Source organism: Diabrotica undecimpunctata, chromosome 8 (assembly GCF_040954645.1).
Source record: "Diabrotica undecimpunctata isolate CICGRU chromosome 8, icDiaUnde3, whole genome shotgun sequence".
NCBI classification, from domain to species: Eukaryota; Metazoa; Arthropoda; class Insecta; order Coleoptera; family Chrysomelidae; genus Diabrotica; species Diabrotica undecimpunctata.
In genome coordinates this window covers 113,417,924-113,490,012 of record NC_092810.1, presented here as the reverse complement: position 1 = coordinate 113,490,012, position 72,089 = coordinate 113,417,924, and the positions used below count along the sequence as shown (strand labels likewise).

General features: G+C 32.9%; 1 protein-coding gene across 1 annotated transcript; it reads right to left on the bottom strand.

Moving 5' to 3' along the window:
• Nucleotides 1-20,875: 20,875 nt before the first annotated feature.
• On the bottom strand, nt 20,876-62,159 carry LOC140449058 (uncharacterized). Its single transcript, XM_072542198.1, has 6 exons — nt 62,101-62,159; nt 57,074-57,265; nt 56,469-56,720; nt 31,586-31,630; nt 24,668-24,895; nt 20,876-21,267 (listed from the first exon to the last, which is right to left on the bottom strand). Exons 1-6 carry the CDS (start codon nt 62,110-62,112, stop codon nt 20,983-20,985), a joined length of 1,014 nt encoding a protein of 337 aa, XP_072398299.1. The 5' UTR covers nt 62,113-62,159; the 3' UTR covers nt 20,876-20,982.
• Nucleotides 62,160-72,089: the final 9,930 nt, after the last annotated feature.

Genomic DNA, 72,089 nt, shown 5'->3' with positions numbered 1-72,089 from the left:
TTCCTTACCTTTTGTATGTACAAAACATGGAGTAACACAACTATTCCTTTTAGCCTACTCAAGAATCCAGTTACAAGTCAGGGGAAGAATTTTTTTTTTAGTTTTGGGGTTATCCTTACTTAGGACAAGGGGAAGAAGTTCAAGTTGGTTTTTTATGGGAAATTAAGAAGAATTTTAAATTGAATTATTTGTCCAATAGTACCTGATCCAGGGAATACAGGTTTGGTACCTTGTTACCACCTGAGTCCAGTTCTCCACCGGATCATCTTCGAGGGAAACCTACGGAAACCGGCAGGAAGAACTGACTTATTTTTGTTTATCATTCAATTACTTTAAATAATTTTTTTTATGTCCTCTTCAAGGTTTTAACTTTTGGTTCTATCTTTAATAACAAAAAAAACTATCCTTAATAATAAATATCTTCAATTTTAAAAAAAAAACATTAATCATTGTAACTTAATTTAATTATTTATTGTCTACCAAGGGATGAGGTTATAACTCTCCCTTGAATTTCTCTTTGTTAGGTTATTGTGTGCACACATATCCCGGAGAATTTTTACTTAAAAACCTAAACAATTTTTGAACGAAAACTAACTATTAGTGAGTAGTATATATTTATATTTATTATTTATACATTATTATTGGATATAATCTTTGTCACAATTTGAAATTTTAAGGGAAATATCAGGGGTAAATTGTTTTATAATTATATTCAGGGATTTTACTGTAAATATAGCTATAGTTAACTGTATATAAGAGGTGGTGGTTTAGTATATAAGCATTTAAAATAGTTTGTACCTAAGTTTGGTAATTATTAAAGGTGTGGTTAAAATTTAATATTTCAATTAGTACCTATCTTTTATATTTCAGCAATACAAGATATCTCGGAAGAAAACATTTAACTTCCTGGCGCCCAAGCATCCACTAGAGCAATTTTTACTTTTCATCTGTTTATTTCTTGGTGGTTTTCTTGTCATTAGTTCTTATATCTTACGGTCTCTGTAGGGCATGCAAATTGGCCGAATCCTTCTTTGAGTGTCAAGTGGTCATTCTCCTGCATAGTCGCTAGCCAACACTTAATTCTGCTATAATTTAAAATTCATAGTTACTCTTTATTTATTTCTTCTACATAATTTATTTCTATCTAATCCCTTCCATCTTCTGTTATTCCACATATTAGTTCGTTGGTGTATCAAGGTACATTTTAGAGTTTACCCTTTTGCTACACTGGATAGCGTCACCCAGACTCCTCTAGCACAATTTCTGTTACATTAACATATTTTTGTTACAAGCCTCCAAACTCCGGATCTATGTACTATAATTTTAATAATTTTTTTTTCATTGGTGCTAATGGCTTTATGTGACGCTAATTACTTCTTAATATGGGTCGAGGTTGGAGCGTATGGTAAAGGGAGTGACTCAGGAATTTTCAAAGAAAGCACCTTATACAAAAAACTCACTTAAAAGGCATTAAATATTCCTGAACCCAAATCGATAACAAATAACTGCGCTAATAAGTTACCACATGTTATAGTGGCAGATGAAGCTTTTGCCATGATGGAAAATTTAATGAGGCCGAATGGTGGCAAAATGCTGTCGCACATAAAAATATATACCTAATTACCGTTTATCGTTAGCTCGAAGATATGTTGAATGTACGTTTGGAATTATGTGCAACAAATGGCGAATTTCGCACCGAACCATAGACGTTAAATTTGACTTTGCTGAAAACATTGTTAAATGCAACTTTGTCAGAATTAAAGATGGTATCACATATGAGGATACAGTTCATGCCGCACCATTGTTAAATATGAATAGATCACACACTGGGCGCGCACTTCGAGATGCAGATAAAGTTCGAACTCCATTTACAGATTACTTTGTAAATGACGGAAGGCTAGACTGGCAGGATGGTATGGTCTAAAGGTAAACAATATTACTTTTATAATAATATTTAAAGTAAAAATAAATAAATGTTTTTTTTTCTCCTCAGTGTCACCATCATTGCAAAAGATCAAAACTAGTTGTATCAATCCCGTTTTTTCAGTATTTTATTAGAATATTTCTTCGAATTCAAGTTCCACATGGCTAAATTTAAATTTCAAAAAATAAAATTTGTTTTTAAAAAATATTTTTATTTCTAAGCTACAATTTTAATGCATCTAAACTGAACAAGACCAAGAATAATAATAATTTTTACAATGCAAATAACAAAGAAACAATACGATAACTTCTGGGGAAACTGCAGAGTAAGCCGCAGGTGTTGGTTGTGATTCTGCCAGGTCCGGACTTTCGTACCATGTAACTGGCTGGTATTTTTTCTACTTCATCGATAAACAAGTCGGTGTTAAAAACATCGTCCACCTTGACACACTTGGTACGTCTAACCGGCTCTAATCGCGGTAATCAACTGAACACGTCTATGCCTGATTGTTGTACTTCAATACGCGCGCCATCGCACAAATTAAGCGCGAATCAAGACACTGGCGACGAGCTAAAAGTCCAGTGTAAAGTTTGAATTTTAAACAAACTTAAGTGGGCCAATAATAACAAAAAGTGTAAAAATACGTTTTCAAATGACGTTCGATGTCATAGCTAGAAGTTAAAAGGATATGATAAAAGCATTTAATTCGATAGAAAGAGCGGCCCAAAAATAAATATTAGCATAAAAATTAATAAAATAAAAATTAAATACATGCATATCAGTCAATCAGCAAATTACAACATTAAAAGCGTTAAAAATGTTACATTTAGAATAACTAGAATTACTAGTGTTGCCCAAATGCAAGAACAAGACGAGATTTAAATAGTCTTGGTCTTGGTTTTGCAGCAAGAGTCTAGCAAATATTGCAATACCTTATTAGCCTATTGCTTTTTATTAAACGTTCGGTTCTGCCCGGTTTGGTTATTAAACCACGCCCGTTCGGTTTTGATGCTAGATTGCCAGTTTTGGCACTTTACATGCACTATTGTTATACCTCCACGTGGCAATTTGGCATCTATCGTTTGTTTCTGGTGGTCCAAGCGTCAGAACGCGTGCCTTCGGCACCGTTTGGACCTTTGTTTGCGGTTTTTATGGAACTTCACTGGTGTGTGCGTTCACGTTGACTTTTTTATATATATAAAACGATAATAGATAATATTTGTTGCATCGCAAACTGATACAGTAAAAGTAAAAGAGGTTGCACTTTTTATCAATTTTCGAGTCAAAGTCATAAAAAGCATCAATGTATACTGTGGATTGTTTATGAAGCTATAAAGTCTAATTTACATAGAAATAAACTTTTATGTAATGAGTACTGTAAATTAAATTCCACATATTATTACAATCGATTAATTAGTTTCCGTAAAATAATAATACTATTACATTAATATTTAAATATAATTTATGTATTTACAACAGTAAATATACATTTACAATTGCAAAAGTGAGGTTAGAATTAGGATCTCAACAAATCTATATTGAAATAATTAGTCAAACACGTTTTTAGTATAAATAAACACTGTTATAATTATATTAATTGGTATAATAAATATAAAATATATAAATTGGTATTATATTATTGTTAAAAAATATACATAATAAGGTAGTAAAATGTATATATTATATAAATCCAACTTATGTACCTATATCTAAAAATTTTGCTACTTTAGAACTATTAAAAATCTATTGGTAACATATAAATACTACGATAACGTTACTTATATATAAATAATTAATATACATACAATATTTACGATTATTTACAAATTTTTGATCTTATTTCTGCAGATTTATAAATATTTTCAATGATGTAAACCTTATGGTGATGATTTCATAACATATAGAGGGTGATACTTGTTCAGTTACACCGAGCGAATAGGATCTAGTTGTTGTTGTGCAAGATTTTAAATTTCAATTTATAAAAAAAAGATTACAAAATTATTATGTCAAATCTATTTAATCGATTTTAATGAAATTTCTAAAATTAAAGGTCCTAAGTTTAATCTAAGTGGTTGAAAGGCATTAGATAATAAAAGGCTCCTTTCCTCCTTTTTTGTTTTTATATTTATTGCTATTTTGCACGAAAGGTAATAAATAAAAACATCTTTCTTCATCGTATCTTATAAAAAATTTAAAAATTGCTATTTTACTTTGTTACGACATTGCTCCAAAATGAATCGTTTTAAAGTTATTTGCAAGAAAATTAAAACTAAAACGATATTTAGTAATGTTTATATAATTTTTTTTTTATTAATTTTCCTGACTTATTTAAGAAAAAGGATTAGTCAATTATTATTACTAAAGTTATCATAGAACTTTTTCTACAAAAATCAGAATACTACCTCTCATATCACTCTCAAACTTTAAAAGGATCCGCCTTTGGTCTGTATGGTTATTAAAAATACAATAAAAAAATATTTTATTTAAAGCTTTTTTATTACGGTTTATTTTTACTAAAAATAAATTTAGTGTCCGGTTAATTTTGCACGGCAGTGTATACTTTTAATTTGATTACATTTTATATTTATTGCAGTAGTCCTATGGTTAAAACTATGGTATTGTCTTGGTGGTGTAGAGGTAAAATTAAAAAAACAAATCAAAAAAACTCTTTATCTTAAAAAATACATGCATTTTTACTTTTCACAATGACAAACGTCTAATTTGTTGACATTTGATTTAACATATTTTATTAACAAATACTTTTTATTTTATCACGCTTTAACTAAAAAATAAAATCATCTTAATGATATGACCCTGTTTTTGAATATGATGTTGCATCTGTTTTATGATATGCTTGAGGATGGATAGCCAAACCAGCTTTGTCTACTTTAGCAACAAATCCTGTGTGGTCATCAGCTGTATATGTAACTGTTCGGAGGGTACCATCAGGATCTTGTACCTGGTAGCTACCTAAATAGGATCAGATTTAAATTAAATGGATGTTTACCAATATCGTAATGCAGTATCATGCATGGAAAATAATACTGTTTAGTGATATTAAAGCAAAAAATAAAAACCTAGTTAATATTAATCTGTAATAAATAATAAAAAAAATTACTTGTGAAACAGTTGGAACCAACAAGATGACCTCTAACAACAACATAATTAACAGAATAATTAAGAATATATGTAGCCCAAATTTTAAGCACAGCCAAAACGAATCAAAGATTAAGTCTATATTTAGGCCAATACAACTAGTTTTTTATTATTTAAGAGCACTCGAAAAATACTTAAAAAGTCCTTAATTTTGTTAACCACGTCTTGAAATCAAAAAATAAATTAGTTCTTAAGTACATACAAATGGCTCTTAAAATCACCTAAAAAATACATTTGCTTCTAAAAATGCAACTGGAGAAGAAAATATTATTATTATTTTAAAAAGATGATAAGAAAAAATGTAAAGTGTTCAGAAGATACCTATGATCCTCCCCACTACTGGTGACATTTCAAAGAGCCCCCTATAGAACATGAAACAGCTGCTTTTTAGCGAATGTCTTTAAAGAAATAAAAGGGTTTGCAACATCCAAATGCATCAGAAAAATTGTGGAAGGTACTTTAGCATAACAAGTTAACAAGGACACAAGGATAATACGGACAGAGTCCTCCAGAGCTGAAAACATTTGATATTTTAGGTATGAGGTAATTTTCGTCCTATATATAGTGAGAATAACATGACTTTGTTCTGAATAACTTTCTTTTTCTTCTTCTTCCTCTTTATAAGCAATTCTGTTCGTTCGTTGGCGGATTTATACCTTTATGGAAGGTTGTTACTCCAAGAAATCTTGAGGTTCAAATAAGGAGATAATGGAGAAAGAAATGTGTCCAAACAATACCTATAATTATATTTTAACTACAGGTCCCATTCTTAAGAACCTTCCAGATATCAAATAGCTTGATCTTAGAGAACATCTTTATAAATCCATGAAAAAAAGCGCTACTTGTCGCAACGTAAAAATGTACGAGAAAATTTTTATTAGATAATCCAGTACACAACGTCATCTGAATATTAATATTACCGAAAAAGTATCCTCTGAGCTCATTTCTATTGAAAACTATTTATTTTTAAAAACTAAGCATTCCCACATAAAAGGTATAAGTTCCTAAATCTTTGATTTTGGAGTGAATATTAACACCTAATCCTAAGGAAATAGAGGATTGATGGTACCTTAACATTTGTGAATAAAGAACCATCAGGATTGTGTTCTACTAATAAAACATTAACAAAATGATATTAACAAAAAGACTATAGCAAATTTAATAAAAAAAACCTACAATGTAAGCTCAGCGCCAGGCACAGTGTTATCGGCTGTGAGGATGACCTGATCATCTTAGCCCACAACAAATTTAATGGTACAGTCAGAGACAGAATGCAGCGGATTCTGACTGTAATTACAGTTTAACATAAGCTCTAAGAAATCTACAATGTTGGGCTATCCTGCTGAGTAAAGTATCTTTAATATTAAACTCAAGGCTTACTTCGAATTAGCAGATAAAAAAATCGGTAACCAAGAAAGCGGTAACTACATTAATGGTAGCCAGACGCTACGTTATATTATTAAATTTATAACATGATGATAAAACCAACAATTACAATTGCATCACTGGTATATTGGCCTAAGGTGTAGTAAATAAGTGCCATCCTCAAACTAAGCAAGGTATAAAGACTTGTTTGTCTAGGAATTACAGGGGGTATTAGGTGCACACCACTAGCAGACAAAAAGGCCCTACTTGGCCTTAATCTACTACATATATTATAGGGATAGAATCAAGAACGGGATACTCTTAACTGCAAGAATAGGTTAGCAACGTACCGGTTAGATCAGGACATAGCAATATTTTAAATAAAATTATAGATAGAGAATAAATGATGATTTCGGACTATTTAGCACCCAGATATGGGCCTGAGGCGCCTTTCCAAGTAGACTACGAGAGGAATCAGGTACATAAAACAGTCGAGTCAGACTACAGGGTTATACCTGGTATACAGACGGGCCTAAAACTGCAAAAGGGGTATGTGCCGAAATATTCTACAGGTAGTGGTAAAAATAAAGATATTTCAAATTAAGATATTTATATTCCACTAATTTCAAGCAGAGACTTTTGCAATCTGCAAAAAAATAAAGCGAAGGGGGCTCTTATAATTCATAATCTGGTCCCTAGCATATTGTGAGAATGCCGAGAGGAACTCGACAAACTGGCGAAACATAACAGTATTACACTAGTATAGGTTCCAAGTCGCACAAGTAAATACACGACAATTAATAGGTCCAGAGCCGGAAAATATACCCGGTTGAACACCTGGCGCAATGTATATTAGACAGACATGTGCTAATAAGGCTAAAGTACTGCGGAAAATAAATAACAATCAGCTTAGGGTCATAACAGGCTACCTTACTGGACATGCACTAGTTAAGGTAGACCTGCATACAATGAAACTGCTTAATGGAGACTTAAGCTGCAGAGTCTGTAGCAGAGAACCTGAAACAGTCAGTCATATCTTAGGTGACTGCGAAGCATTAGATTATAGATGGCCAATACCTGATGGAGACTACCAAGTGACTTCAAAAACATATGGTATCCATTCGCTGGACCTCTACAAGCTGGTACAGGGTTCCATATTCCGGAAAGAGATTATGCCAGGCGGCTTCCTTAGAAAAAAAATGCTCGGCATGTTAGGTCACCACCAAAGGAGATATCTAATAAGTATATCTTACGCAGTGAAAACAACCTTATCTCGTTTTGGAACCTATTAATTACCTTTCAATGATTTGAAAATCTAACTTCCTGTACAAGCAAGGATGCGTCATGTACTAAAATTTATAGTACTTTTACAGCAGTGAAATAGAAGGCTCCTTTTTTAGCATGGGTATGATACACACCAATAAATAAATATATTAACAATTAGAACCAACTAAGCTGTTCATATCTCGACCACCAGAATATCTTTATATCCACATTGTAAGTAACTAGAGTATCCATTGCAATAAATGATAAAATAAAAAATTAAATTTATGGCAGAATCTACCATATTAATCGGAGAACTTCATATTTTATATAAAGCCTAGAAGTTTGTTATTATATTAATATATCTTATGGGCACTTTCTCATATAGATTTTAAGGGAAATGGACTTGTCAACAAAGAGACACGAGAAGAAGCAACGGATTCAATAATTTTATCGACTATAAAATCCACATCTAAAGATCTAAGATTGTATTTTAATATAAAGTTCATGTACAAGTGGAATAGAATCTGCCACGAAAACTTTCACGAAAGATCATTAATTACCAGAGAAACCCAATCTTAAGTGAAATTTTTTAAGTGTAGTTGTCAGTAAGGCATATTTAGTTTTTCACATATTACGTAGAAAGGGTCAAATACCAGTAACAATAATCTAAAGAACTTTTTTTATGACTGACGATTACTGTGCTGTATATAAATTATACCGTATCTTTTTAATAGAGTTGTAATATATTTATGTAATTGTAATTATAATTGTAACATAATACTTAAAAAATAAATACTTTACCTATTACTTTGTCACCATCTCTTTTCTCATACTGCGATTTTTTATCACCAGTATATGGATCATTTACACCATATTTAAATTGATATTTTGGGTAAGCATAGTAGTCTACATCATATTTATTTTGGGGATAATGATTTATGCCCGCAGAGCAGGTGGCGAAGATAAAACAAAAAATGCAAATCTGCAAAAAAAAAAGAATTTTAGATGTATTACATAAAATTTCTATAGAACTCCATCATTACAAATCTGGGACTAATAAAATAATTTATTATTTTTCTAAAGTTTCGGAACTTTGCCATTTTCAATGAATTCTCAGGTTTTTATTTTATATCGTGTATGTTACTACTAAAACTACAATAATATGAAAGCCAACAAAATACATTTTTTAAAACATCAAAATATTTTTTAGATTTTTAAATGAAAGAGTGAATCTTCCTTTTTAAAGACAGTAAAAAAAATTAAAAAAACAATTATTGTCAAAAAATTATTTAACAAAAATATGCTAATGTTTTACTTAAAAAGAAATACTATAACTTGTTTGTTATTGTTTGTAAAATAATTATTTTTACATATTCAGATAACGTATATTTTTTACAGTTATATACAGAAACAAATTTGACCAAGTCAATTGGGGTAAAAGTTGACAATTTTTTTTTATCAATTCATAGCTAATTTGTTTATAACAATTAAGGAATGAAATTTACGCGATTTTAATTATGAATTAATAAATTATTAAACGTCAAAAAATATTGGTACTATTTGCACTTCAGGACAGTCGTCGGTAAAGCTTTAAAATAAAGTACAACGACCTCTAATAAAATTTAATTAAAAAAAATTGAATTTCAAAGTTTAAAATCGGTATACGTAAAAACATGTTTTTTCTCGGCTTCCAACGAAGGGATTTTCTTCATTAATTAAAATGGTGTAAATTTTATCCTTGAATTATTATAAACAACTAAGCTGTGAATTTATAAAAAAAATTGGCCCTGACATAAGTCAAATTTGTTTCAAAATTGTGAAAAAATATATGCTTTCTGAATTATCTGTAAAAATAATTATTTTACAAATAATAACAAAAAAATATACTATTTGTTTGTAAGTAGACAATTACCATATTTTTGTTAAATTATTTTTCGACAATAAGTATATTTTTTTAAATTTTTTTTACTATTTTTAAAGAAGAAGTATCACTCTTTCATTTGAAAATAGAAAAAAAATTTAACTGCATTTTTTCTGACTTATGTTATGGAAAAAAAAGTTTCTGGGATAAACAAGATATTGTACAAAAATCATATGGAAAGTAAAAGCTTTGTTTTTCAATTTTACATAATATTTGACGAACTAGAAATTGAAAATTTAATATTTTTAGAAAATACCAATATTTGGAAAAAAAGTACAAAAATTAAGTATTTCTGTTCAATTTTTTCGACATCTTTAACATAATTTACAGCCTCTAAATTACACCTAAAAAATTTTATAATACGACTATGTTATATAATTTTATAGTACGACAAATATGTGCTAAATTTAGTTAAAATTGGTTTAATGTTTTTTAAATAATAATTTTTCAATCCATGGTGTGCAAAAAATAGTTGAATTTTAGCCGTTTCAAATTAATTTAGAAAATTTGCAATTTTTTTGCGGATCCTGCTTTGCGAAATTATTATGCAAAACCTATCAAACGAATCCTAATGAAATTTAGCTAAAGTTATGTTTACAGAATCGAAAATTTTTTTAAGAATAACTCCTTTTTTGCACTTTTTTTTCCAATTATTGCTATTTTTTTAATAGTAAATTTGTAATGTCTTATCCTTCAAATAATAAACTATAAAATATTAAATTATAATTGAAAAATAATAATAAACTTTTACCTTGTATATTTTTTACTAGCAATATCTTTCGATTTATAGGCGAAAATACGGGCGCAAAAACAAAATTTTTTTATTTTTTCAGATTTTGGTAAATCAAAAACTAACCAAAAAGTTTGCGACTGGCGCATATTGTGGTTATTGATGCAAGGTACATCCTGAAGTAATTCCAGCAAAAAAATAGACTTCCATAAAAAAATGTCTAATTTAAAACATATCCCACATGGATTAACTACCAAGTACAAAATATTACAAACAACATTAAAATATAATTATTACCCGCATTGTAAAGTCGCTTATATTTTAAGAATTGGGCATTTCATCAATGTCTGAAATATTTTTTTGCGATGCATAATAACTGAAATAAGTCATTCTTACCTGTACAAACATTTTGAACGAGCACAACGAATTTACTGAGTAAATGTATTGAAAATCAACCTTTCTTATATAGTATTATTATTGACTGGTTTACAATAATTTCAATATCGCAATAGATTCCCTCGAAAGTACGAAGTTTTAAAATTCTTACAATATTTTCATATAATATTATTAGTAAATCTTAAGTTTCTCTATGTCATACTGATGAAACTGTAGTGGATCTGATAACACGGTAAAGGAGTTTAATTGTAGGTTACGGAACATTAAACTAAATGCCCAACTGATCAGTGTTGGCAAAAAACAAAAATTTTATTTGTAAAGCGCAATATACAGTGCATATGCTGTCTATACAGAATAATCAATTTAATGTAGGAGTAGTACAAAATCAGCGTTTAAAGGAGCAAATTTATATAGGTGCGAACATCATTTTCCTCCGCGAATTTTATTTTGCAAGTTAAGTTGTGACGTTTTGTCTCTAATTTTACAATGTTTAGTACTGAAGCTATAGCAATGTATAAAGCATTAAAATGCTTTGAAAAAACTTAGAATACATCTGTTACAATAGTATCTGCTCTATATCTGCCAGATCTTCTACAGCTCCCTTAAATATGTGATAAGGATATAGGATGAATAGGAGGTTATAATATACCTGTCAAACTTCTTGTTGTATATCAATATCGACATCTGTGTTGTCGCACTCGTAAGCAAGCCTGTTTTTCTAATATAAATTCTTTATAATTTGGATATCCTTTTCATCAACTTTGATTTTGATTTCTATCAGCTTATGATAATTGACCCGATTAAAAGCCGTTTTATAATTGAAGAAACAAGCAAATACAGCCTTTCTTGGATGTGTGCATTTTTGCAGAAATAAAATTTATATTGAGTATAGCTTTGCGTGTTCCAAAAACGTGTCGGAATCCAAACTATGAGTCGTTTAAATCTTAATCGCATTTACTTAACATTTTGGAAGTAAAAATCGAAACGTCAACAAAAATACTTAAAAGTAAAATTGTGTATTATTCTCAATAAAAATGGCACAAGAAAATAGCTTCAGAACTGTATTCACATATACTTAGTGACATAGAAATCCGAACACCCAGTTTAAATGATTTTATTTTAATAAAATTTTTGTACTTAATGAAGCATATTAAGTAAATTAATAAAATTTCAAAATGATTGCATTGCTTTAAAGCCCTTTTACCTTTAATAATGTGTGGATGTACCCCGATGTGTTACGCATTCTCCAACGCGCCTAGGAATGCTTCTCATCAGGTGGTCAATGTCCTCTTTTGGTATCTCATTCCAGGCAACCACCAACTCCTCTCGAAGTGCTTGTAGAGTCTGAGGAGGACGTTGCAAATTGAGCAATCTCCTACCCATCATATTCGACACGTGCTCAATCGGGAGATCTTGGTGGCCATGCTAACAATGTGACATCATTATGTTGAAAAAAGTCTATTGTGACTCTTGCAACATGTGGTCGGGCATTATCTTGTTGGAAAGTTGGATTTGCCAGGGTGTCAAGATAGGGTAAAAGGTGGGGTTCTAGAACTTCTTGGATATAACGCTGCGCGTTTATGTTACCTCTGATGAAGATTAAAGGTGTCCTGGAACTATAAGCTATAGCACCCCAAACCATAACTCCAACAGTGTGATGAACATGTCTTTCAAGAAAAAACTGTGGATTTCTCCTTTCACCACGTCGCCTTCTAACCCTCGCTCGACCGTCGTGCATGCCTAAACAAAATTGAGACTCGTCACTAAAGACAATACTGTTACATTCCTGATTCCAGAGTGACCGTTCTCTGCACCACTGAAGGCGATTACGGCGGTCTTCTGGAGTTAAAAGGAGGATCCAGTGTGGTCGGTATAAAAACAGGCCAAAACTTCTCATTCGTCGGTTAACAGTTCGCATGCCAATAGGTCTTCCGTGTTCTGTAAACCATTCATTTGCAATGGAACTGGTAATGGAGAAACGGTCTCTTAAGGCCAATAATCTTAGGTGGCGATCTTCACGGTCTGTTGTTCTACGGCGGCGTCCAGTGCCCCTTGCTCTTTGCGTACGGCCTTCTTGAAGCCATGCCTGACCACACCTAACCACAATGTCTACACTTCTTTGCACTCTAACTGCAACTTCTCGAAAAGAAAGTCCAGCTTCCCGAAGTCCCATTATACGGCACCTACCAAACTCACTAAGTTGACGAAATCGTACAGGTCTCCGTACTCTAGGCATCGTAACCAATCGTAAAGAATGTCAAAAACCACAATCCGCCAAATTTGGATTTTACTGCGGCTGAAATATTCATTTTTAAATTGTTAGTGAATTTAGAAACAAAAAGTATAAAAACCGAAATCTTCAACTGATAAGGCTAAAAACTTTATCACTTGTTTTTTTTTAGTTAGATGAATAAATTAAACCAAATTTTATTGAAATAAAATCATTTAAACTGGGTGTTCCGATTTCTATGTCACTTAGTATATTTAGTTGTATTTCGTAAGAAATACGCTATTGGCTTTACTTGAAAATAATCTATTTACCAAATATATATTACGACCATGCTATCGGCAGCTACATTAAATTATCATAAATAAATCAGTCTATCGTATTATATTGGGTTGTAAATTTTTAAAAATATTCATTTAACCATGACATTGGTGCCGGCGCAACATCGATGTTCAGGTATTTATAACAAAAAGGTGTGGCAACCGGAGTAAACAATAATGTAATATCTTAATCATTGCTTTTAAATATTCACAGCAAGGATTTTTTACTTTTCTACTGGAAAAAAGTACCAAAAGAAAAGACAAAAAAAATAAATAAGTTTAATTATCTAATTTACTCAAAACAATGAAGTTGATTTTTATTTTTAGCATTTATGTTAAATATTAATATTAAATAAAAATTACATTTTCATAGAATAATCGGATAAACAGCTCCACGAAAGGTATGAAAATTATGAATCTCGGAGGAATTTTTACTTAAAACTATGAAATGAAATGGAAGAACAATAAATTGAACTGAATGAATATTAATGGGTCGGGTCGTGGCTTATTTAGATCCGTAATCAACAGGTAATGCTTTTCCGTTCATTTGTCTTCATTTGTGTATGGATTAGGACAGTCTATGACCAGAGCAGCCGTCTCAAAAGTTCGAATAGCTATGATGATTGCCGATCTCCGCCGCGGAGATGGCACTTGAAGAAGAAGATGACCATAGACGAACTGCTTGCAGGTTTCAGAGGTCGCTGCAGTTTCAAAATGTGTATGCCGATGAACCTTCTAAACACGACATACAGTGTGTCCGTAAAGTATGGAATAAATTCGATATTTCCTAAAAGAAAAACCTTTTTAAAAAAATCTAAAACACATCGATTTTTAAATTTAATGTTCTACATTTTACAATAAAATTTCATTATACAAGGTGATAGACATTACAGTAATGACGTCATCGGCTCTTTTTTTTTAATGTAATACCCTGTATTTTAGGACATTTTTAAATCAATAAAAATGAGCTGTTTTCAAAAAAGTAGGATACTCAGGTCTAATGGATATAATTTGAAAGATATACGCTTAGAAAATAAATTATTTATTAGCAATTGCAAAAAAGTAGCCTACTTCTAGATTTTAGTAAACTGTAATTATTTTTAGTAATGTTCAATAACAATTAAGTAGTACAATAATTGTATTAATTCGTGAATGTTCTGTATTATTGCTTAGAATTAATTTTCAGTAGAAATGAATTTGAGTGTAAAGCAAAGAATTGAAATACTCATAATGATTAGGTATGGAGACAAATCGCGAACTCAGATGGAAGTGTGTAATTTATTTAATGATAAATATTGACAAATACCCATCATGCAGTCAACAGTAAGTAAGATTGAAAAGAAATTTAGATAAAATGATACGGTTGAAAATGCACGCAAATCAGGTCATCCCTCTGTAAATTATGTTACAACATTAGATGTTCTACTTGCTTTCGAAGAAGATGCGCACACTTCTGTTCGTAAGTTTAGTAGTGATCTCGATGTTTGAAAAACAAAGGTACACAAAGTACGTAAAAGTAAGTAAAATAAGTAAAATACACAGTTGTACAGGAATTAAACAAGGATGATCCAGATAAAAGAATGCAATTTTGCGACATAATGATGGATAACACCCACCGAAACCCTCTCTTGGTTCAAAATATTATTTGTTCTGATGAGGCTACATTCAAATTAAATGACGAGGTCAATCATCAGAACTGTAGGCACTGGGCAAAACAAAACTCCAACTGCTTGCGGGAACATCATACACAATACCCGCAAAAGGTAAACGTATGGGCTGGCAAACGTAGGCTTTAGATGTTCGAAGGTAGCTAAACGAAATTTTTCCGAACAGGCGGATTGGAAGACGTGGACATATTGAATGGCCGCGAGATCGCCAGACCTCAATTCTTTGGATTATTTTATGTGGGGTGATTTAAAGAATGTTGTTTATAAAACAAAACCTGCAAATATTGGAGACTTAAAAACAAGAATTCGTAAAGAAATAAACAATATTTCTCAAGAAAGCATAAACAAGGTTCTACAAGAATTTGTACAACGTTTGGGTTACTGTCAAATACAACAAGGGCTACAATTCGAACACTTAAAATTAAGTCATGTAATAATTACTAGATTACTTTCAAGTTATTTATTATAATTTATTTATAATTTATTAATATTATAAATCAAAAAAAATTAATTTTCTAAGCGCATATCTTTTAAATTATATCCGTTAGACCCCCAGTATTATACTCTTTTGGAATCAGCTCATTTTTATCGATCCAAAGATATCCTAAAATACAGGGTGTTATATTTAAAAAAAGAGCCGATGACGTCATTACTGTAATGTGTTGTAGCAGTCACAACTGCTAACATATAATTAATTAATATAATTTATTATTGAAATCCTAAAACCCCTCAGAATCCCGTTTATGAAACGTTTATGGGCAATAGACGAGACGATGCGCAAACTAAAATGAGCAAGAGGTGCTCGGCGAAGGGCAGTTTTGGCCAACAACTCACGCAGAGAGGTGTATTTCTCCAAGCCTTAACCGGCATTTTTTTTGTCTTTAAATCGGGTAGAAAATCTGGGATTGGATTTAATATTTTCCCCGAACATCAAGGGAGAAATTAGAACAGATGATAAAGAATCTTGATTGAAAAACCGACTTCCAAATCTATAGAAATGAATATTTAAGACCCGGCTTCCAAATCTACTGAAATAATTATTTAAAACCCAGGTGAGCAATTAAATCATTTAGTTTTATAGGCCTATCATTTTATTGATATTTTCATTGTCTTTTGAAATATTAAAAGTGTAAAATCCGAGTTTTCTCATATGTATCATGTGGCCTTGAGCCTAGATCGTTAATTTATCGGACACCTAATTAGTTTTTCTGTTTTTTTGTATACCTACTCAGTATAAAAAGTTTCATGCCTGATTTACTAGATATTCTTTAAATGCGCAGACGCAATAAATAGACAGGATGACAGTCAGCTGATAAAATAAAATGTTTGTTTGTTGTGGTAATTCGATGTAAGAGTATGTGTTGACAGTCATCTTTGGGTGCCTTGATGTTTCTCTAAATGTTATTTTTTTGTAGATTTCACCCGATTAGGATAACGTTTAATACTAGAATTAGTTTAACCAAACACCTAATTCAACCCATTGGAAACCAGGAACCGATTGTCTCCAGAACCACAGCGTTCCTCTTCATTCGTTTTTTTTCGGAGCCTCAAGGATCGTCAGAGTCTTAAGGGGACTTATCCAGGACCGCTGTAGTGTTGTGACAGACAGTAACAACTAGTTTCTCAGGGTTAAGGTTTTTCTTGTAATTTACAACTTTGTATATGCATGTACCAAGGTTAGTACTTATTACAGTTTTTGTAACATCTATAAAAGTTAGGTAAATAGCTATTAATTAATTAAATTAGATTCATTGTTAGGGAAGGGGTTCATGATTTTTGTATAGCGGTTTTTAAAAAGGAAGGGAAGAAATTTATGTATCAGGGTTTTTTTAAAAATTATATATATATATATATATATATATCTTTCCGAGTCTGTTGGCCATACTCATCACACTTGATCACTTTAGATATCTCCCAGCATCTGTGTGTAAGCATAACACTTACACATAGATCTGGTGTTTAGCTGCTTCGACAAATATTAGTCGTATATTTGTTAGGTAAGGTAGTTTCTTTTGTATAACCGTCACGGTTTTTTTTAGTATTTATATTCCCTACCTTACCTATCTAGGATTTAACTTTCGTAACTAACCTTAGTGTTAAGATCTCGCTTCTCCCATGGACTTAGATTATAGATTTACTAATACACCTTTTCGTTTGGCCCAGTAGTGGGGATATTTAATTTTGTCGTGGCTTTTTGGTCCTCGCATACCGTAGCCCCACTACTGTAATTATATTTTCTCTATATATATATATAGGTGAGTTTTGTTAGTTGTTAATATTATAAATATATTTGTTCCAAGTAGTTTTGCTTTTATTTCAGTTCCTGCTTACAATTATAATATAGCATAACAAGGTCAATATTGTCTTTTCGGTTTTTAAACATTATTACAGGGTATTAAATCAATACTACTTTATTCCTTGTTGTTCATAACTTCATTTATTTTTTTTTTTGTTAATTTCCTTCAGAAATTAGCTGGCGCCCATCTTAGTATTTTCCTAGGCATCTCCGTATATTCTCTTATCTTACCCCTTTTATAGTTCCAGATTTTCCGGTGCATTATTATATTGTATTCTTTTGGTTAAAAGATCTCTTTTCCCCTTATCTCAAAGCCAAATTCTAGTGTAGTGAGGCTAGCCCGAATTCGTGCTTGAGGTTTTGTGTCTCTGTGTTCTTTTGAGCTAAGCCATTCTTTTTATTATAACTTCTTTGCTAGTTCTTCTCTAATTGATCATCTCCTTCTCCATATACCACCCCTAAATTTTGTTTGGGTTTCGATTGGCGCTTTTGCGTTTGCACTTTAGTTGTTTCAATTGACGCCCAACTGCAATTTGAGTGGTTTCAGTGTATCACCTTGTAGAATGAAATTTTATTATAAAATGTAGAACGTTAAATTTAAAAATCGATGTGTTTTAGATTTTTTTAAAAAGGCTTTTCATTTAGGAAATATCGAATTTATTCCATACTTTACGGACACACTATATAATTGACTGTGTGTCCTACTGATTCGAGGACTATTTATTCATATAAATCTTATATATACTGTGGAAAAATATCTGATGAATTTGAATTTAATTTAGAAAAAGAATGCGTTTCAAAAATAAGACAAGCTGAAATACGTCTTATCCTATTTTTACCTACAACCGCAATATAATGACAGATAATTGTTTTAGTTATAGAGAACTTAGACGTAAACATAAAAATTTTATTACAGAAAAATGTCACCTACATTGGGACTTCAAACAAGAGTAAACGTGACTTCCCTTTATCCTTTTTATTATAAACAAACAGAATGGTAGGTCAGTTTTGGGGCTTTGTTAACAAAAGTAATAATCTTCATAAGGATCTTTATATACAAACTGTTGACAGTTTCATACCAACATGAATAATAGCTGTTCTAGTACGGACAAGTCACATTAAGTATTACTATACAAATCTTCAGATCATATTTGTTTTTATTTAAAAGAATATACCCGCATCAACCACTAAGGGTTATTAGCGGGGGGACATACACAAACAGAAAGATACATATTGTTACATAAAAAAAATATTTCTTTCTTCATAATCTGGTATATAGTTTAGTCATTTTAAGATAACTTAATAAAGACTGTAAGTTTGAAGTAAGTACACTTTTTAAATTGTCACTAAGGGCACACGCGATTCTTTCGTTCTGGTACACTGGACACTCGACAATTATATGTTTCAATGACAACTGAGTGTTGCACTTCGGAGCAGCCTCCTGGTTGAAGATATGCTTGTGGGTAACGAAAGTATGTCCTATTCGGAGTCTGTATGATGACTTACACTTTTCTATTACTTGGTAAGATGAGTTTGGTTTCTACTTGACTTAGACATTCTTTGAGTTTGTTGGCAGTGTGATTCCAAGTAGTTGGCCACGGTCTGTACATGTGGGCTTTGATATTTACTTTGTGATCAGTCCAAAACATTTGATTTATGATAGGAATACTTTGGTCGCTTGTTGCATTGCTTGCCAGAGAGTCCACTTCCCTATTACCACTTTTAAGGAAATATCTTTTTGTTGAGTCTGTAGATAAGATAACTCTTCGTTGATCTTGAGAAGTATGGCGTGAGTTGTATATAGCTGTTTTATTCCAAGTAATGCGCTCATTGAATTGGTGATGATAACAAATTTGCTTTCATTGATAAAACCATAATTTTTCATGGCTTAGTGAATTGCCGTAAGTTCTCCGCTATATATATACAACAATTTGTTGGGATTCGTATGGTAGACTTGACGTTTTCGTAGATGTAGGCTGCAGCATGTCCTTCATCACATTTGGAAGCATCAGTGAAGATTGTGATGGGTTGTTGGGTATTTGGATATTACATTTTTATAAGCTTGCTGTATAAGGAAAGGATGTGTGGAATGTTTCGGGAGTTCTTTTAGAGACGTGTCTATTCTTGGAGGTTTGATCATGCAAGGAGGAAAATTTACATGAAGAGGCATAGTAAGACTGAAATGTTCTAAATTAAGAACAATACGTTTTAGTCACTCAGGAAATGGTAGTTTTTTTATCGCAATGTTTCTGTAAAGATCGGAAGATATATTTGTTCTGCAAAGTATTGTTGAGTAGGTTATGTTGCTGTTGTTTGCTGAAATTCTGGCAACGTAATTTAGTGATAGGAGTTGGCTTCGTTGGCTTAAGGGCAGTTCATTAGCCAGAGCTTGTAAGCTACTTACTGGACTAGTTCTTGTGGCACCTAAAACTAATCTCAAGCACATATTTTAAATGTAGTCAAGTTTTTTTTAAAGATGTTTTGTTAGCAGTATCGTAGCATAAATAGCCGTAGTCTACTTTACTTCGTATTAGTGATCTGTATAGAGTAAGTAAGGTTGTTGTATCTGCCCCCAAGAGGTATTTGACAGCATTTTTATTAGATTAATTCTGGATTGGCAAGAACGTTGCAGATTGGTTATGTGGCCTTCCCAGTTTAAGTTACGTTCAAAAGGAAGTCCTAAGAAATTTATTTCTTCTGCGTGCTTCAGGACCACTCAATTTAGTGTTAATTAAACATTAGGATAATTTTTTCTTTTGCTAATAATTAAATAACGTGTCTTTTTACTAGAGCATATAAACCCCGTGTTTTGCGACCAGCTTTTAATTGTGTGTGTAAGGTAGTTTTAAGTATATGTGTTCCCAGAGTTACGTTGTTTGTTTTTAGATAAATGACCAAGTCGTCTGCATATGGGCTAGTAAATACAGGTAGTTTTATTTGATGTATAATACTACTTATTGCAATTAGAAAGAGAGTAGGACTTAGAGTAGATCCTTGTAAAGTGCGTTTTGAAGTACTCGTCTGGAAGATGTAAATCCATTGGTTCTAACTCGAAAAGTTCGTGTTTCTGGAAAATTTTTAATAAAGGACTACATATGCTCTTGAACATCCCATTCTTGGAGTGTTTTTAGTATAAGATGTCTCCATGTTGTGTCAAACGCTTTTCTTATGTCAAAAAATACGGCAATAAGTTTTTGGTTATGCAGAAAGGATTCATGTATACTTGATTCAAGTGTTATTAGATTGTCTTTTGTGGATCTACACGTACGAAATCCACTTTGTCTGATTCTTATTAGGTTCTGGTTTTCGAGGTGCCATTTAAGACGATAATTAAGGATTTTTTTCTAAAAGTTTTTAGGTACAACACGTAAGTGATATTGGACGATAGGAATTTGGATCGTCTTTTGGTTTATTATATTTAAGGATTGGAATTATAGTTGCTTGCGACCATAGATCAGGAAAGTCATGGTGAATAAAAATATTGTTAAAAATATCAACTAATAGGTATTAGTTTTGCTTTCAGAGGATGGTTATATTATGTTTTGTTTTTTATTATTAGTTTAAGTCAGAAAGTATATATTGAGACAGAAATTTAATCAAAAGCCACTTTCAGTCTATTGCTTTTTAATAATATATACAAAATGGATTACACAATAAATCAAGTAAAACAAAAAATAAATAATTAGACAAAAATCAACGAACAAACTGAGTGCCTTAATGATGGTACAAGGGAGCGTGGTGGGCAGCAGGAGCGGCTAGGAGTACTTTTCCGTGTCCATAAGCTGGAGCTGGGTGAACGGGATGTCCGGATTTTTCTACAACTGCGTTGAAGCCGTTGTGGTCATCAGCGGTGTAGTGAACAGTACGGAGAGTACCGTCTGGTTCAGCTACGGTGTAGGAGCCTTTCACTACGTCACCATCACGGACTTCGTGTTGGGTTTTGTGGTCTCCAGTGTGGCCGTCTTGAACTCCATAGTTGAATTCGTATTTTGGATGGGCCTAAAAAATGGTACAGAAATGGTATTGGTTTAAAACTTTTATGGAAACAAAAAAGTATTGAAAATTTTAACAAAAAAGTGTATATTCGTGATTATAGTGGACAAATTACCAAATTAGTAACTACAGTTGATGATGTATCACAAGGTAAAATAATTATCACTAAACATTCTTCAGGTATATATAAAGTTCTCTGATACTGAACAGGAGTTTCTGATTGAAATTTTCACTGTATCTGGTTTTATTTTTCACGCATATTTAAGAGCATTGTTACTTTTAAAGCATATGTAACAAATATTGTAGAATTAATTTACAGTATCTGTTAACATGATACATAGAAAAATAGCAATAACAACTATAAGCTTTTATTAAAAATACGTTTGAGTCTATAAAATTACTTTCACTAACATACTACAACATAAAAAGTTTTTCCTCTTTTTGCTTCATTCTTTTGCAGTTATCTATGCAGTGCAGTTTGACTTAATCTAGTCGTTGTAAAACATTTGCTTTAGTAACTCCTTGCACCCATTAAATACTCATCACTTGACAACTTTACCACATTTCGAAGGCTTCTCTTTAGCTTTTTTTTTATTTTTACGCCTCTACTCCTTATATAGGAGAGCGACAGTGGACCAAGATGACGACATGACTGGACCCGACATACTAAGGGTCAAAACACCAGGTCCCGACAATCCCGTTTAACACCTTTTACGACAAAGGGTAGATTCCGAAGGAATGTCTTCGATCGACCTTTGTAGCCATACCTAAAACACCAAGTGCAAAACACTGTGATCAACACCGCTTAATAAGCTTGATAAATCACATTACCATAGTTTTCACCAAAATCATACACAATAGAATATATAACAAATGCGAAGCAAATATATCGGAGTCACAGTTCGGATTTCGAAGCGCATTGGGCACAAGAGAGGCGCTCTTCAGTCTGCAAGTTTTAATTTAAAGATGCAGAGACATGCACAAGGACGTCCACTTGTGCTTCATCGACTTCTCCAAGGCGTTTGACAAGGTCAAACATGATAAATTCATGGAAATGCTCAGGAAGATGCATATTGATGGCAAGGATCTGCGCATAATAACCAGTCTCTATTGGAACCAAAGTGCTGAGATAAAGATGGGCAACTTACACAGTGGGAAGATAGATATTAAAAAGGGTGTACGACAGGGATGCGTCCTCTCGCCGCTCCTGTTCAATATATACTCTGAACAAATCTTCAGAGAAGCACTGGGAGAAGTTTCGGAGGGTATCAAAGTAAACGGAGAGGTAACCAATAATATTAGATATGCTGACGACACAGTTATTATCGCAAATGACTGCAACGAGCTTCAAAGACTCATGCAAAGCATACACACAGCAAGTCAAGAATATGGTTTAGAACTCAATACAACCAAAACTAAATGCATGCTCATCAGCAGAACACAACAACCTCCGATGCAATTGACATTAAACAACCGAAAAATAGAACAAGTGGAGACATACACATACCTTGGAACCACAGTCAACACAAAATGGGACCAGTCAACAGAAATAAGATCACGAATTGAAAAAGCGCGAAACGCGTTCAACAATATGAAAAAGTGGTTCACAAGCAAAATCTAAATGGAACTAAAATTAAGACTGGTCAAGTGTTATGTCTTCCCGGTCTTGTTCTATGGAGCAGAGGCATTTACTACAACGGAAGCCACCCTGAAGAAACTAGAATCCTTTGAGCTGTGGATATATCGCCGTATTCTTCGGATATCCTGGACAGACCACATCACGAACGTGGAAGTAATGTAGAGAATAGGCAAAAGCAAAGAAATAATCTTCACCGTAAAGAAACGGAAGCTTGAGTACTTCGGACATGTCATGAGGCATACTAAGTACCGGCTGCTACAGTTAATAGTCCAAGGAAGAATCGTCAGTAGAAGGGGACCGGGAAGAAGACGACACTCATAGATGCATAACCTGCGACAACGGTTCGGACTAACATCGACCGAACTGTTCAAAGGTGCCGTAAACAAAGTCAAAATAGCCTTGTTAATAGCCAACGTCCGAAACGGATAGGGAAAGGAAGAAAGAAAGATAGACTCCTTATAGCAAGCTTATCAATATCTAACAACTAAGTATTTGAATTATATCTTTTAAATTGAGATGCTGATTACAAAGAACAGTTTTCATTCTGTAAAATATTTTGGCGTTCTTAATTCTGAAGCAGATTTTATAGAGTGATCCAAACTATTATTCAAGTTAAGAACGCTGGTTTATATTGAGATGTAAGGGGGACACAAAACACAGCTCTTCTAAAACGCGTAACGGATATCAATATACAAAGTTTTCATTTAAAAAATCGTTCATTGAAGGTATAATAAAATAAAAGAACCCTTTCAAGCTACATCACAAACCGTTTTTGGAATGACTATTCCATCATCGGTGGTTTTACTAGTTATACATTTGTGAAGCCACAATAAACGGAAAAAACCCTTTAAATAAATATAGTTAAATTAATTTGAAGTAACATTATTGCTGATAGCATTCTAGGATATTTCAGTTTTAGATGGAATTTACTTCATGGCAACTTAAGTCTCCTAAACTTTGATTGCTGGCCCTGAGCCGAAGTGCCTACGAGCTTGATTTTTTAGAGAGTTAAGATTTTTTAAATAAAATTTTTGTTATTTATGGTATGCAGCTGACTACACGAAATTAATTTTCCTTGTGGATCAATATACCTCTAGATATTAATAAACTCCTATGTATGAATGAATCTTCCTTATTTGGAAGACTATTTCCAAGTCGAAATTGAAATGTATCCAACTGTTGTTGAATGATTTAATATTCTATGATGTATATTGTAAATGTTTTTTATATATTTTTAATATGTGTACATAAAAGTACAGTATCTTAGTACTTTTTCGAAGGTACTTTCTTTAATAAGGGCATACTACAGACGTAAACTAATCATCTGGAATCTGGAAACTTGTATTATATATATATATATATATATATATATATATATATATATATATATATATATATATATATATATATATACATTTTTGTATAGGTTTGATATAGGTGTGTTCGGTAAGTGAGAATTTCTTTATTTATTTTACCAGATCCTATAGCTGTATTGATTTTTATTCTTTGCTTTCCTATATTAGATACGCTAATTGTTATAATATATCTTATCTATAATATATCAGAATGCCTTTCTGAGATTGTCCTTTCCTATCTGAGAATCTATTGTACAACTTTTGTATATTTTTTTCTGTCCTCCTACTTTCTCCTGTGTTTCCCAAATAGTCAAAAACCTTTATTATCTTTTATCATCAACGATACTTCTCTTTATCTTTTGAAAGTAATTAATATAAAAAAAAACTAGAACATAACTACATTATTACTTACATAGTAGTCTACGTCATGGTGAGCAGATTTCACCAAAGCTGGAGCAGCATATGCGTGGTGAGCTACAGGTGCGGCATAAGCATGAGCTACTGGTGCGGAATACGCATGGGCTACAGGTGCCGAATATGCGTGAGCTACAGGTGCTGAGTAGGAGTGCGCTACTGGGGCGTGTCCATAGTCTAACAAACCTGCATTAGCCGCGGCTACGAATGTAGCGATTGCAAGGATCTGTAATTAGAAAATTATTTCATAATTTTATGTATTTAAAAATACCGTTTTTTCGGGGTTTATAGTTACTGAACACATAAACATTTGATGTCATTTAAGAAAACGAATTTTATCATTATTAAAATACTTGCAATAAAATAATTTGGTAGTGCATTATTTATTGGAAAAACACCAGATAAAAATGGAGAAAGCGCAGTAAAATTATTCTAGTAATTAACAGAAAAAATTGCTTAAAAGTAAAAAGTGCAAAGGTCTTTGTAACAAACTAAAACACTCAAAAAAAGTCGGCACTAACTAGAAGAAATAAAAACCTTAAAAGGCTTATGCTAAACCTAAAAAACTAAGCGATTCAAAAATGCCTATTAAAACTTATTATTACAACTATTAATAAGATCCAATACTCTATACGAAAATCAACTAAACATCAAAAAGACCTCAAACAAGTAATGGCAAGCAATATTTAGCACTAATAAATAATAAAATTAACAGTTGGTAAACAGCAAACCAAAACCAAAAAGAAAACATGTGTTTGAACACTTGAAAATGTATTTTTACAAATAACAGAAACTTATAAACTACATAATTGACTACCTTGACTTAAGAGTGAACCAAATTTGTAACGGTATCCAAAGTTAAGTCCACTTATATAATAGTCCATACTGTTATTATAAATCTAACAAATACCACAAAAATTCGTGGTTATAATTTTTTAATAATAAAGTTATTACAAGAGTTGCTTTTAATTAAAATTAAATCAATTAATCAACGTGATACATCGTCGCAACTTTGCGACGAAAAATTTTTTAAGTACATTCTACATCTATTTTTAGTCCAACATATTTAGACTTTTAAGAAGGCAAATTATCCATTTTGGAAAGATATTTGTTACCTGGTCATGTTTTTAATTTCATTCCTCTGCATTTTAAATGAATCTGCATACTGCTTTGTCCACTTTGCTTATTGTATAGTCAATATTTGGGTGAGCAGGATCTACTGAGAATATTTGTGGTTAGTCCAAGTTCAGTCTTATAAAGCCTTAAGAGAATTTTTTCACAGCAAGTCAATATATATTTTAACCTTTTGGCTTGCCTTTGACCTGGAAGGTTTTTTTAGTATGCTGGACTAAGTTTCTTTTTTTTTCGACATCTTTCACTGTGTGGGTTTTTTGTATACTTTAAAATAGTATTCCTGGTATGGTTACAGGAATAATAGTTCTTTCTCCAGCAAGCAATTACAATTTTTATTAAAAAAACACAATTTAAATTTAAAATAAGTTTACTGATGTTTCAATTTCCACTTCGGCAATCGTTTTAAAAATTCAAAACATTGACAATACGATTTTTAACGTTGAAACGTCAATAAACCTGTTTTAAACTTAAATTGTGGCTTATTCCCAATAAAAATAATACTTGCTTCAAGAGGCCACATCAAAATAGCTTCAGAATAATATTCTCTACCAAGAGTTTAATAATCTGAATACCAACAATTTCTTTATGTCCTGCAATCACAGAAAGCTAATATTTTGTTGTACTCGTTAGTTGCGACAAAGCATATTTGCAATTCCATGCTGTTACCTTCGTCTTTTTCTTTTTTTTTTTTTTTGGACATGACCCTGTTTGTTTTTTAATGTGCTGCAGCATGTTTTTACTCCTTCGTTTTGGTGATCTTCCCACTGATTGTCTGCTTATTGGGAAACCGAAAAATCTAAAATCGTAATAATAGCTGAACCCGAAAAATCTGCAGCAGAAGCTACTTTAAATAGAGTTTTTAGCTTACTACCAATACTATCTAAAATCTATAAGAATCTCTTGACAAACCGTTTTTTTTTGAAAGCTAAAAAAATGCTATAGAAAACTAAGGAAAGACAAAAATATGAAAAACAGAATGAAAGCACGTGAATTATATATATGAAACAATTTATAATATATATCCAGATTAGAGTACATAAGAAGATACTGCTACAATTATTTTAGGGAAATTGTTGGAGAGGAACGAGTATCAATATAAAAAAAAATATTAATTTAATATTATATAATATTAAATATTATATTATATCTGCAGCTTAGTATCCGAATAATCAGATGTTACGTTTTTTCTGTCTTACAGTATGGCTGTAAAAGTTGGACAATAGACTCTAAAATAGAAAAAAGAATAGATGCCTTTGAGATGTATATATACAGACGAATGTTGAGAATTCCATGGGTACAAGGAGCTACTAATGTTGAGGTACTTCGTCGCGTGTGTGAACAAAAAGAATTACTAAGAATAATCAAAGAGAGGAAAATGCAATACTTGGGTCATGTGTTGAGAGGCGAAAGATACGAATTACTTCAAGTTATACTGGAAGGAAAAGTACAGGGCAAAAGATCAGTAGGCAGACGCTAGAACTCGTGGCTGAAAGACCTGAGGAGATGGTTCGACCGCTCATCCGCAGAAACCTTTCGCGCAGCAGTTTCCAAAACTACAATTGCCATTTAGATTGCCAACCTTCGAAAGGAGACGGCGCCATGAGAAGAGAAGGTTAATATTAATCGTCTTATTAGTCATTTGCATTTTCTCTGGAAGACTCAGCAACAATGCTTGCTTTTTCGTTTCTGTTTGCTTGCGGCTTTGTGTCATGCGTCAATTCATCATAAAAGTAAATTTCAATAAAGGGTGTGATTTGGTTTTTATTATAATTTAACTATTTAATGTCTCTCCATTTTAAAACACGGTTTTCGCAACAAAAAATGTCAGGATTTTTATTTTTTAGTTTTTCTATTAGGGCGGAGCTCCCATTAAACTTCATAGTGCGAACTACGAGCCCTAACAACTATATGTTGGAACAAGCAGTTATTTTGCGAATATAATGCCAATTCGCCAATATTTTTTTATTTAATGTTAAGTATGATATAAAAAACATTTTTTCTGATCTATGGAATTATTTTTGCGGCTTAATTATATATTTTATATTGATTACAATTTAAATAATTGCTTGATAAGAGAAAACTGCTGACAACTACATATTAGAACATTTTTTGCTTTTCCTTCCGTTTCTTAAATTTTATGAGTCTGGCGCAAAGAAGGATTTGATGAATAGTTAACAACCGTCAGTTTTATTACGAGTAAAATATAAAAATGGCACGTGGAAAACCTACTGATCCAAAAGCTCGAGAACATATTATTCATCAGTACAATAAAGAAAAAACAATGCGTGGATTTTTCAGTGAATTGACTGTAGCAACAGCACGAAATATTGGGAAACTGCCGGTTTTGATGTTCGCGGCAAAAGCTCAGGTCGTCCAAAAGCTGTTTCTCAAAGGAGGGTACATCATTTAATTAGAATATGTATATTCACGTAAGAATAGAATAGAATATGTATATTCCGAAATATGTAAGAATATGAATAGAGAAACTGGGATAAATGTTTTCATAGAATTGTGTCGTAAACATATCCACAAAAGCTATCTTAGTTTTTATAAGTTATGTTTGATAGGTTCTTTTTTGAGAAATAAATTTTCTATTTGTTGGATTATTCAAGTAAGCCAACATTGTTAACGGAAACTCAAATAAGGAATCGTTATATTTGGGCTAAATCAAAACTTTCGTGGACCAAACATAACTGGAAGCAAGTTATCTATAGCGACGAAAGCAAATTAAATGTCTGCGTGTAAGATTATCGAAAGCGTGTGATTCGAAAAAAAAAAACAAAAGCATTCCATAAGGAGTGACTCAAAAGGATTGTAAAGTTTCCATAGGGCATCACGGTGTGGGGTTTTTATGTCGACCAGAGGGTTGGGAACTTTACATTTTGTTAAAGGAATACTAAACGTAGCCAAATATCAACATATCCTTGAACATTCGTTTTTACCAAGTGCTGCAAAGTTATATCAGTCTGGAGATTTTATCTTTCAATAGGACGGCGCCTCATGCCATACGGCTAAATTTATCAAAAAATGGATTTAAGAACATGATGTTAAAGTTTTGTCACATCCTTTTAGCAGCCCAAATTTTAATACAATAGTGCCAGTTTAGCATAAAATGAATGAACGCCTAAGAAATAACCCTCAGCGTACTTTGCCACAACTACGTGCTAAATTGTGAGAAATATGGGATAGTTTCACCCCTGAATTATGTGAAGGCCTAGTAGACACAATGCCTAATAAAATTCAGGTTGTTATTCAAGCTAAGGGTAAAGTTACCCTTATTAATTATTTTTTAATTTGTTAAAAACCTCTTGTTCCAATATTTCGCTGTCAGCATTTTTTTATTATCAAACAATTAGTTAAATAGAATTAATTAAATTAATTAAACATAAAATATACAATTAAACTGTAACAATAGAACTAATAAAAGAAACTCTAAAAGTAGAAAGTAGAATCCGGATACAAAATGAATTAACGGAAACAATAGATGTGATAAAGGGACTACGCCAGGGAGACGCTCTATCATACATCTTGTTCAACATCGTACTCGAGAAAATACTGAGGGACACAACAGTCAATACACGAGGAACAATCATTAATAAAAGCGTGCAAATACTAGCATTTGCAGATGATGTTGATACAATCGCAAGGTCAAGAAGAGAAATGATAGAGGCATACAACCAAATAGAACAAGCTGCATACAATAGTGGTCTTAAAATCAATCAGACCAAAACAAAATATATGCAGGTAAGTAAAAACGCAGAAATAAGGCAGCCACAAAATATAACAATAGGAGAAAACAACATTGAGGGGGTAAAAAACTTTATATACTTTGGATCCCTAGTCACGTCTGTTAATAACGTGGCGGAGGAAGTGAAGAGGCGAATATTTATTGCAAATAAATATTACCATGGCTTAATTAGGCAACTAATATATAAAACTAAGATATAAAACCCTAATAAGACCGGTACTCACATACGGCTCAGAAACCTGGACACTCACTAAAAGAGAGAAAATGTTGATAGCCACCTTCGAAAGAAAAACCTTGCGACACATTATATAAGGAAACAAAAGAAAACGGAATATGGCGAAAAAGATACAACTCTGAACTATACAAAATATACCAGGATCCGAATATTATAACATTCATTAAAATAGGACGGCTACGTTGAATAGGACATGTAAAAAGAATGGAAGAGGGCGAAATACCAAACAAAATATTCAAACAGATCCCAGTAGGAAAAAGAACAAGAGGAAGACCGAAACTGAGATACTTAGAACAAATAGAAAATGATATAAGAACCTTATAAAATAAAAAACTGGAGAAAAAAAGAACGAAACATATCAGAATGGAGAAGAATCCTGGAACAGGCCAAGACCCAAAAGGATTGTCGAGCTAGTGATGATGATGAAACTGTTACAATTCCATATTATATCATAGAAAAACCTGCTTGTTCCAAGATATAGTTGTTAGGTCTCGTATGTGCACAAATTGTTTGCTTATATTCTTGTTCTTATTCTGGCCGCCGAGTTGTTTAATACATATCTGGCTCATTTTAGTCATCATTGTACATATAATATCATTCCGATAGCACATAAAAATAAATATATTAACAATACACAATATTTGAGGGGGAGCAAATGCTAAACGACAAATGGTAGAGTTATCATTTTTTCGAATTGTATATTTAATTAAGAAAAATTAGGAACATTATATAAATATGACGGAAGTTTAGAAAAGAGACCGATCAGATATTTAAACTAATATATTCAAGATTTATTCGATGTCATAAACGTAGTATTACTAGAAACGTATAATAGAAATTATCTATTTTGTAGATGCTCAACTGGAATCCATAAAATTATTGGAATACATTTAAAAACTTAGTTCTGAAAACAGCGGGTCATAATATAGATACAGAAACACATTAAAAAAGATGACACTAAATAGCAAACGAAATACTACTACTATTGGAGTGAAAATTGAGGCAAAAATTAAAAAAAGTGACGACATAAAAAGAATTCATAAGGGAAATTAAATAGAAATAATTCGTGTAAAATTGAGATAGAAGATTTGTAAAACAAACAAGACAGATAATTACACATAAAGGTAAATCTAATGAAAGTAATGGGTCAACAATTAAAACTTTTTAAATACTAAATTATTTACTATTAAAAATTAAATTTGATTTGAATGACAGAAATATTTTTTAAATTATTTACCTTAAATTATTTTAAAAAATGAATTAAGCAAAAGCTTGTTTAAAAAATAATACAAGTAATTAATATATTTTTAAAAGTAACCGCAAACAAAGTACAAAGACCTTATTTTCAATTTGAACTTTAAATTTTTTCCGGACTCTAATTTGAAAATCTTTTGGCTGGATATCGAAAAATATTATAAAGAATTTTAAACTTTAATTTGTTATTTAGTTTCAAAAAATATATTATTTAACTTTAAAATTGATTAAATAAATTTTAAGCAACATAACTAGATAAACTATATATGAAATATTGAATAAAAGGGCATATAGAAAATGAGCAGATGATAAAAACAAATTGAAAATATTTCAAAATAATGTTATAAAATGCAAAATTAATTACAAAATAATCTTAACAGTCAACTTATTTAAAAAACGTACTAAAACCAAACGCCAGTAATGATGTTTATAAACTACAAAAAAAATTAATCACTTCACAATACCGAGTATCTTTTACATCGATTGCAAAACAAATCCCACAACACCAACCTGTACAGCAATTAAGAAACAAATGCAATACTTGCCTTTGAGAACATGTTAATGTGTATAATGTTAATACTGAGACAATACTAATCTGAAAATGATTATTGTGTCTTTTATATACCGCTATTGCCAAAGATAGGAGTAGCTGGGACCATTAGAGATTATGCTGCCAAAATATTAGAATCGACCTTATGACGAAATAAAAGAATGTGACCTAGTTAGGAATAAGTACTAAGGTAAGTATTAATGGTAGATCACGCGATATAATCAATTGATCATTATTATTTTGAGAAAATCAAGGGCACTATATATTTAATATTTTTGCAGAATGGGAAGCCTATTTTACAAGGAAATAATTAAGTTTGATTGATTTTTTAACACTCATCTGAAGACAAGGCCATAGAACACCAATTAACTAAATTAATGATTATTGCTTGTCTGGTTATAATTTCTTGTTTTGTATACAAATTTGATTGTCTTAGTGATGATTTATTTTACTTCCTTTTACGTTATTTCTTAAAGTAACATTGCGTCAATGATTTTCTGTCTATATTCTTGTAACCATATTTTTTGACAACGATTTATTTGGCTTCTATCCACAATCCAAATAAATCGTTGACAAAAAATGAGGTAAGACTAGGATTTAACAAGATCAAGTAAAATCTGTGGATTCTGTAACCTCCCCTTTGGACTACAGAAATGGTAGCAAGTTTTGGATAAAATTAAAATCCCAAATCTAAGTCTAATTATTTCTAGAAATAATGATTTCTCTCTAAAGAGTAACTAAATATGACTTTCTGTTTTTTTTTTTTAATTAAAGTGTCTCAGCAACTGTGGGCCATTGACACTGGTACAAAGTTATTACAACATGTTTATGTTTACATACATATACATACAATCTGTTTATATACACGTTAGGATACATTAGCAACATCTTAATATAATTATACTAAGTAGTTCTTTTAGGAAACGAATTATGGCACGGTACATGTTTGTAGAACCACATAGATCACTTAAATTATTTTGAATGTTGCAGTAGTCTCTTTGAGGTTTGTAGTGGACGCATTCTAGTAATATGTGCTGGACTGTTAAGGACTCATTACAATGTTCACAGCGAGGATGGTTTTCAGAAGACATCAGATGTCCATGAGTAAGACGAGTGTGACCTATTCTGAGCCTTCTGATAATAATATTGTTTTTGTGCTCATTTGAGGCATGGTGATGGAGTTAACAGTTGAATTGTGCGTAGTTTTGTATTTTGCACGTTCCAGTGTGTTTGCCAAGTGCTTAGTACGTCGTTCTTAATACTGGCCTTTAGGTCTTGGTGAAGTTGTATGTTTTTCATATTTTCTAAGGAGCAGGCCAGTTTTGCTACATAATCAGCATTCTCATTTCCATTGACACCAACATGGGATGGTATCCGGATGATAGTTACTGAAACACCATTTTTTGACTGCTGTTGGCAGATACTGTGGATGCACTGTACAATGGGATGTATGGAGTATATATTTCTGATTGAGTCAACTGCGGAGACAGTCGGTGCATATTGCTATTGTGTGAAAACATATATTTTCTTGTAATATTTCTTCGACCTCCCTATTGAAGTTTTCTTTTAGAAAGTTTTTCGGTAACCTTAGATAAAAGCCATAGTCGCTGTAAATATCGATTCATATTCCATTAATCTTCATTGATAAGAACTATCTTCAGAGTGATCTTATGGCAGCATGTCATTTAACAATTACAGGATTGTCTTATTGAAGATTTAATTTTGTTGTTTGCCAGTTGGGTCTCTAAAGATCTATGCCATTTTTCCTTTTTTTCCATTTCCTCCAAAATATTGTCCTCATTTACATCATGCCCAATAATATCTAGGTCGTTATATTTGTTTGAAGCCTGTTTAACTTGCTTCAAAATATTTTCTTTGTTTTCATCATCTGTTTGCATCAGTACGTTATTCTGTTTATGAGCCAAAAAATTTTGTATAATTTTAAAATTTTCTTGAGACCATCCAAATAATCCAATTTCAATTCCATAAATTAAGTTAGATATGGTTTAGTTTTTGTTGTACAAGATTTTAAAAAGATTCATCATCATTCATAAGTGACTGGACAATCCATTGTGGATCTTGGCCTGCTTACAAAAAAGTCGCGACACCTGTCGATTTATCTTCTGATCCTTAGAATCTGTAGGTCTTCCTCCACGTCATTAATCCATCTACTTCGTGGTCATCCTTTACTTTCTGTACCGTCTAGTTTTGAAAAGATTCAGTGCTTTTTAAAAAAATTAGATTGCTAAATTATTGACCGACAAACATGGAAGGCAATAGTAAACGCGGCAAAGACTCACGAAGAGTTGTGGCGCCATTGATGATGATGATGACGATGAAATAATTAAACAAAATCTATTAAGTAAATCTGTAACATTTTTTTTATAATTAAAATAATAAACACTTTTAAATCCCTTTACCTCTGTTGCTGAGACCCATGGCCGTATTCGCAAACAGCTATGCGGGTGGGCTCACTCATCTTTGTTAAATTTTATTGGAACATACCGACTTCTCAGAGTACGGAAGAATATACTTATAAAAAGACGCCGAAGTAGTATACTTTATGGTAGGGCTTGGATTATTCTTTTTCGGTTCCAGGCGGGTTCTGTTTAAAACTTTAGTAAAGATCGTCGTAAAGCACTAGTATTTTTCTTAGAGAACGTAATTCAGAAGTTTTTATCTCTTCTCACGTTTGTTCCCGTTACTTCCTATGTTAGTTAGAACCTTTTTATCTTTCTAGAAATGGATACAGTCTGGCCTGTCGTTTTTAAGTGGGGGTTAGCCCACCTTTTTTTTTGGAAGCTTGTGAAATTTTGAGAGGAAGAATATCACTTCTGGAAGGGCAGTCTTTGAGTAAGACGCTTGCGTATCTTACCGTTCTCTGTGAATTTTTTCTTTAAGTGTGTATATATTTCTTTCTTTCTAATACCATATTAGATTAAATATGGTTACCATTATTGGTACCATTATTTTAATTAACTTCAGTGCTTGTTACTAATAAAGTATAACAAAAATCAGTAGTAGTCCAGTAGTCATCTAAATTTCATTGTAAGTTATTGTAATCATATTACCTTCAATTATCTGGGTGACTAATATGGTATGTAATCATATTACCCAATCCTGGCCGAATCAGCCTCAAACCATTTCTTAACCTGTAGTTAAGGTTAACTACCCATTTAGCAATTTAATTAAAGGAACATTTAATATTTTAATACGAACTTTCAAGCAGCTATTAAGAACTCCTCACCAATAATTTTTAGGAACATTTAATTCTCAGTACGAACAGCTAATTATTAAACAACAGTGCGAGACAGATAATTCACTTAAAACCAAGTGAGGGTTGGTTTAATTTTTATAATACAGAAAGGAAGCCTAACAAAACCAAGATAAACATTAGGAAATTAAAGGATCCCAACATTAAACAACAAGTACAGGAATCCTTAAGAAGAAACATTGGAAACTTGAGTAAACCCGCACAAGACGCAGTTGCTAAATGGGAAGAAATAAAAAGAGCTGTTGAAATGACAAACAAGACACTTCTGTTACAGGAGCGCGTAAAGAAGAAAAAATGGATGACGGATAAAATCCTTGATATTATGGAAGAAAGAAGACAACACAAATGCAAAAATCAAGTGAAGTATCAAGAAACAAGTCACAATATAAAAACAAAGATAAAGGAAGCGAAGGAACGCTGGCTGAAGGAGAAATGCGATGAAATCGAAGAATGCGACAGAAGATCTGACTACCACAACATGCACAAAAAAATCAAAGAATTAACAACTAAAAAGAAAACCAATAATCCCCACCCGACACTAATAGACGCAGACGGTAACCTTATATCAGACGACTTGAAGCTCATTGACACATGGAAAGATTATGTAGAACGACTTTTTAACGATAAACGCAGAGCGACAGTGGACCAAGATGACGACATGACCCTAAATACTAAGGTTTGAAGTGGAAAAAGCCATTTCATCGCTAAAAAACGACAAAACACCAGGTCCCGACAACATACAGGGCGAGATCATAAAACTCCTATGCGAAACGGATGACCACTTCCTCGATTTTCTGACAGGCCTTTTTAACACCATTTAAGACAAAGGGAGATTCCGGACGAATGGATTCGATCGACCTTTGTAGCCATACCTAAAACACCAAGTGCAAAACACTATGATCAACACCGCTTAATAAGCTTGATAAATCACATTACCAAAGTTTTCACCAAAATCATACACAATAAAATATATAACAAATGCGAAGCAAATATATCGGAGTCACAGTTCGGATTCCGAAGCGCATTGGGCACAAGAGAGGCGATCTTCAGTCTGCAAGTTTTAATTCAAAGATGCAGAGACATGCACAAGGACGTCCACTTGTGCTTCATCGACTTCTCTAAGGCGTTTGACAAGGTCAAACATGATAAACTCATGGAAATGCTCAGGAAGATGCATATTGATGGCAAGGATCTGCGCATAATAACCAGTCTCTATTGGAACCAAAGTGCTGAGATAAAGATGGGCAACTTACACAGTGGGAAGATAGATATTAAAAAGGGTGTACGACAGGGATGCGTCCTCTCGCCGCTCCTGTTTAATATATACTCTGAACAAATCTTCAGAGAAGCACTGGGAGAAGTTTCGGAGGGTATCAAAGTAAACGGAGAGGTAATCAATAATATTAGATATGCTGACGACACAGTTATTATCGCAAATAACTGCAACGAGCTTCAAAGACTCATGCAAAGCATACACACAGCAAGTCAAGACTATGGTTTAAAACTCAATGCATTTAGAACAACCAAAACTAAATGCATACTCATCAGCAGAACACAACAACCTCCGATGCAATTGACATTAAACAACCGAAAAATAGAACAAGTGGAGACATACACATACCTTGGAACCACAGTCAACACAAAATGGGACCAGTCAACAGAAATAAGATCACGAATTGAAAATGCGCGAAACGCGTTCAACAATATGAAAAAGTGGTTCACAAGCAAAATCTCAATGGAACTAAAATTAAGACTGGTCAAGTGTTATGTCTTCCCGGTCTTGTTCTATGGAGCAGAGGCATGGACCACAACGGAAGCCACCCTGAAGAAACTAGAATCCTTTGAGCTGTGGATATATCGCCGTATTCTTCGGATATCCTGGACAGACCACATCACTAACGTGAAAGTAATTCAGAGAATAGGCAAAAGCAAAGAAATAATCTTCACCGTAAAGAAACGGAAGCTTGAGTACTTCGGACATGTCATGAGGCATACTAAGTACCGGCTGCTACAGTTAATAGTCCAAGGAAGAATCGACAGTAGGAGGGGACCGGGAAGAAGACGACACTCATGGATGCATAACCTGCGACAATGGTTCGGACTAACATCGACCGAACTGTTCAGAGGTGCAGTAAACAAAGTCAAAATAGCCTTGTTAATAGCCAACGTCCGAAACGGATAGGGCAAAGGAAGAAGAAGAATACAGAATTCTTGTAACCTTTTTATATTCCTTTAAATTTAACTTTAATTAACTTTATTTTATTTGCTATTCATTTTTAATTTACTTATCGAGAAAAGCCCATAAACAGCGAAGAGAAATTTCTCTTATCAGCTTTAGTTGAATTTTTTTAAATACTATCAGGCTCTCTTCGCTGATAATTTAATTTTTGCATAATTTCATTATATTAAATCTGTAGAGGTATTTCTTAATCATAATACTGTTTATTTCTATATGTATACAACTATTCATTAATTGATAATGCATTTTTTTACTTGTTTACATAATATAGCCGCCTATATAATTGTGTTGTTGAATATATTGTTTTGTTTTATTAACGAATTTTATTTCTCGACTTCTAATAAGTTTCCTGATAAAATAATACCTCTGAATATTTGCTTATTACATTAAATTAGTAATGTACCTTCGACCAGAAGAAAGATCAGACTGATTAAGTTTTGTAGGTAAGTAGGTGAACGGAATCCACCTAATATATTTATTATTTGTTTATGTAGTGTATTGAGAAGATTTATTTGATAATTAAATATTAATATCTTTCCTTGGACTTGGTCTCAGAACCTAAATATCTTTCCTTTTTTTCGTTCCTAGGGTTTCTTAATTTTCCCCTTGAACCCCAAAAAGTTAAGTGGCCACCTTTTTCTATTTTATCTTATCTTTGATAATTGTACCCATCCATCTTTTTGTTTATTTCCGTATCTTCTCTATTATATCTTATCCTGTCCTATCTTTACTTATTTTGTCCGTTGGACCCATTCCCGGTTCCAAAAGCTATTTTCGAACCCACGACTCGCTCTTCACCAACCATCTGGCTGCTGTCCGCAGTGTCTCCATTCGTGACCTCTCTATCACCATCCAAAAAATATTTCCGAGGTTACAAATCATTTTAAAAGTAATTTGGTGGGCAGTTTTAAATTTGGTTAAAACCCCAAAAAAATAAATCAAAGATGAAAATTTGAAAATAGATAAATAAAAGTGTTTATTATTAACAAAAGTTTAAAATCCTAAAATACCTCCATTTGCTAAAATTTTACAAAAAGGGTTGACTTTTCATAGATTGGGCCGTATTTTGTAAGATATTAAAAAAACGAAAATTTTTTTAGTAAACTGTTAAGTAGAGCAAAATCAAAGATTCTGTTATAAAAACACAGAAATAAACTCTACAAAAGAAAACAGAAAACTGAAAACCTTGGATGACTCAAGAAATACTGGAAATCATAGAAAAGAAGAAAATATAGAAACAAAAACCCGTATAAGTACAGAGATTACATAAATCAATTAGGAACAAAATAAAAGAGTATAAGGAAAAGTGGATGATGGAAACATGCATCGAAGTGGAACAATTGCAGAAAAAGCATGATCATTATAATTTACATACAAAAGTGAAAGAATCATCTGGAAAATCAAGAACAAATACACCTAACCGATTAATTGACAAAAACAATAAACCTATTAATAACCCAATTGAAATAAAACAAGTATGGACTAAATATATTGAAGATCTTTTCATGGACACAAGAACGGAACCAACACAAATTAATAACGAGGAAGCTACAATATAATTAAAATCTGAAGTCCAAGATGCTATAAACAACTTAAAATCTGGCAGAGCCCCTGCACCATATGAAGTTCATATCGAGCTGATTAAACTTATAGACGAAGACCATTTAAGTGCAATAACTGTACTCTTTAACAACATATACAAATCTGGTGAAATACCTACAGAATGGCTGCTACCAACCTTTGTTCCGCTACCAAAAACTAAGAACCTCAAATACTATAATGACTATAGATTAATCAGCTTAATATAACACTTATTAAAAACATTTTTAAAGATTATACATGCAAGAATATTCAGAAAGAGCGAAGCGGATATGAGTAATAGACAGTTTGGCTTTCGTAACGGCTTCGGAACAGTAGAAGCTCTGTATAGTTTCACAACTCTTGCCCAAAAATGTCGAGACCAACAAAAAAATCTTTTCGTTGCGTTTATAGACTATGAGAAAGCTTTTGATAAAGTTAAACATAACATTCTTATAGAATGTCAAAAGAGCAAAGGACTCGACAAAAATGACATTAATATAGTGAGAAATTTCTATTGGAACCAACAAGCTGTGGTAACATTAAATGGAAATAGCACGGATGCGCAACAGATAGGTAGAGGAGTGAGACAGGAATGTGTACTTTCACCAATACTATTTAATATATATTCCGAAGAGTTATTTACGCAAGTACTTGAAAACTGTACAGAAGGGATCAAGATAAATGGTGAAAATATAAATAACATTCGTTATGCTGACGATACAGTCATTATCGCTGAAAGTCAGACAGACCTGCAGACGTTACTAAACACAATTTGTGACACTGGCGAACAGTGTGGTTTAACAATAAACATTAAAAAAACAAAAACCAAGTAAGAAGGACAAAGTCATTACAAGGATTCAAATAAAAAATGAAGATATTGAGCAATCAAGAGCAGCCTTTTTAAAGGTAAGGAAATTTCTTATTAAATAAAGACTAAATCTGCAAATCCGATATCGGTTGGTAAAATGTTATATCCACTCTATTCTTCTTTATGATGTCGAAGCCTGGACTGTTAATGTTGACTTAATAAGAAAACTGGAAGTTGAGATGTGGCTTTTTAGGAGAATTTTGAAGATACCATGGACCGATAATATTACAAACAAAATGGTGTTGCACAGAATGAGAAGAGACAGAGAACTTTTGACCACCATTAAAAAACGAAAGACAGCATATTTGGGGCCCATACTTAGAAATGATAAGTACGAGTTGTTGCAGCTGATATGAAGGGTAAAATCAAAGAAAAGAGGGGTCCTGATCCTGAAAAACATTCGTGACTGGACCGGGTTAAACACACAGACGCTCTCAAGAAAAGCAGAAGATAGAGACGAATTTGTAATGGTTATAGTCAACCTTCATTAGCGGAGACGACTCTAGAAGAAGAAGAAACTATTATCGACATGATTTTACCTTAAAAATTTGTCTAAAGAGTTAGAGTCCGTTTTAACTCATTCCTGGTTAAGTGCGCACATGAAGTAAGTAATATTTTTAATTACTGAATTATTAAGTTATTAATATAAAAACAAATTGCAAATGTTATGTAAAATTATGTTATAGTTAATTAAAAATTTATAATTAAAAAAATATATATTTATAAACGGATTAAATTAAAATAAACAATTATTTGTCGCAATAAAAGTTTTAAAATTTTTCAAGCAGCTTCTACTGAGTATCAAATTAATACAAGAAATTCTCAACATTCTATTAATCTATGATGACGATATACAGGGTGAGTCATAACTATTGGGACATAGACTAAGGACAGATTATTTGGACCAAAATATGGCTATTGGGCCAAATATGCCTTAATAAAATGTTACTGAGAAAAAAGATACAGGGTGTTAAAGTTGCCAAGGCTACGCCAAGGCATTTGACCGTTGTCAGCACCAGAAGATGGTCACCGCACTACAAAGAGTTGGATTGGATGAGAAGGACATTCGGATCATCATGAATTTATACTGGAACCAGCGTGCTCAAGTCAAGGTCGAAGACCAGCTGACCGACCAAGTGAAGATCATGCGAGGAGTAAGACAAGGATGTGTGCTATCGCCGACTCTTTTCAATATATACTCTGAGGAGATTTTTAATGAAGCCCTCACAAACCTAGACATGGGAATCCGAGTGAACGGTGAATACATCAATAATATCCGCTACGCCGATGACACTGTGTTACTAGCAACCAGCCTAAACGATCTGCAGGCCTTACTAGACCGAGTGCGAACTGTGAGCGTAACATACGGACTGAACCTTAATATTAAGAAAACTAAATTCATGGTTGTCAGCCGTACAAATTTAGATCCCGGGGCACTAATGGCGGGTAGCGAAGAGATCCAGAGAGTCGACAGATTCACTTACCTCGGAACTACCCTCAACGTACAATGGGACTACGCTCAAGAGATTAGATCCAGAATTGAAATGGCACGGTCTACATTTATTAAGTTGAGATCCTTGCTGTGCTGCAGTGATCTTAGTTTGGGAACCAAGATGCGAATAGTGAGGTGCTACGTTCTTCCAGTGTTACTGTATGGAGTTGAAGCCTGGACACTGACGCAAGCCACTGAAAAACGAATCGAAGCCTTCGAGATGTGGATATACAGAAGGATACTAAAAATATCTTATGTGGACCATGTCACCAACGTTGAGGTCCTACAGCGCATGACAAAAGAAAAAGAAGTGCTTAATTTAATTAAACAACGCAAGCTTGAGTACCTCGGCCACGTGATGCGGAACGAAGAAAAATATCGAATTCTTCAACTTGTTATGCAGGGTAAAGTATTTGGCAGAAGAGAACCGGGACGCCGTCGTATCTCGTGGTTGAAAAATCTCCGACAATGGTTTGGGATGACCTCAGCGGAGCTGTTTCGCAGAGCAGTCAACAAAACCATGATAGCCTTGATGATCGCCAACATCCGGACCGGATAAGGCACTGAAGAAGAAGAAGAAGTGTTAAAGTTAATTTTTGTTTTTCGTTTTTTGCTAATAGTTTCCCTATATATTTATAAATTGCTATCAAAATTGGCACAGAGGCATAATCTTAGACAAGAAATAGTATTTTATTTACAATTCCACTATCAAATACCAAACTAATAAACAAAGTTGCAACTAACGTAAGGTTTCCGTTTTGACGATAAATCAAAACTAACACTTTAACTTAAAAGAACTCACAAAAACTCAAACTAAATGTTCTACATGGTCTCCTCCGATTTCTATGCCTTTTCTAATTCTTTTTATAAAGGATTTTCGGACGGAAAAAAAAATATTATTCTGTCCCCTTATAAGATTAGCTGCATTTTGAATGTATCTCCAAAGTTCGTCTCGTGTATTAATCTCATTGGCATAAACTAAGGACTTCATATGTCCCCAAAAATAAAAATCTAGCGGGTTGTACTCAGGACTTCTCAGTGGCCATTGAAAATCACTGCCTCTGCCAATCCATCGTTGAGGAAATACGTCATTAAGATGATTTCTAACAGCTAATGAAAAATGAGGTGGCGCTCCATCCTGCATAAACCACATTTTTCTTCTTACATCCAGTGACAGATCATCTAAAATATCACTAAGAGTATTTTCCAAAAAGAATAAATAAGAATCTCCATTTAAATTCGGAGGAAGAACATAAGGCCCTAGTAGTTGGTCGCCTATAATGCCACACCAAATATTCAATTTAAACTCATGCTGAAAATGTCTAGATTTAATAGCATGCGGGTTTTCTTCTTCCCAATAATGACTATTTCGCCAATTAAAAACCCCTCGTCTGGTAAAAGTTGCTTCGTCGGTGAACATAATATTCTTAATAAAGTGTCTGTCATTGCGATGTTTATTCAGAATACTTTGGCAAAACTGTAACCGTCGTGGAAGAGCTGTTGGAAGTAAATTTTTGAACAGGAGTGAAGTGATAAGGATGGAGGTTCTCTTTTTTTAGAATTCTAACAATAGACGACTGACTTACTCCTGTTGCTGCTGATAGATGTCGTGAACTTATTTCAGGATTTTTATCTACTCTAACCAAAAGTTCATCTTCTTGATTAGGTGTTATTTGTTTCGGTCGACCATCCCGATTTTTAGTGTGAAATGACCCAGTTTCTCCTAAACTACGATATATTCTTGCAAAAGTTTTGTGATTTGGTTGCCTTCTGTTTGCGTATAACATTCCATACCTTCTGGCTGCCGAGCGACCGCAAAAATTTTCTTGTGCGTATACGCAAATCATATCTCGCATTTCTTCATTAGTAAAATGATTGTGACGAGGCATTTTAATCAAAAAAAGTAATGATTACTTTTAAAAAATGCAACCTTACACTACACTGTCACATCAAAAATAATTTACTCTGAACAAATGACATTTACCAACAACAATTATCTGACAGTCCAAAGCATACTTTTCATAAATGAAATAATATATTTGAAATCCTTTTTTAAGACTCTAAGCAGTTCGACTGCGTTTTTATCGAAAATGGTTGAAATTATTATGTTTAAACAAGAGTACCAATTTTACGTAAAAATGATGTTTACGTCATATTTTCTAATAAAAATTACTAAAAAGTTTCATCAGAAAAAGTTTAGACTTAATTTGATCATTAGGAATGATTCACGTGGCGCTCTCTATGACAAAACGTAAAATTGTAAGTAAAATACTATTTATTGTCTAAGATTATGCCTCTGTGCCAATTTTGATAGCAATTTATAAATATACAGGGAAACTATTAGCAAAAAACGAAAAACAAAAATTAACTTTAACACCCTGTATCTTTTTTTTCAGCAACATTTTATTAAGGCAGATTTGGCCCAAATTTCGGTCCAAATAACCTGTCTTCAGTCTATGTCCCAATAGTTATGACTCACCCTGTATATCTAGTATTTGAGTTGGTGACATTACTATTATTATTGCTAAATATAGTTTGTTTTGGATTGGTATCGAAATTAGATTAATTTTTGACAATGCAACTTCTTTTTTTAATTAGACGGTTGTAAAATTCTAAGGGATATATTTTTTTTCTAAAATATCTTTCGCATTTTCGGAATGGAATTGCGGTCTAGATAGCTTAACACATCTGTCCATAACACTAAATACAACACTGCGGTTGTGAGTTAAAGATGGGTGGATATTAAAATTTTTCAAAATATCTTCCAGGTCAAACACCTTTTGTAAACTAGTTAGTAGTTATCAGTCGGTTATTGTTGTTCCACTCTAAACTGTAATCAAGAAAAGTAATTTTATTATTTTTATCTATATCGTAAGTAAATATAATGTTTTTATGAAAATTATACTTTTGAAGAGCATAATTGATGTCTTGATCAGAAATGCAGAGTAAGCGGTCATCGACATATCGTTGGAGATATGTATATTGTACTTTAATTTAGAGATACTTGTCTCTAATATTCCCACTAAACATTATGTTATTGGTGCTGGGATAGGCAACTCCATGGCCACTCCAATAATCTGAGAATCGTTATTCATTGTCGTGTTTAAAAAAGGTTAATTTGAGGCACAATTTAACTGACGCACGAATCCAGGAATTAAAAAAGTTTCTATTTAAAAATTCACGTCACAGTCAGGAAATAACAAACAATTATATATAGAGCATTGCAATTTTAATTACAATAGAGTTCTTGAAAGTCTCCCTGATGAGAGGTAAAACTCGAAAGACGTGTAGAAGAATGGCGAAACTCAAACCTAAATTTTGACCACAATTTTACCACACCACAATTTTAGTGAACGTTTTGTAAAGATTTATGTATTTTTTAGGCGATATGATTTATAATAATTATAACCCTATTATTAACAATATTTAAACTAAAAATAAATAAATACTTTTTTGTTCTTTCATGAGTAACGCTAATTTTATCGATTTTAACTAGCGAAAGGTAGTGTGGGTGTATCAGATTTGACTCATTTTCTCAGGGCCGAATTCATAAAAATATTGCTATCCGTAGTCTCGAATGGGAAAACAATAAAAACGGTTTGCTCTTGTGTCGGTGTTAACCACGCTGCAACACCTATCGAGAGTTCAAAGACGTTTTTGTTCATGATGAGGCAATCAGATTAAAGATCGATGATATTAAACAGACATTGCATGACATTGCTTGCACGATTACACGATAACCTTATTCACGTTAAAGGTTTTTGATCACTCGATTACTTCGACACTAATAAAGAATTAACGTTTTGTTTTTCTAATGGTAAGAATCAATGCTACTGCTAAAATATATTTTAAAACCATAAAACAAAATTACAATATATTCAAAAAATAAATATTATTTTTTATGATCATGTAGTTATAATCTGGTGAAAGATCATTGGGTTATTTGAGGGGAGAATAAAATACTAAATGTTCCTTGTGAAACAACTATAGGCTATTTGCAAAAAATAGTCGCTTTAACCACCTGGGTCATTAGCGACATTAGTTTATTACATTATATAAAATATTACATATACATACTTCATATTATCACATTATATTAGATTATATAAAGATGTATCTTTAAGAAAGCTAATTAAGTTTTTGGTAGGTAAATGTTCAGCTAATACTTTAAATCACTGGAAATATTGTTCTTTTGTCTGTTTACTGTATATTTTTCACATTCTGTTAGGAGGTGTTTAACAGTAATATTGAAATCGAGAAATTTTGACTTGGTGGTCTCTTTTTAGGTTTACTAGGCGCCATGGTTTCACTGTCGATTTAACTTTTTTTAATTTAGATACCAATAAATCTCATTTATTTTGCCACGCACTGATGACTTTTTCTTTGACGAACTGTTTTATATCACTGGAGATAGTGTTTGACACTATTATAGCATGGTCGTTTTTGGTAGCTTCGCTTGCTTGTAGATCTGCTTTTTCATTAACTTGTATTCCAATGTGAGATGAAACTCACATAAATTTGACTTCAGAACCAGATTTTTGTAAGGCAGCAAGTTCTTTCTTGACAAGTAAGGCTATAGGATTCTTAGAGTAGAGTTGACCAATTGTTGTTAATGAGTTTAGAGAATCTAAACTCGGTGATAATGGCGGAGGAAGAATGGTTTGTACTTTTGATATGCATGAGGGCTTATAATATTGCATATAATTCTGCTGTGTACATAGAAGTGGCTGACACTAATTTAAATTGGGAAGAGGAATGTGGAGTGACAAATGCTGTTCCTACGAGGTTTGCAGATTTGGAGGCATCTGTATAAATGCAAAAACTTTCCCCGCAAGTCTCGAGTTCCTTTAAAAATAACTGCCGGATTACATTGGCTGATGACTCTGATTTGTGAGCTTAGAGTAGTGTCGTCTTGATTTTGGTAATCATGATTAATCAAGGAGGGGGAGTTTTTACAATTGAAGGAAAGAGGCCAGGAATTTGGAGTTGCAGAATTCTTTCATAGAATGGTAAATCAAACTAACTTTTTTATAAGTTTCTAGGTAACGGTCCGTAAATTTATTTCTAATAATAAGGTGTAATTTGTTACTTGCGACTGAAGATGCATACGAGAAGCATAAATACTTCCTTCGTAGGGTAAGAAGTGGTTCCCCTGTCAGGCATTAGAGATTCATAACTGGTGTGGTTCTAAATACATCTGTGGCAATGCGAAGTGCTGTGTATTGATTGATTTCAAGTTGCTTGGTAACATGTTTTTTAGCAGAGGGATATACAATAGCCCATAATATATTTTTACTCTAACGAATGACTTATATATATTTAATATTGTAGTTTCTTCGGTTCCTCATCTTTTATTTGATAATGTTTGTATTACGTTTCATCTAATTTGACAATACTTTTTTATTTGTGAAACATGTTACTTTTTGGTCGAATACCATTCCAAGAAAATTAATTTTGTCCGAGAATATAAGCAGCTCGTCATACAGTTTTAAAGGTGATTTTCTTTTATTTAATTTCCTAACGTATTTTGGTTTGATATCTCAATAAAGGTTATCGTCTCAAATGCTCCAGAATGTGATCACATCTATCGTGGAGATTTTGGTCCTAAAACCATATTTAGCCTAACCATACTTTTCTTCCAGCTTTTGCTCAAGGCAGTCTTTCATAAGCTGTTTGTACAATTTAGTTACCGAACTAAAAAGGCAAATTTGTCTAAAGCGCTCCTCTTTCTCGTCCTCTCCACTTTCTGTTTGAATGTTGGAGTGAAGTTCCTTAGAAAATAGATTTTGGGACGTTTTGTTTATGTGCTAGCCGCGTTCTAGTAATATGGCGAATGCAGAACATGTTTTGGTCTACGATAAACAGCCGTTGCGACATGTCGGATACTGGCAATATGCTGGTGACCAGAATACATTTTGGTTGCCATATTTTTCGAGCATTGGCCAAGACCGGTGTTTGATCCTAATATACACTAGATTCTTATATACTTTAAACAAGATTATAATTTAATTAATTGCCTAAAATTATGGAATGAAATGATTGATATGAACGCAATGCTTTGTGCGTAAACTCTGGACTAAGATAAGAAGATCCGGTGTCCCCATTGGTATTTAATCTAGCATTAGAATATTCCATAATAAAAACTTGCCCGAAGATTAAACCCACCCAGATAAAACATTTACATGTGAAAGCGAAATATGGACACTAACAAAAGAAGAATGCTCGCTCAATGATATACCATCTCAAGAGCTTTTTACATTGCAAGGGTTTGTGTGGTCAAGACAAGGCACCCTTATACAGTGTGACCCATTTAGATTGGAAACACCTCTATAAAATTTGAAGTTGTTAACCGATTTTAACCAAATTTTTTTTTAATGTCATGTAATAAAAGGTCTATTGCGGGACAAAATATGAAATATTTAGTTAAATTTTCAGGGCATTATACGATACTTTTTCTTCGTCGAAAATAAAGAATTTGTATTAGCGATTTTTTTATTAAAAAAATTTCTACGCCACTGGATTGAGAGTGGCTTCAAATAGCTATGACAAAAATTTCATTAAGATATATTTATTAATAACAAACTTATGACAACTTAAAATTTTAAAACTCACTAAGAAAAAAACACTCTGTATTAACGTTAAAAAAAAAACACTCTGTATTAACAGAAACATGGAAACATAATTTTAGTTTCAATCTTAGTTGCTTTTACCAATCCACCATCTAATTGGATACATTTGTCGTAGCGTTTATGAATATTTCTAATTACATTTCTTAGTTATTGGGGAGTAATTTCTGCACATGCCTGTCGAATTCTTGCACGAAGTTCGTTTACGTCTCTTGCACGGGTTTGGTAAACTTTTTGTTTGATAACTCTCCAAAGAAACAAGTCTAAAATTGTGAGATCTGAAGATCTAGGTGGCCAATCTATCAACAGACTATCCCGGCCTATCCAACGGTTCGGAAAATTTTCATTTAGCCATTGCTTCACGGTTCTGGCGTAATGAACAGAACACCCATCTAACTGGATATACAAATTTAATCGTTCATTAATTGGGAGCTCATGAATAGCATCCCACAAGTCGGTGTTTAAAAATTCTAAAAAGTTCTGTGAGATCAAGTTTTCTTCAAAAAAGAAAGGACCAATAACTCGCTTGTTCAGTATACCACACCAGACATTGATTTTTTGAGAATACTGGCTTTTACAGTTTATTACCCAATGGAGATTATCTGCTGTCCGATAGCGACAATTCTGTGATGATACTACCCCATTTGTAGTGAAAGTGGCTTCGTCGGTAAACAACACGTTTTTTAAAAAATTTGTATTGTTTAAATATTTCCCTTGGGCTCATAAACAATATTCTAAACGTTTTGCTTCGTCGCCTTCTTGTAATGTGTGTAAGAATTTTGGTTTGAAAGGTTTAATATTATTTACCTTAAGACATGGCCGAATACTCTCTCGAGGCACATTCAAATATAAACTGGCATTCCTTAAACTGGCATTAGGGTTGTTTCTGAAATGATCTAAAATGATTTGATCATTTCCTCTTCTTCTTTGTAACGGGTTATTTTTTAAAATTAGTTTTGATACTACACCATATTCATTAAGTATTCTATTTATTTTGTTTACCGTACCGCAGCTAATATTAGGACGATCCACATGTCTGCCATTAAATATTGTACAAATCTTGCAAACTGATACAAACTTAATCTTGCAGCCATGACACAAAATATTATTAAAAGAATTTGAAGTAAATATTGTTGCAGATATGCATAAATTTAAGTTGTAGCATGTAAAGTTAATATTAATGTAAATGCGTTACTTGCATTAAATTTTTATGCTATTTTAAACATTCTTTTGTCTAGTAGTGGTTTATTATTAAAATTATTTGAAAAATAATTAGTTCCAGAGTTATTTGTTGATACAGGGTGTTCTTTTTTGACTCGTAGCTTAGTGAGTTTTAAAATTCTAAGTTGTCATAACTTCGTTATTAATAAATATATTTTAATGAAATTTTTGGTCATACCTATTTGAAGCCACTCTAAATCCAGTGGCGTAGAAATTTTTTTAATAAAAAAGTCGCTAATACAAATTCTCCATTTTAGACGAAGAAAAAGTATCGTAGACTGCCCTTAAAATTTAACTAAATATTTCATATTTTGTCCCGCAATAGACCTTCTATTACATGACACTAAAAAAAAAATTTGGTTAAAATCGGTTAACAACTTCCAATTTTATAGAGGTGTTTCCAATCTAAATGGGTCACACTGTAGGTAAGTGATATTTTTCAATATAATGTGTGTGTGTTTAATTTATAAAATGCAAATCTAATGCACCTTTTTTCTTTGAGACATCCTTATGTATTAATTTACTGATATTTTTTACTAGAAGTAAGACCATATTAGTTTAAGGTAGCCATAAGTATTTTTATTTTAATTCTAATAGTATCTATTAGCCTTATTCAGTATTTCTTCTTCTTAGAGCACCCTCTTCATTTCTAAAGCTCGGCAACAATTCTGGCAAATCTTTCTCTATCCTGTGCAATGAGGATTAAATATCGAGACCCATCCACTCTCTGATGTTTCTCTGATGTTCCTTCCCACCTGGACCTGTTCTTTCTATAATTTTTCCCTTCAACAAAAACCTCAAGAGCTCATAATATCCTTCCCGTATGACAGAGAACTTTCTCACATTATCAAGAAGCGCAAACCCAGGTATTTAGGACATATATAGGTAATAAATACCTGGGTTTGCGCTTCTTGATAATGTTAGGAAGTTCTATGTCATGGTCCATTTTACGCAATACTGCCTCCTTAGTAACACGGTATGTCAATGGTATTGTCAAAAGTCTTCTAAATACCCAATATCAAAGGCGTTTATCCTTTTCATATAACTTAGATTCATTGTTCATGCCTCTGTCCTATATAAGACAATGTAATATATGTATAAATTTGCAGATCCGTACCTTGTATCCAGTGAAAGAGTTGTATTATTCGAAAAGTGTTCCATTTTACGAGATGCAGATCTGAAGAATTCACTTCGAGCTTGGATTTCAACCTCTCAGTCGATTTGATCTGATCTCATCTTTGGTTATCCATGAGCCAAGCTATTTTAGTTTATTGGCATCTTAAAGGCGGGTGTTATAAATTTCAATATTACCTTGTAGATGTGAATGTTTTTTTACTATAGTTGCATTGTTTTAGCGGTATTTGTTTTAGGACCAAATAATTCGAATTTTTTTGCTACTGCGTCAGCTTTCCGGTAACTTTAATGTCTTCCTGGATGTTTTCCAGTGCACTTTGGAATACTTCTTCACAATAAAGCTTAAAGAGAAGACCTAAATCACGTGGTAGGGTCGATAAATCCGATCCATTAGAAAGAGATACAGGGACTGCTTTGCGGTTTTGTTTGTTGCAATATAGGCTCGTTACCCTAGTGCCAGACAAAAGTGATGACGGGTCACACCGTTTGTCCAGTAAGGTATACTTTTTCCATCGTCAATTTGCCAATCGTCGGCTTTTGAGATTCTTTGATGCCAATGCCGACCATTGGCGTGGAAATTAAGAAACGGGATCAGTTATCAAACGCATATTTCAAGAAAAATCATATAATTTTTATTAATTTTTACATAATTATATTCAGGAAAATTTCTCAATTTTTGGGCAGAAATTGTTTAAACAATTCAAAATATCACCTTTTGTGCCCCAAAAAATATTTTTTAGGTTTTTGGGTGACTCCAAATAAGATCTATGTCATTTTTCTCAAAAGTTAATAGTTTTGGAGATATAGGCGATTTAAAATCCGAAAAATGCGATACCTAATATGCATTTTCGAGGCTTGAAAAATATGTAAATGAGTATTTTTGAGTCAAGAGTATCTAAACTAAAGTATCAACATTGATTTTGGTGAGAAATCGGAGCAATATTTTCCGTAGCAGAAAAAGTTAATCTTTTGAATTTGAATTGTTTCCGGCAAAAATGTCCGGCACCCTTCAACCTTCGATTTGTTTAAACGGGGCATTTTTGAATAGGACTCTTCAAAGGACAGAATCAGTTTTTTTTTCAAATGGGAGCGGGCTCACAACATAGAATAAATAACAAATTAATTCTTTCAAATTAAAGCTTGTTAATTTTAGTGATTTATAAGAATATTGGACTTATTATTTAGTTTTTACATAAACCATAATATTTTTTTACAATTATCTGTAAATAATGGCTCATTCTGTCAGAAAATTTTAAAAGATTGTCTATCCAGCAATTAAGATAGTCAACTGAAATTTAATTTTTAAACACGGCCGGGCCTATTGTTAATGCACAAACAGGGCGAATCTTCAATATTTTGCTTCGAGTTAGAGATATCTGAAAAAGTTATTTGGAAAAGATGTTCCAAATATTATTATAACCCCACATAACAAAGTTTTATGTCAAAATTCGCACTTTTACTTTTTTCATTAATTGAAGAGCTTATTTCCAAGTGTCTTAAATCCAAAATTTCGATTTTTTTAATTTTCTTTTTTTAAACTTTATAGATTTCTTCAAGTCTAGAATAAAGTTATATGTACCAAAACAACTTCTTATTTACCATTTAAAAGTGCATATGAAAATTGTAAAATTGTATAATTTGTATGTTAAATTTGTATGAAAATCTGTAATTTCATGGATTTCATTATATGGATTTAAGACACTTTGGAAATAAGCTCTTCAATTGTAGTCAGGACTCTAAAACGGACAGTTGGCTGTCCCGAGATGCATCTTTAGACAGCCAATTGTAGATTTAGGATCGAGATTACAAATAATACTGAAAAACTAAAATTGCGAATTTTGTCATAAAATTTGGTATGTGCGGTTACAATAAGTGGAACAACTTTTCCAAATAAGTTTTTCCGATTTCTCTAACGCGAAGCAAAATATCGAAAATTTACCCTGTTTGTGGATTCGCAGTAAGCCGCGTTTAAAATTTTAATTTTAGATGACTATCTTAAAAAAATGTGCACTATCAACATGTATGACTGTGCAAAATGTCAAATCTGTATGTATTTTAGTAGCTGATATATAGAGGTGTCTTCATCTTAAATGCGACACACTGTATAAAAATGAATACTAGTGTTCAAGATGCATCGCGATAGCTGTAAAGAAATTAATTAGAAGGACTGAAAAGAATCGTCAGAGTCTTCTGAAGTCGAATCGTTCCCAGGTTGGATAACTATTGGTGCTATTGCCGGTAAAACAGGATATTCGTTTTCTATTTTTACAACATGAGCTTCGCAATTTTTCCACACATCGCTATTAATGCCACTAATTATTTCTCGAATATTCTCAATGGCCATTGCGCTTAATGTTGGTGACTGATTATATTTTCGTAATCGTTTTTTTACGGTACCCCAAACCATTTCAATTGGATTAAAAATGCAATAGTATGAGGGTAATCGCAAAAGAGTATGGCCGTGCCTGCTGCAAATGGTGTCAATAACGTATTCGTTTTTAAAATTCCGACTTTTGATCATTCTAATTAATTATTTCTTTACTGGAATCTTTTTAGGAACAGTGATGATATTAAGTTGCATAAATTTTAAAATTTCGTCCTTTTTCGTGTTATTATTAGGTATTTTATTTAATATGCGGGAATGATCCGATGCATTATCCATAACAATCACTGAATTCGGCGGAATATATAATTATATTCAGGGAAATGTCTTAATTTTTCACGAATCAGTTCTAAAGTAGGCACTCTATTTTCTTTGTAAAAATTGTAAACTGTTCGCTGAATAACGTCTTTTGCAGCAGTGTCAATCCTACCCAATTTTTTATTTGGTCGCTTTCGTTTTAAGGAATGATCTGTAACTGTGCCTAATTTAATAATTGTATATATCGTCTTATACCCGATGTTTTTAATACATGAATTCTCGAAACAATTGCATTATCAATTGTAAACTGTTCGCTGAATAACGTCTTTTGCAGCAGTGTCAATCCTACCCAATTTTTTATTTGGTCGCTTTCGTTTTAAGGAATGATCTGTAACTGTGCCTAATTTAATAATTGTATATATCGTCTTATACCCGATTTTTTTAATACATGAATTCTCGAAACAATTGCATTATCAGCCATCCCAATATTTTCTTTTTTCAAACACTCATACATATTTAAAACTATTCTTTGGGATTGTACGTGCAAATCTTTATTTTTTAATTCGGAGCTGTCATTAACATAATTGTCATTATTTATTGATAACACAGAAGTTGATGCATCTTAAAAAATGCCATCCTAGAAAAATATAATATTACTTATAACTTATATTACTTATACCTTATAATAAGCCTCCGCCTCTGCAAAAGGAAATATTTTAGGGTGTCACATAGCCAGACAAACAGGTGTTCATTAGAATTTACGGCTTTGCACTTCGCTGTTGCCATAATGCATGAGTTTAAAATTAGTGAATATAACCTTAATACCATTATTAATATATCTGCAATTTTTCATGTTTCCAGGTAAGGTATAAAATCAATGAAATTTGGAAAAAAATTATACAATTCTTGAAACCGTTTTTGAGAACTTGGATTCTTAAAAGTTGTCTGATTTCTTAAAAGTCGATCATTATATCTATAAAAGTATTACCGCTAAATTCACCAACAGGGCAACGTCGAACGTTTAAATTCTCTCCAGACTACAATGTTGCCAATATTCGAAAATTACTTAGAATATAAGTAATATATACAAAGTTCACGGTTGCTTTAATTCATTAGTGAAGAGTCCATGGAAATATTAGTACCTAGTTAATTAATTTATATATATATTTTTTGAGAATATGTTCATATTATTTTTTAAGAGTGTCGTTCGTTGACTAGCAATTGAATAATAACGAATAGAGAATAGAGAATATTTTTTAAATATAACCTTAGGAATTTTAGGAAATATGTCTGACAACCTTGATTTGAAAGGCGGTCTCTTTGATACCAGAATGAGACATGTTTATGTTGGAAAATTATTAGTGGATGTACTATAATGACGCCATCTAGGAAAGATGTATAAACTACCAAAATTTTACATTTCAATCATATTTTGTTCATGAAACGATACGTTCAATTAATAATACTGTATTAATTACATATTATTATAACTAATAATTAATTTTAATAATATTTTTAAGGTAGAATATAATAAAAAATAATTTAAAGCTTTATGTTATTTTGGATATAAAATCATAACGCTATCTGAACAAATAAATAAATAAATAAATTTTTTCGAAAATTGCTAAAAATATAGGTTACTGTAATTGTAAGATAAGATCAATGACGTATAATATATATGTATCATGTCATTGGGAAGATAAACATAGACTTACTATAAAAATAAAATGAAGTTTAACACGTGTCAATGCTTTACCAAAATAAAATAAAAGAAAAACTAAATAAGATTAAAAAAAATTAAATAAAGGTAAATAGAGTTAAACAAAATTAAATCATCATTAAAATTATAATACATCATTGTAAAGTAGAGACGGTAGCGAACGTGTTGAGACAGAAAAAACACATTGTGGCATTTCTAGAAGGGCACTATATCATTATGTCCTTTGTGTTTGGTCCGATTGGAGCGTGTGATACGTTAAACGAAATGGAAGGCTATCACGAATATTATTAAGATAAAAAACAAACAAATCGACTGCAAAAATGGCACTACACAGTGTACGTTAAACGAAATGGAAGGCTATCACGAATATTATTAAGATAAAAAACAAACAAATCGACTGCAAAAATGGCACTACACAGTGTCTTCAATAATAATAAACGTATAGTTACATACGAGATGTCATAGACCACTATGCATATGGTTTTTTAGGATTAGGTGTAGAGATTTTATATACGACAAATTATGATTTATTGACTTAAAGAAGGCCTCTGCCTGTATACAAAATAGATAACTAATCGAATCCTAACATGAAAAAAAAACAAACAAGGCAACTGCTAAAAGGCACTATACAGTATCTTCATTATTAATGAATGTATAGCGACAAAAGAGATATCATAGGGCACAAAAATATATTTACCATAAGACAAATTTTCATTCATTGACTTACAGAAAGCCTTAGGCTGAGTACAAAATAAACAACCGATCGAATCCTAACATGCGATATAGCAAATAAAAGAGAAGGATATAAAGAATATATTTAGATAGAAAAAACAAATCAAGAGCCTACCAAAAAGGCACTATGCATTTCTTCTTTATTACTGAACGTATAGCGACCTACGACATATCACATGACACTACTATTTTTGACATATTTGCTATATATATAAAGCATAAGATAAATATAATATAAGGTACATTCGCTTTATTGACTTGAAAGGAGCCTCTGACTGATTACAAAATAAACAACTAGCCTACTACTAGCATATGGCACATATGTGAGCCGTATAGGACATATAATGTATACAGAATACAGAGATGAGTGCCTTAAGAACAGGCAAAATAACGCAAAAGATAGAAAACATAATACGTTGTGAAATAAAAAGAGATGAAAGTAATAGAGGTGAGAAATTATCGATATTAACCTATAATTTCAGTCATAGTAATACGTATCACGTAATGTAAGTAAAACAGTTTAAGTAGGAGTATTTTTTTATCCAAAATTAAAATATTAATCAATAATAAACTATGATTTGAGACGTCGCATACACTCTTCTCAATACCGAATTATCATAGCTTGTTATTCTGTATTCGTCAACACAGAATTAATTATCAAATTACTACTAATTAAACTGTTTACTTACATTTGCTTTATTGCCTTCAATCAGTTTTTACTTTATGCGAAATTTAAAAAATGTAAATGTTCGACGTCACACTTGTAATATTATGACTGAAGTCAACTAGCTCATAAGCTAACGTCTAAGTGTGGGAAACTATCGATAGTTCTAATGTAATTTAATGTAAATTAGAGGTTTCTATCGATAATTTCCCACCTCTACTACTTTCATCTCTTTTTATTTCACAACGAATTATGTTTTCTATCTTTTGCGTTATTTTGCCGGTTCTTAAGGCACTCATCACTGTATACCGTGCCATCGATGGGGATATTACTTGACATGTTTTCGGCTATCTTGACTAAGGTTATTACTACTAAATTTTAATAAAAGTGATATCCCATTGGTCTCACCCTTGTCTATTATGTATTTCAATTAGTTTGGAATTTGGTATTTTGGATTTTTTGACACTTAAAATCTATGATTTTAAGTTCAACATAAGTAAAATTTTATGTTACATAAAATTGAATTTTTTCGCAATTGAGGTCTTGAGAAGCTATATAGAACTCTTGAAAAAAGTAAAAGAAACACAAGAAAATATAGTACTATAAACTATATTTCAACAATTATAAAATATAACAATAAATACATAAATACACTTTCAACGAAAAATTTAAATAATTTAGTGATAATATGCAGGTGCTGCTACAAGAACTTTTCCATGGACTGGAGCAGGATGAACGGGATGTCCAGATTTTTCGACAACTGCGTTGAAACCGTTGTGGTCATCGGCAGTGTAGTGGACAGTACGGAGCGTACCATCGGGTTCAGCTACGGTGTAGGAACCTTTAACAACGTCACCATCGCGAACTTCGTGTTGAGTTTTGTGGTCTCCAGTGTGGCCGTCTTGAACTCCATAGTTGAATTCGTATTTTGGGTGAGCCTTTAACACGTAAATAAGAGTAAATAAATTTACATTCAACAAATTTTAAAAGATATTTATTAAATGTATCTATTATATCAAAAAAGTTCTATTAAAATATCTAGTAACAAACATACCAAACAAAAATCACCATTAATTTAACGTTCAATACAGTCTAAATAACCTGTCTAAAAATAAAACGTATGGTCGTCAATTGATTATCTTTACTGTTAATATTCACCGTTACTCAGGTTAAGGTTATGTTATGTAGGTAATAAAAATATTGAATGTGAATATTCATTAAATAACGAGAAAAAAAATTCACACAGAAACTAAAATAATATAATTAAATTAAACTTTTGTAACCAACTTACATAGTAATCTACGTCATGGTGTGCAGAATCTCCATGTGAAAGGACTGGTGTATTGTACCCATGGGCAACCACTGGTACAGCATGTCCGTGTCCAAGACCTAAGTTTGACGAAGCGTATGAAGTGGCATGGCCATGCGAATAGTCCAAAACACCGGCCTGTACTATGGCAGCAATAGCCAAAACTGACAAGATCTAAAGAAACAAAAAAATACAAATTTAACTACCTTGTTTTATTAAAAACAGTAAATCAGAAGAAAAATATAAAATTTTTACTAAACAGATGTAGTTATAACTGTCCTGCTAAGCAGGAAAATAAAATGTATGTGCACCAGGGATAAAAACAACTATATAAATAACGTATGTCAAGAACTGGAGCAACATGAAAACCGCTCTGAAAGTCATAAACTATTTAGACAAGTTGAATTTTTGGCCCGTTAGTTTAAGCCACTACTTTAAGTCATTCGAGACCATAATGAAGAAGTAAAAACTGGCATAGAAGAGCATTGCAAAAACCTGTAAAAATTATTGCTAAGAATTATATGACCATTTAAAAGATGAATCAGTCTTAGAACACAAAAAACATACAATCAAAGAGGCAGAACTAATCATTTTACGAGCTCTTAAGAATATGTGCAACATGATATGGATTACAGGTAAATGGCCTTATAATGGTGCGAATCAACCTTTATCCCTATTCATAAAAAAGTATCACTAACCATACGTAGCAATAACAAAACCATTGCCCTTATTCCTTATGTAAGAAAAATTCTGCTACTTATAATAATTAGTAAACTATTTAAGAACTTTCAACTTCCAGTGATACCAGAATAATCCGAACTCGTACCAGGAAAACGAACAGGAAAACGAACACGAAGAAACATATTACACCTGCTACTCTGTTTACTAAATTAAATATAGACTTTCGGATCAGTAAAATGAGATATTCTCTGGAGTATAATGTAATGAGAGTGACTAACCAACTAGTTAACTTGATAAAAAATTTGTATATAAAAAACTGAGTCAAAGTAAAAGTACACATAACATATTCAAATGCCTTCAAAAAGAAAGACAGGTTTGTAGCATGGTTATAGTTATGGTTATGGTAGAACGGGACAGGACTCACTTATGAGCACTTTAGTATCTTAGACCTCTTAAGACGGATCCACTATATCACTCCTGTTATACGAAATAGGCCCATAAGGATCTAGACTTCTGTGTTTCCGGGGCCAAGATTGTTCCGGGCTCCCATATCTGCAGTTCTCAGTAGAAACACCAAGTCTTAGCCTTTCCTGCCGTTCTGAACGTCTAAGCCTTTATTAAACTTGTGTCCACACAGAAAGCCACAAGTTTCTTTAAGGATAACTCCCTTATTTGGCTCGGTTGCATAAAGATCAAACCCGGGATCTGCCACCTCTGGTAGGCCAATACCGAGCACTTCCCGAGTACCTGAGGAGGTTTTTTTTTCTCATTACAAAGTCGGCACCGTGGGCTATCCGCCAATCCAAGCAGATGAAGGTGCCGCCTGAGTCTACAGTGGCCGCTAAGCATACTGACCACCAGAGAGCACCTTCTACGGTCTAAAAAGAGAAGTTGGGCTGTAAGACTTTTGGATGACCCCACTATGTAGAGCCTAGCCTGTCTCATATTTTTACAATTGGACCAGAAGTCCTGGAACTTCTGCAGCAATAGCTCGTTGGGACTATCCCAACCGGTACTGAATGGCACTCCAATCACACATTCGGGTCCCATCGTCAAAGCTTTAAGCGCTGCTTGATTGTCAGAGCAGATAAAGATAGTCCTGCCTGAGCAAGCCCTATCTATTATCTCCTAAGCACTTATCAAGATCGCAAAGATCTCGGCCTGAAAGACTTATGCATGGGAGCCGAGAGCCCGGCTAGATTCAAGATCTATTCCGCTCCCATATACTTTGGCATTTTCCCGCTCGTCTTTTCTGGATCCATGCGTGAACCAGGTGAGCCCGCTTCGACGGATTAGGGCGGCATACTATCGTCGTTATTATAGAACATATATCCTGAATTTATAATAAAGAAAATACTAGACAAATCGGATGGAGAAATAACTATAGATGGCAGAAAAATCAGTACCCTACGATTTGCATATTACACACATACTCGTAGCGAATGAAGCCCAAATGACTACCATCGCCGAAGGCTAAGCTGGATAAGCAAATAAGTCGGAGTTGATATCAATACAGAAAAAACAAAAATTATGTTCATAGACTAGGTAAAAAATAATCTATAGCAGATACAGCAATGCCGAATTTCAAGTAGTACATAGATTTGTACACTTGGGCTTCCTGATAATCAACAATCGCCACGCCTCCTCAGAAATCAAGCAAAGACTAGCAGTGGTCCAAACCGCAACGGCTACATAAATTAAAATAATGTAAATATCCAACAATAACAAGAATTACTAAGCTTAGTTTAGTCAATGCAATTATTTTAATAACGTAGCTAAAACATTGACTTTCAAAAAATTGATAGAACTAAGATTGAAGCCTTCGAAATGTAGGTCTACAGCAGAATTCTATACGTGTCCTGGAAGGAACACAGAACCAGCCTGTGAATTCTGGAAGAGCTTAATAAAAAAGACAGACTTTTAAAAAGTAATCCGATCATACCTAAATTACTAAGGCTACATAGCCAGAAGATTGGGAACTATGAAACTATTGGTAGTAGAGGTAGTAGAATGCTGAAGGCCAAGTGACAGATCTTTAAAATCATGGACAGACCAAATTTGGTGGGAAAATCACCAAATACAGCCATCTATCTGGCACAGTATTGCAGCCAATGGAGACAGCAAGCTAAAATTTTTAATGTCAAAATGGCTCAAAAATGGAAAAGTGTTATAGATTATTAACTGAATTATTTGAGGGAAAATTTAAAGCTGTATTTTAAAAATAATAAAATAAATTAAATTAATGATAAGCATGATACTTTATGATCTACTTAAAATCAGAGAAAATGAAGACCTTACAAGCCATACAAAACAAATTTAGACCTCTAAAAAAACAAATCCCTTAATCATAAATGATAGAAAAAATGTAAAAAAATCAAAGAAAATCTTAACAGTTTATTACAATTATACGCTAAGAAGTGAAAGGGTGTAGGAAGGCAAATAATGAAATTAATAAATTAATGGAGAGGATCTAGAAGGAAGAAAAAATGCTAGAAGTATTAACTAAGACTGCGATATGTCATATTGCCAATATGCATCAAGCAATTTTTTTGGGAAACTAAATAAAAACTAGGTCAGGTGCAGAAGAAGAACGATACAGCAACTTTTTAAGTTACAGAAAATAAACTTTGTACGTCATCAATATGGAAAATCGACGATGGGTCTATGTATCGTCTTCAAGCAGTCATTTGACTAAGTAAAAATAAAGGATTTATACAATGCCCCAAAAGACGTCAGATTTGGAGATATATGGAAAAAATAATAAAGATGGTCAAATTTACTCTTCATACTACAGAAAATCATGTAAAAAAATTAAAAGTAATCCAAAAATATTATAGTCTATGACATGATAAGTCCAGTCAATCCATTGTGACATATTATTATTCTCAGTTCATTTTATTTCTATGAAATTTCTAAGCATGTTTAAACAGGGCTGGTAAAATTCAACAATTCCTTGAGTTCCTTGAGTATATCTCAATATTAATAGGAAGCCAAGAAGAGTCAAAAAGAAAACAATAAAAAAACCTTAAAGAAAAATAAAAAGGGAATATATATACATTAAATAGTTGAAAAAGAAAAGGAAGAGAAGGTCATATAGAGACAGCCAGTTTCTAGTTTTCAGAGACAGAAAATAATAAGTAGTAATTAACAACCTCAAAAATCAAAATATAGAAATTCGAAGAGGCAAGTAGGTTTAAACACCTTAGAAAAATTTAAATTTAAATTTTGAAATTTAAATTTAGAAAAAAACGACAGTGAAGAAATTAAAAAAAAATTGTTGAAGATATTCACGAAGAATACGATCCTAAAAGCAAAACTGTTTAATGTGCGCCAGACTAAGGACAATACAATGATGTTGAAATCAATAATCACGCAGTTCTCAAGAGGATGGATATTAAAAAAATAAAAAACAAGACTAGCTGAAAATTAAAAAAGCAAAGTATTAAGTAAGGTATTTAGAGGTAAACTGTAAAATGTTCTTTGTATGAAAAGCACAAACAATGAGCTAAAAGAGCTGTATAGAAAACCTACCATACTAAGCGTAAATAAATTAATAAGATTGAGCTCTACATAAATAAATGTTACCCAAAAATTTATAACCAGCGTCATAAGAGGAATGCAAAAAACAGTCTGACCAAGAAAAAGGTACTAAACTGAGATGCTGGAAATTTTAAAGAAACTGCTTATCACAAACTGGAAAAAAAAACGCAAAAGACAAGCATAAATAATGGCAGATGATTCTAGATACCACGAAAATATTAAGACAATTATACTTACTAAGCCTTACTTTGAAAACGAAAAAGAAAGTTTGGAATTCAGAGATCAAATACTGCGTTGAGTAAATTAGACACTGTAGAGAAAAAGTAAAGCCTTTTTTTTGGAACTCCAAGGACCTCATCGTAAGTGTTTGAACATCAAGTCATGGGTCTACAGTCATGGCCGATACATACGTATCTACATATATACATACAAATATCAGAGGCTGACATCACTGAGATATCTTCATAAAATTGCAGACAAAACAAAAATGGAAATCCGACAGACAGACGCAAGCTAAAAAGACTGAGAATGAGATATTTAGATGTTTTCTGAATAGCGATGGCCGTAATAGTGAAGAGTCGTACAGAACGTGTTTAATGGAAATAAACACCAAGGTAATCAAAAATCTAAAAGAGTTCTAAGATCAAAAGAAAAAGAAAAGGACTAAGCAGTAGAAATATATTAGGAAACTTATACGACCTAATATAATATATTTTATTGACAGTAAATATTCTTAAATCAAAGATTGAAAAAACCTAGGGAGTACCTATTATATTAGTGGTACTTACTTTGGAGTACATACTTATTACTGATCGAAAGCAATATCAGAAACTGAAGTGCACAAAAGTTATTAAGCTTTATATATAATTCAATAACCTACCTTAATGACAATGCAATAGACCTAATCACGGTCAAATTATGAAACAATATCTGACAATGTATCGAACGATTACTTTTTTACACTCGATATGTTTTGTTGGACTATTTTTTACTTTCACTCTAATTAGGCGAACGACATTTTGTAAGAAAATAATAGGAATGCATAACTAAAATAACACGATTAACATATTTTAATTGTATTTTTTAGCAATAATATTCCTTGTATATTATACAAAATTGGCAAATATTTCTGCCAATTTCTATGCTTGTATTACACATATATTTGGAAAAATATTTAATTATCACATTAGCCTATTCTATGGGTTACCTACTTTTTGGTTAAAAAACAAACAGAATGAAAGGAAGACTCTAATAACCACTAACCATTTTAAAACCAATGAGAATATATTTCAATCTAACTATTACGAAATACCACAGTAAATATTAGCAAAATAAAAATAGTTTTTTCAATACCCAGTATACAGGGTTGCCGGACGAAAACGAAACAAAGATATTATCAGAAACTGCGACCACATTTTAAAAAAAAAACCCAGCACCACGTAGATTTTAGATAAACGTAGGACACATTTTTCCGATATTTTTAATTATTTTACTTTGACTCATATGCCAGGCTAAGAATCACCCCAAAAATTGTTAATCGCAATGGGAGTCAAATAAGATATCTTACTACCGACATCCTTAGGTTAGTTGGCAAACTCCCGTTGGACAGTTCGAATGTAGAAATATTTTATTTCAATTAGGGACTTCTGTTCCAAAAATTGTTTGTATTTTGAGAACGATTTCCGAAGTAGAAATTGAAACGTCAATAAACGTACTTTAACCTTTAATTGTGGCTTATTCCCATTTAAATAGTAATTACTTTAACATGCCACAAGAAAATAGCTTCAGAACAACATTTCAGATTGTTTAGCCTAATGAAAAAATAAGTTTTTTCCAAAGTTTTCTGTTTTTTAAAGTTCTGTATTAGGTACTCTCTTATAAGAATAAAATTTAACTTTAAATTTTTACGGGGGACAAGGAAGGAGCCTCCACGAGATCGGTAGTGCCACATCAACTATAAAGTAAGCACTATTGACGGCGTCCCCTGGAAACGTCTACTAGTAGACGGCTAATCCTTCCAACACCGGACCATACCAAATTAGATGGCAAACATCAAGCCACAACGGTTCTTCTCAGAACCAACACTGACAGTAGCGAGCATAAATATCGAGGGCATCACTACAGCCAAACAAGACATCTTATCAGAATTCTGTAAGAACACGAAATGTGAGGTATTGTGCATCCAGGAAACACACAGAGACCTAACTGCAGCGAGACCGAAAGTCTCCGGTATGAAACTGATTGCGGAGATACCACACAATAAGCATGGAAGCGCGGTATTTGTGAGAACTCAAACCATAGTCTCATCTGTGGGAACAACAAATGTACGCGGTATAGAGATAATAACCACTGAGATAGGAAAATGCACAATAACGTCGGTATACAAGCCACCAAACCAGCCTTTTATATTTTCACCCCCAACTAACTTTCAATCACAACCCAATCAGCTTATACTGGGAGACTTTAACAGTCACAGTTTACTCTGGGGCTATGCAAATTCGGACGCAAATGGAGACGCAGTAGAAGCATGGGCCGAAACGAGTGGCCTCACGTTAATCCATGATCCTAAGCTTCCACCATCTTTTCAGAGTAAAGTCTGGAAAAGAGGATATAACCCGGATATCTGTTTTTCAAGTAACAACCTCGAAGACCGATGTACCAAAGTAGTATATGGCCCCATACCAAAAACTCAGCATAGACCTATTGGTATAAATATCTTTCCAATTGTCAGACCACAAACTATTCCATTCAGAAGGAGATTTAACTTCAAAAAGGCAAACTGGCAAAAGTATGCAGACATGCTAGATTCTGAGCTGTTAAGTCTTGAACCAAAAGTAAAGAACTATGAAAAATTTGTAGAGGTACTCAAAAATGTGTCTAGAAAAGCTATCCCCAGAGGATGTAGACAATATGTTCCCGGGATGTTCAGCGAGTCCAAAGAACTAATAAGAACATACGAAACCCTCTATTCCACTGACCCTTTTAGCCAAGAAACGGTTGACTGCGGAGCAGTACTACTCCAACAGCTAAGTCAAGCCAGACAGGAAAAGTGGATTGAGACCCTGGAAAAAATGGACATGACACATAGTAGCAAAATAGCATGGAACCTTGTAAAAAAACTTAGCGGTGATCCAAAAGAACATAAACCACCTTGCAAGGTTACAGCAAACCAAGTCGCTGCTCAACTCCTTATGAATGGAAGAACTACGAACCGATATAAGAGCCCAAACACTAGAAGAAGATTGGACTCGGAGACAAACCACCTAGGTACTCCTTTTACACTAAAAGAACTCCACGACGGTATGAACAGGTTAAAAAACGGGAAAGCTGCAGGTGTGGATGATATATGCAGTGAACAAATAAAACATTTAGGCCAAGGAGCAAAAACTGGATCTTGCAATTTTATAACACGTGCTGCAAAACCTGCGAAATTCCAAAATCATGGAGGAAATCTAAAGTAATAGCCTTGCTAAAACCAGGAAAGGACCCAGAAAACCCCAGTAGCTACAGACCTATCTCGCTGTTGTGTCACTTTTTTAAACTATACGAGAGACTCATACTCGCCAGAATAGAAAAAAATGTCGACAAGCACCTCATCCCACAACAAGGAGGATTCAGACCCGGCAAATCTTGCACCGGCCAAGTCCTCGCACTAACAGAACACATTGAAGAGGGATTTGAAGAGAAACTTATAACAGGGGCTGCTTTCGTAGATTTGACAGCAGCCTATGACACAGTAAGGCACAAAACATTGCTCCACAAATTATACGACACTCTAAATGACCACCATCTGGGTAAGGTCGTATATTCCTTACTGCAAAACAGACGTTTTTTCGTTATGCTGGAGGGTAAAGTAAGTAGGTGGAGAGTTCAAAAAAATGGCCTTCCACAGGGAAGTGTTTTAGCACCGATGCTCTTCAATATATATACAAACGACCAACCTACGCCGACCGAAACCAAGCACTTCCTCTATGCTGACGATTTTGCAATATGTGCTCAAGGAAATACTTTTGAAGAAGTGGAGAAGAAACTCGAAACTGCATCAAAAACAATGACAGCGTACTACCTGCAGAATTCCCTGAGACCCAATCCCTCTAAAACCCAAGTCTGCGCTTTCCACCTTCGCGCAAAAGAAGCCAAGCGAAAACTCCAAATTGTGTGGAATGGTAATACATTAGAACACACAAGCCAACCTATATATCTTGGAGTAACTCTGGACCGGTCCCTCACCTACAGACAACATTGCATAAAAACGAAAGGGAAAGTAACAGCTAGGAACAGCATACTCAGAAAGCTAACGGGAAGTAAATGGGGCGCACGTCCTGGCGTTTTAAGAACAACGGCACAGGCACTGTGTTTCTCAACTGCTGAATATGCGTGCCCCGTTTGGGGAAGATCTGCCCACACCAACCAAGTTGATACTGCGCTAAATGAGACATGCAGGATAGTAACGGGGTGCATGAAACCGACGCCACTCTCAAATCTATATAAAGCAGCGGGTTTTGCAGAACCCTCAACACGCAGAGGCGTTGCAGAGCACATAGAGAAAATTAAACAGATCGCGGACGAGCGGCATGCCCTATACAAAGCTCGAACACCACGAAAGCGACTAAAATCTAGGAAAAGCTTCCTTGGAACAGTGCAAGATGAACCGCCTGAGTATTTTCCTCTTCCCCAGGTTCAATGGACCGGCCAGTCCCTAGACTTTAAAACGTGGAAAACTATGAATCAGATAAGAACGGGGGTCGCTCCAGTAAAATCAAACATGGCAAAATGGGGAAAAATCGACCAAGATGATGTGAACTGTGACTGTGGAGAAACACAGAATATGGAACATCTTCTTACATGCAGAAACTGTCCTCATCGATGTACCCTCGAAGATTTGTGGCTCGCCAACAAAGATGGAACCGACGTAGCCCGATACTGGGCCGAAATTTTATGAATGACATGTCCGGACACGATAAAGTAAAGTAAAGTTTACTTTAATTTGTTAGACAACTATAAGATATCTGTCAAAAGACACATGATAATTTAATAATTATATCGGTCTTAGATTTAATTTTCATTTTTTTTTAGTTTTCTGGGAAGTCTTAGTTGTGTTTATCAACAACTGGTTTATTAATAAAGACTGTGTTCTTCCTGTTACTTAAATACATCAGTATTACAGTTAACCTGTTAACCTAGATTAGACATTCTGCACAAGCAATTTGATTGCATGGTCATCCCAGTGGTAGCCATAGCTCAAGCAACGAGGGCGAAGAGTCGACGAGAGAGAAGTCGTGAGTAATAGTGTAACGATAAGACTACCAAAGAGAATTGAAATACTATTATAAAATAATACCTCAATCAATTATAGGAGCTTATCGTCTATGCTTCGCCTAGCTCAGTCTCTCAAGTGTGAATCCGTCTTGTCTTAAACTATGAATTAAACAATGAAAATTTAGTTGGTAACAAATAAAACAACAAATTAACTTATCATATTTATTCCACATAAAACAAAATATTATTTAATTTGCCAAACAACCCTGCCTAAAGCTTTACAATAAATAAATTGAGAACTGATACTTATGGCATATATTTGGTTGTTTGCTCCTGTTAAGATGTTGCCTCCAGATTATGGGAGTAGGTCCTGTTGCCGCCTCCAGAACATGTGAGTAGGTCTTACAGACAGCTGCAGTTATTCAGTTCTACATTATTTCATAAATCATTCAAACTATTCCATAAAACATTCTATAGAATATTCCAGAAATTATCCAATAAACCCAAGATATTTCTGCAGACCATAAAATCACAGAATAAATAATAATCAGAATGCCCACTCTAAGATGCTGCCTTTGAAGTTTGTCAACACGTGATAGCCATATTTTAAATGGAAATATACTCTCGAATTGAGAAATTTGTGACAAGCACAGAACTGTAATTTAAATTTTTAGAGATTAATAATTTAGTACATTTGAAATAATTTAATCTATTCTTCAACTAAAAGTATCAATAAAATAGTGCATATTATGTCTATAGTTGCCGTAAATAAATTAAACCTGGTTAATTTTTCTATGCACACAAGATAAAATGTCACTGAACAGCACTGGTTCCGACCACGGTTCGTAGACTTACTACGGTTGCCTCTTCGACTGGGGTACAGAATACAAAACCCATTTATTCGTGATTGAAACTGAATGTAGAGGGCAGGTCGATTGCAGTGTTGATTGATTGCAGGGGAAGAATTGCGTCACGAGAGTGCAGTTTCGGGCTTAATGTTCATTGGTTAGTCGGAAGAGGCAACCGTAGTAAGTCTACGAACCGGGGGTTCCGACTAAAACATGGCTGATTCCGTCTGCGCGAACAGGATGCGTGTACTTATTTTTTCAAGCGGAGTGGGCATTCTGATTGTTTATTATTCTGTGATAAAATCAACCTTATAAAAATTTTTACCTTCTTGTATAAATTTTAATTATAGACATAAAAATATATCCCACCACGTTTGAAAGCTGATTGACAGAAAGTAGGGAGTGACTACAACAAAGTATAGCACAGATGTCATAGAACGTATGCCTATGATGGAATTAGCTCTTCTGTCAACATAGAACAAAATACTTCGTCTACCGGACAGAAAAAGATAGACCGAATACTTATTCTACCGGATAGAAAGAGAGAAGGCGCCAACTATTTTTTGAAGAAAAATAGCAGAAAATAAACTGAAGGTTAAGGAATTAATAAATTAATAAAGAATTTAAAATAAAATAAATATTTAAATATAAATTAATAAAGATATGACGTTTATAACTTTACAAGAGGGAGAGAGAGAGAGAGAGAGAGAGAGAGAGAGAGAGAGAGAGAGAGAGAGAGAGAGAAAGAGAGAGAGAGAGAAAGTACAGAGGTCGGAAGAAGAATCTGAATAGAACGATCTGAGCCGAGGAAAAGAGGCAATCGAGTCATCTAGGTAGCAAGTTAGACGAGCGCCTCTGGGAGGAAGGATATAGCATCGCAATAACGCATGCCAAAGCTCATTGTCCTTACAACATGCCACTGGATGCCAATCTCGAGGTTGTCCAAGGGACGTGAATACAAAGCGGGGTATTTTATTTTCTTCAGAGCGACTCGCGTTGGTGATGTAGTCCCTCAAGTGCTCTCGGTCTAGACCAGGTCAAATAACCCTTGACCCTTGACAAATCTTATATACTAAAAGGCTAAGTCCTTTTCTTGTGCGCAATACTTCTCCTAAACGGTGATAGATATGAGAAAAATGTTTTCGAATATTTAAACAGATTGTTGAGTAGATTCCCCCTAAGGTTTAAAATTTAAAAAATTCGAACCGGTTTAAAAATGGCGGCCATAAAATGAATTTTTCCTATAGTAAAGTATAGAAATTCAATATTATACACAATGCAACAACGCGTCAATTCTCGAATGCTGGAATGCACCAACAAGTGTTTCCACTTAAGGAATAACGATAATTACCACTCAAAATTCGGGATCCTCCTGTCTCAGATTTTCATTTATGGGGTCTGTTTTACACTATCTGATGAGTTGGTATTTTTTTATTTTTATGTTTAGTTAGAAAGTATTCTGTTTCCAACAAATGCAGCGTGTGTGAGGTGTTGTGATTGATATTTAGAGATTTAGACTACGTTTTGAGTTTAATGTTTGAAGAATTAAATAATGAGGTAAGCATTACTTTGTTTTTAATTTATTAGTTAGAAATATATTATTAATTTTGTTGGGAATAAGCCACAATTTACTTTAAATTAGGTTTATTTTAAATAAATAAATAAAAAATAAACTTATTATAAAGTAAAATTGTGGCGTATTCTCAAAAAAGTGAAACAGTAGGCGGTAGTGTAGACTAGCGCAGAGCATCATACTGTTTTCTGTATTTTTTAAATTTAAATAATAATTAAATATAAATTTAGTTAGTTAGTTAGTTAGAGTTCTCAAACCGACTTATTTTTCTTAAACGTAGCATTTTACAATCTAAAATATGCAAAAAAAAAGTTACCTTCGGTTTTACTTCCGTTTTTTATTTAAGGGGGGCGGAGTCTAATAATCATATTGTTTCCGTTTCCTAATGTAAATCTTCCTGAAAATCTTAAAAAACTACTGTATCGATTTTCAATTTAAAAAAATTGGCGTCGATACAGTTTATTTTTAGGATTTTTGGAACATTTACACCAGGCGACGGAAATGGTGGATCGTTAGACTCAGTCCCTCTTAAATATCAGCAAAATTTACATCAAAACTCGATGTCGAGTTGATCCGCTAGTAATTTTTTATAATCATTTTGTTGTCCGTTGGTTTCATGATACTCCTAAAAATTAATCAAATAATCAGATCTTATATTAAAACACCAAGACTTGTATCCAATGTGGATTGGTTTTCCTTTATGTGCTGCTTCATTCCGTTTCATGCATAATATAGAATCGTTGCTTCGTCTATGTTTGATTCTGTTTCCCAAACGGTGAATTGGGCAATATATTTTGTCAACATTTGGAGAATATGAGATATGGAGATATCTCTTAGGTTTGATCTGTTGGATCAATAGCTAAATTATCATTGAAGTGAAGAAATCTTAAAATGTTTTCGAATATAATATATACAGCGCATTCTTTTGAATATCACCATCTGATTCTTCCCAATACAGTCGTGAACTTGGATTTGCGCTTGAATCCGCTCACCAACAATATTCCTATGAAGGCTTTTAGCTCATGAATACCAAATTTTAGTTGAGATCCTGACTAAGAAGCATAGCGAACCGTTTCCCTTACTATATGCGTAAGTAAATCTTCGTTAAATAAAAACTTAAACATCTGCAAAGTTGTTAACAGGTGAGATTAAAAAGAAAGAAAATGTAATTTATATTCATTGCTGATATTTCTTATTGAATATGATAAATTGTTATTAGCGAGAAGATCAGACTTATTTTAGTCGGTAGTATTCTAGTAGGAATTGTAGTAGGTTCATCTTTTCAGTTTTATATTGTTGAATATTAGAATCAAAAGGCTTATCTTAAACTGGAAAATTACCTGGCGCAGTATAAGAAGGAAGTTCGTTCACGACAAATTCTATAATTGAATCTACCTTATTATCATCGATTCTTATTTTACTTTTCGCTTGATCCAAAACAGCTTCAGCTTTTGAACTCAACTGATTATGATTAAAATTATCAATAGTTTCTCCAATATCTTTATGGCCACTATCTTCGTAAGTTATAATTTGTGGTTCGACGGAAAAAAACCGTCAATAATACGTTCATAAATTTTTATTTGAAATCACACTCATTTTTCAGGTCAGTATTGTAACAAATGGATGCAGTATTATTGTTTGAGCTCAGTGATGCGAAAATGCAACACTAAAGTTCAAACTGCAATTACAGAACTTTAAAAAATATTTTTTTTTGCTTACCCTGGTAGAACTAAAGAGTATATCTAATATTTCAATAGATTACTCAAATTACTAATAAACACAGAGGCAATTCGAGTATTATATCAATTTATCCGATCAAATGCCTGATTAAATACGAAGAAATTCGACACTTTGACTATAACCTGCTAGCAAACGGAAGTTTTTCATGCTGTAAATAGTGCCCTGTAGTAAATACATCTTTTTGAAAGTAGAAACTGTAACTACTCACCGAATTAGTTTATCAGGAGAAAATGTAGACGTCATTGTAGAAATGCGCTAAGAGTGTTGCGAAAAAGCAACGCTAAGCATGAATGGGTAAAGTTTGAATTGTTTAAGCATCTGATATATTCATCAGATTTGATCCCTAGCAACTTTTATCTGTTTTAGTACCTAAAAAAATTCTGCGAGGAAAGCATTTTTTTATAGGGTCATAACAACTTTACTATGGAAGAGTATTTTGCAGCCCTTGCTGATTTTTACTTCAGAGATGGAACCTGTAAATTGGAATTTCGTTGAAACAAGTTTAGTGATGTTCAGGGAGATTATACTTAAAAAATAAAGTGTATTTTAAACCATTAAGTTCTGTTTTTCTTATCGAACCGCAAGACTTATTCAACAGCCTAGTATTAGGGGTTACTTGTTTTAAGCTTGAGACTTGAAATTTGTGTTTGAATAATAATAAAAATACAACATTCTGTATTATTATCATCAACTTACTGTACAGCAGCTTTCTCGAAAAATATTTTTTTTACCCATTTACGTGATTGATTAATTTGTAATACTCCATAAGGGAACATTTAATACTTTTTTTCTTTTTCTAAAATCCGTTAGGGGTCCATGATCAATACAAAGAGCTGGTTTTAAAATCTCGACGCAGACAAAAATATGAAGAATGTTTCAACAGTCGAAGAGTCTGGTAATTCGACAGAAATAATAACAATATATTAACTAACAGTAAACGATCTAGATTGACGACAAAATTCGACTTATACCAGTTGAAAGAACAAGCTGGTTTTAGAAAGGGATTCAGCACAAGTAACCATTTACTAAGTATGAAAATACTTATAGAACGAGCAAATGAATATCACATTCCTATATACATAGCGTTCATAGATTTCGAAAAGGCTTTCGACAGTGTCGAACATTGGACAGTAAAAAGTTCTTTGATTAACAGCAGAATTGACCACAGATATACGGAACTGATATCCAATATATATATATATATATATATATATATATATATATATATATATATATATATAAGGAAGCCAAAACAACAATTAAAGTATATGAAGGAACAAAATTATTACAAATAAATAGAGGCGTGAGACAGGGTGACACAATATCACCAAAACTTTTCAATCAGGCTCTAGAAGAT

Coding starts and splice junctions, on each gene's coding strand:
- LOC140449058 (XM_072542198.1), bottom strand. Junction 31,631..56,468: donor TTGTAGCAGCACCTGCATAT/TATCACTAAATT, acceptor TTTTCAGATTAG/TATTGTCTCAGTATTAACAT. Junction 24,896..31,585: donor ACATTAACATGTTCTCAAAG/GCAAGTATTGCA, acceptor TTCTAATTACAG/ATCCTTGCAATCGCTACATT.